The 72,089-nt window shown below is 39.9% G+C and overlaps 1 protein-coding gene across 4 annotated transcripts; it reads right to left on the reverse strand.

Moving 5' to 3' along the window:
* Positions 1 to 340: 340 nt before the first annotated feature.
* LOC118702792 (TIR domain-containing adapter molecule 2) lies at positions 341 to 40,151 on the reverse strand. 4 transcript variants are annotated; one of them, XM_036409165.2, is made up of 4 exons: positions 39,653 to 40,151; positions 34,978 to 35,223; positions 29,362 to 29,489; positions 373 to 1,420 (listed from the first exon to the last, which is right to left on the reverse strand). In XM_036409165.2, the coding sequence occupies exons 1-4, from the start codon at positions 39,851 to 39,853 to the stop codon at positions 775 to 777; spliced, it is 1,221 nt and encodes a 406-aa protein (XP_036265058.1). In that variant the 5' UTR covers positions 39,854 to 40,151; the 3' UTR covers positions 373 to 774. The 4 variants fall into 4 exon arrangements, with proteins under 4 accessions (XP_036265056.1, XP_045427809.1, XP_036265055.1 ...); XM_036409163.2 differs by lacking the exons at positions 29,362 to 29,489; positions 34,978 to 35,223; positions 39,653 to 40,151 and adding exons at positions 3,802 to 3,856; positions 7,697 to 7,806 and having other exon boundaries at positions 341 to 1,534; XM_045571853.1 differs by lacking the exons at positions 29,362 to 29,489; positions 34,978 to 35,223; positions 39,653 to 40,151 and adding an exon at positions 8,965 to 9,079 and having other exon boundaries at positions 341 to 1,534.
* Between the last annotated feature and the right edge of the window lie 31,938 nt (positions 40,152 to 72,089).

Genomic DNA, 72,089 nt, shown 5'->3' on the forward strand with positions numbered 1-72,089 from the left:
TGATTTCATGTTCATCAGCACTCAACATTCCATATGTTATATTCTGGCTAACCAGATTTCTGGGCGACAATAGGGGGGATGCTTTATCACAATATTCATGAGAGGTGTCTCAAGAGGGAGGGTCGTCAGATCTCTTGGAGCCATTCTTATGTGTTTCCTTTGAGGAGAAAATTAAGTGATATATATTTACTGTTATTTTTAAATCCTCACCAGAGGATATATGGTCTTACTGATTTCACAGAGAAAGGATGGGAGAGAGGGAGGAAGGGAGGAACAAACATTGATGTGAGAGAAAAACATCAATCAGTTGCCTCCCATTGCACCCCAATTGGGAATCAAACATGCAACCTGGGTATGTGCCCTGACCAGAAATAAAAACTCCAGCCTTACAGTGTATTGGATGACAGTCCCACCAACTGAGCCACATAGGCCAGAACGAAAGTGTTATATATATTTTTAAATGTCTATCATGCATGTTTTTGTTCAAGGTTTAACACAAGAACTATGAATTGTGAACATCCTTTGTCATACTCATGAATTAGGAAAACTGTGACAGCAAAGATTTTTAAACTGACTTTCTCGAGTTTATTGAAAATTCAAGAAGTACCACAATTCTTTGATTGTCTGGCAGAAATTTATCTCCCTTGTGCTCTCTAGGTTTCTGTAAGAATAGGATCTCTTTTATTTAAACCTGTCCTGGAAGTTACTTTCTCAAGGGAAGACAAGTCATTTGTTTTATAAGTTGAGAGCCAGCCACGTGTTCTGTGTTCCACCTCAGGCAGTGAATTCTCTTTGTGCCATTCTTCTTGTCTCTTTCCATATAGTTTGCTGGGTCTTATACACAGACTCCTGGAAAATTCTTTCCACTTGTGTAGGAAAACCACGACTTTCTTCCTCCAGGGCGTTGATGGTTCGCAGAGCAAAGGGAGTCCTTTCCCGGGTGAGGGGGTTGTTCAGGGGCCGCATGGGTATGACAGAGTTGTATTTGTGCTGCCTGTTGACGGAGTTCATGAGGGACGTGTAGAACTGGAACCTACACCAGGTATCTCTTAAAAAGTTCTCGGTCAACAACAAGATGGTCCATGCAGACCCATTTACAGCATCGTCTAAATTCTGTAAATGCTGTCTGCCACACGGCATCTCAGCAAAGATGATGCCAGGTTTGATGCCAAAGTCATTCTGGAGTAGATCCTGGACTCTGAGAGCTTCGTCTGTGTCATCCGCTGCGTGCAATATCACAAATTTGAAGAACACCTCTTCTTCTGTCTCCTCTTCAGACATCCCATCCACGCCTGCAGCTCCCGCCAGCTCTCCTGCTGGCGTCTCTGTTGTGCAGCTGTGCTCAGCAACCTCACGCAGGGAGATGTCAGATTTCTTGGAATCCGACTCATGACATCTCTGACTTGTATCCATACTGTGGCTTTTACTCAAAGGGAGAGAAAGAGGGCAGGGATCTCTTTTAGACTTCCCAACACCCATGATAAATATCCAAGTTAGTAGAGAAAAGTTTTATTTCTCAGCATTTCTTTTCATTCTAAAAGAAAAAATAAAGAACATTGTAAATTTAATCAAAACATTAAAAACAGAAATGTGCATTCAACATTAAAACTCAAAAAGATGACAATATATAGGTCCTAAAGAAGAAGTGCCACACAGATTATTGGGAAACAAAATCAACTGTCTTTTGTGAGCTTCACAAGGACTACTACAGGTGGTCAAAGGTAAGTTAAACCAAGTGTTCAGGCAAATATAATAGGAGATATTTGGAAGTTTTCATTTTTTTAAATATATATTTTATTGATTTTACACAGAGAGGAATTGAGAGGGATAGAGAGTTAGAAACGTCAACGAGAGAGAAACATCGACCAGCTGTCTCTTGCACACCTCCTACTGGGGATGTGCCCGCAACCAAGGTACATGCCCTTGACCGGAATCGAACCCGGGACCTTTCAGTCTGCAGGCTGACGCCATATCCACTGAGCCAAACCGGTCTCAGCAATATTTGGAAGTTTTAAATGGTATTCTATTGCTGTGCACGCCACCATCTTTGAGGGTGTGGCAGTCAATTAGCATATTTCCTCCTTATTGGTTGTGAGTGCCATTGGCTTTTGTGAGGGTGTGACTGTCAATTAGCATATTCCCTCTTTATTAGATAGGATACTAGAGGCCCAATGCATGGGATTTGTACATTAGTGGGGGGTGTGCCCTGCAGGGATTGGCCTGCTGTGGGAGTGCCGCACATCCCCGTCAGCCCGGTGGGGCTCCCACTGCATTGAATGTCTGCCCCCTGGTGGTCAGTGCACATCATAGCTACTGGCCGACGGATCATTCTGCCGTTTGGTTGCTGGGCTTTATTATATAGGAGTCTAATTTCAGAGTGCAAGAATTAAATCAGACATTAAAGAAAAGTATTCCATGTGAATCTAATTTAAATAAATGTTCAGATAATGTTGGTAACATTGTTAATGTAACTCCAAGATAGGCAGTGACAAGGGGGATTGTTTTATCAAAAAACAGAAAGTTCAGAACACATAACTTTAGAATCCATATTTTCAAATATGGGCCCATCCTGCTTATTTTCCAGAGCATTTTTATTTATTGTTTGTGGGCAAAGACCAGAGTTCAGGAAGAAATCAGATTACATTGATAATGACATGATTACATTGATAATAACAGAGCTTCATATACCAAAGTAATTAAGGTTTAGAAGAAACCATTCAGCAAAAATGGTGAAAAACTGTTATGGGAAGGAAGAAAAATAGAGAAAAAAACACCTAGAACTTCTTTCTCATTTTTATAAAGTGTGAAAGGGTTTGCTGCTTCCTCTGAATAGTGAAGGCTTTGCCAGCTCCTGTCTGTCATTTATTATATCTGTACTTCAGGATCCCACTCCATTATACATTATGCCAACTACAAAGAGGTATTCTAGGCATAATAATTCTAAACTGCTACATACGTACATATATACATTCCAAGTAATTAAAAACAAACCAATTTGCCATGACCGGTTTGGCTCAGTGGATACAGCATCAGTCTGCAGACTGGGGAGTCCCAGGTTCGATTCCAGCCAAGGACACCTGCCCAGATTGCAGGCTTGATTCCAGTGGGAGGCATGCAGAGGCAGCTGATTCTCTTTCATCATTGATGATTCTATCTTTCCTTCTCCCTTCCTCTCTGCAATTAATAAAAAATATATTTTTAAAAAATGTTTAAAAACAAATGAATTTGAACTCTCTTCACTGGTTAGGATTAACTGCCGATTTTGTTACTGCACTGTGAAAACAGGTTGTACTATGCAAAGGTGCAGAAAGAAGCTTCGCCTGCATAATAAAATAACTATTAAACCATTCAGAGACATTGGTTTACTGTGCCAATTAGAACGATCTTCGCTTCTTCATTGAGTGGTTTGTTAAAGCAGCTTACTATCATTGTCTTGATCATTAGCTGCTGCAGGTAAGTGCACTTAAGTAATAAAGATATTCATAAAAATGTCAAAATTTTCTAAGGTAAAATTCTGTGACAAGCCAGATCACAAAGTCTTTTGAACTAAAAATTTATAAAAGAATTACAACGTAATGCCTTCGTTTTCTTAAATATCAGTCAGCAAAAAGAGCAAAACCACCCAGAAACCTCTGTTTGCTATTCAACTTCCAAACATACCCACCAGCCCCTAAGCAGAAAAACGTGAATGACTTTGTCTGAAAAGCTGCACTATGACCTTCTACTTTGGAGGGAGAGAGGAAGGAGAGGGCCCAGGGGAAATGATGTGGAAAGCTGTGTGCTGAAACCTGCCTTTCCTACCATCAATGATGCACAGCCGGGGAGATGGTCCGATTCACCGCTGGGGTTCGCAAGACTGGGAGAAAGGAGAGAACCTGCGCTTACTCTGAGCCATTAACTTCACTGATAAAGGGTTTTACTAGATCAGAAGGAAGGCTTGGAATGCTGAAGGAAAAGGAGGGAGACAGAGGCTCACAAAAAGAATCCCGGGAAGCTCACTTTACAGTTCTCCTCACCCATCAGGAATGGTCAGCACCAGGGCTATAACACATTTAGGTTTCAATTCCTTTTCCTCGGCTAAATGGAAGGAGAGTGAAGGCAGCGGCTGGGGAGAGGCACATGAGATGGCTGTTCACAGGAATAAAATCCTGTGTGCATTCACTTTTTAGGAAAGGTAGTGGTTGAAACACCTAATGACTTTGAAAACATTTATATTGAAAAGTCTCACTCCTATCCTTATCCATCCTATTACCCTCAAAGTCTCCAACTGTGATCAATTTTACAAGTTTCCCCTATATCCTTCTACTGTTTCTTTATGAATATATATATTTTCTTTTCTTTCCTTTTTATAAAAGATGTATTATATATACCTATATATGTGAATGTTCATTTACACACACACACACACACAAACACATACACACACACACACACACACCCTGCCAAACACCAGTATGTAGCAGACTGCTTTTCCCATTAACGCTATGACATCAGAGCTTTCCATATCAGCACATAGAACACTTCCTCACTCTTCCTTACAATGACACAGCCTTCCAGCATGTGGATGTACTATAACTGTCCCCTGTTCCTGCATTATTATGAACAATGCTTCAATGAATAACTTTGGGCAAAAGTCATTTCACATGCGTGCAAGTTCATCGTAGAATAATTCTACCAAATGGGATTTATATATCAAATAACAAATGCACTTGTGATAATGATAGATTTGGCCAAATTGTCTCTATGAGATTGAATCTTTTTTGTTTGTTTGTTTTTAACTTGATACAATGACACCCCCGCCTCCCCTCCCTTGCTCCAGCAAAGACCTAAGGCCAGGGAAGCCACGAATTACTACAGATCACAGCCCAACAGAGCTAATCACATCCCGTTAAGCAAGCGAAATGTGGAAAAGTATAATCCATCCGAATGAGGCCTGACACTCAGGTTCTAAAGGAAAGATCAGCACAGGTCTGAGATGAGAGAGAATGAAGGTCCACAATGTACCCACTTTATGTCCAGGCTAAAGAGGTTCCAATAGAACCCCTATATTAAACAGGAGTAAGATGGAAAGAACATCTTGCCAAATATGCAAAAATATTACAGGTAATAAAAAATATATATAAAGAAGAATCACAGCATGCAAAAGACAAATAAAAAATTCCATTTTCCTTAAGGTTCTGGAATCAGACTGTCTGAATGTAAATCCCAGATCTGCTATTAAAAAAACTAGGAAACTGTCGAAACCGGTTTGGCTCAGTGTATAGAGCATCAGCCTGTGGACTGAAAGGTCCCGGGTTCAATTCCGGTCAAGGGCATGTACCTTGGTTTCGAGCACATCCCCAGTAGGGAGTGTGCAAGAGGCAGCTGATGGATGATTCTCTCTCATCGATGTTTGTAACTCTCTATCCCTCTTTCTTTCTCTCTGAAAAATCAATAAAATATATTAAACACACACACACACACACACAAAAAAAAAACAACACAAAAAAACCACAACAAACACACACACAAAAAACTGGAAAACTTTGTACAAGTTACCAAATATCTTTGTGCTTTGGTTTCACCGTGTGTAAAATGGTAATAATTATAGTACTATATGTAGGGTTTTTAGTATATAATTATAGTACATATAAAGATCAAAATGGCTTAGAACAATGCCCCCCAAATTTTAGCAGCTGTTACTGTTATTACATATGTAATGAAAGCTAAAGAAACTTTTACACAACAAACGCTTATGCTCTGGGACAATGCAACTCCAAGTGTAGTGCATGGACAAGTTGCTAGTCTCTGAACTTTTTGGTGACAGCCTATGTCAAGATAAGGAGATTGTGCCAGAGTGTCCATCAACCACATCAGTTAAATATGCTGTTTAATTCTGCTGACTTTTTTCATAGTAAGACATTATCAATGAAGGAAGCAGCATGGTTTCCATTGGATCCATGCTTCTTACATTACAGGTAAGCACTTGGAGTAATACTTACTCTAGGAGACACAAAAGACAATATTTAGGGCAGGACTCTGCTTTCTCCCCTAGGTTATTATTGCACCAGCCTCCCAACTGGTTGTTCTGCCTGTCCACGGCCTTACAGGCTTCTAGCCTCATCTCCTTACTGCAACTCTTTTAACCTGTCTGAAACACTCCAACTGAACACCTACCAGGGCTCTCTTTCTGCCAGCATGATCAGACTCAAAGTCCTGAACAGGGTATCAGTGGCCTCTTATGCTCTGCAATCCTACTTATCTCTCCATTCTAATTTCTCATCACTGCCTTCTTCTCACCCTCATATTCATGGACTGAAGCCATGTAAACACCTAGTGCAAAATGATCCTAACAAAATTTGCCCTAGATAGTCTATAACCCTAGGGCAATCCATAAAACAAAAATATGAAAAATAAGATTAACAGAATTAGATGGAAAGGGAAGCTATAGACAAATAGAGGATCTAACACTATTAGGAAAAAATAGAAACAGCAAAGAGTGAAGTAAATATGAAGTCAAAACCACATCAGTTAAACATGGTGGAAAGTCTTGAAAAAAAAAATCACAGAATGTGGAAAAGAAAAAAAATACACCCTCCACCCCAATAAAGCAATTTGAGGAAAAGACATAGCTATGGAGATTTCTTTTAAAAGATAACCAATAAAACGAAAACCAATGCATCTGAAACAGAAAACCCAATGATCATAACAAAAACATTCAAAGATATAACAGATTCATCCCCCTTAATCCAAGTGATCAATCTTACTGATGGCAACTACACATTACATTCCTCCTGGTATAATTCAATATGATTTGCACAGTGTGATGTATGGCAAGATTCGCTAATGATGGCGAGTAAGCACAGCATATAGTCTGGGTTTAGGGGAGAGGTCCAGCCAGGAGGTGGTTATTTGGCATTTAAAATCTAAAGATTATATGAAATTATTAAGGGAGTGAGAAAAAGGAAGTGGATTTTGCCAGTACTCACAATCATGTGAGCCAATTCCTAAAATAAACCTCCCTTCCTCCCTCCATCTCTCCCCTCTTTCCCTCCTCTAACCTATTAGTCATGTCTCTTTGGAGAATCCTAATACTACCTTCTTTAAAAGTTTGTTTCCCTAAAATTAAGAGTTAATGTTTGCATTTAAAAAAAATATATTTTATTGATTTTTTACAGAGAGGAAGAGAGAGGGATAGAGAGTTAGAAACATCGATGAGAGAGAATCATCGATCAGCTGCCTCTTGCATACCCCCTACTGAGGATGTGCCCGCAACCAAGGTACATGCCCTTGACTAGAATCGAACCCGGGACCTTTCAGTCCGCAGGCCAATGCTCTATCCACTGAGCCAAACCGGTTTTGGCTAATGTTTGCATTTTTAAGACATTATGACTACTTGGGAGGAGAGGCTCCCAAACAATAAATAAAATAATAATCATTAATAATTTGATAATAAAATACACGCACGTATACCATTTTTAAATCTGTCCATGTATTGACCACAGAAAAAGTTTTTGTGTTCAAATCACAGCCTCTGAAATGTAACACATTTAAAATTAATGTACTAGGACTAGACTTGAAGCCATCAGCCTCTACATTTTCTGTCCGATCTAAAGAGCTCCATCTTGTGGCAAATACATGCAAAATCAATGGGTTCTTTACTAGTCCATTGATACATTTTGACGTTATGAATAAATAAGTGTTGTTGAAAACTTACTCTGTACCAACACCTGCCAGGCTTTGGGGCTGTGAAGCCAGGATACGTAGACGAGTAGGACCCGCGGCTTCACTCAGGAGAGCGGGTGCCAAGCAGGTCCTCAGGAAGGACACCTGCAGCAGGGAACACGGGTGTTAGCACGGCCGAGAGAGAGGGGGACAGGAGTAAGATGGAAAGAACATCTTGCCAAATATGCAAAAATATTACAGGTAATATAAAAAATATATAAAGAAAAATCACAGTATGCAAAAGACAAATAAAAAATGCGGTGGGACCAGCATTTGCAAAAACACAGGCACCAGAGGGCAACTTTTGTTAGGCTCTTATTGCACTAGGTATTTGTATGGCTCGAGCCCACGTATATGAGGGTGGGAAGAAGGCAGTGATGAGAGGTTAGAATGGAGAGATAAGTAGGATTACAGAGCATAAGGGGCCTCTGATACTCTGTTCAGGACTTTGAATCTGATCATGCTGGCAGAAAGAGAGTCCCTGGTAGGTGTTCAGTTGGAGTGTTTCAGACAGGTTAAAATAGTTGCAGTGAGAAGATGAGGCTAGAAGCCTGTATAGCCTTAGACCACATGTGTCAAACACAAGGCCCGCGGGCCAAATCTGTCCCGCCAGGCCTTGCAATGTGGCCTGCACCGCGCTGTCATCACTGCACTCCGCTGCGTTTCCATCACAATGACAGTTTATGACTGTTCAGTAAACCATTTGGCCCGCGATTTAGGCTGGATTTTAGATTTTGGCCCCTTCTCTGATTGAGTTCGACACCCCTACCTTAGACAGTCAGAACCATCAGTTGGGAGGCTGGTGCAATAATAACGTAGAACAGTAGTTGGCAAACTCTTTAGTCAACAGAGCCAAATATCAATAGTACAACGATTGAAATTTATTTTGAGAGCCAAATTTTTAAAACTTAAACTTCTAATGCCAACTTCTTCAAACTAGACTTGCCCAGGCCATGGTATTTTGTGGAAGAGCCATACTCAAGGGGCCAAAGAGCCACATGTGGCTTGCAAACTGCAGTTTGCTGACCATGGACCTAGGTGAGAAAGCAGAGTCCTGACCTAAAGAAGTGATTGTGGAAACAAAGACCTATAGTAAGTAACAAAAGCGGGTGAGTGGCAGAAAGAAGAATCAGGTATGCCTCCCAAACCTGTGCCTGCTGCAACTTGGTGGTATTGTCATTCGCTTAGATAAATGGAGGTGGAGGCGGGTGTGAACAATTAATCCAGCTTGGAATCTAGGGAGCTTGAGTACCCCATAACCTAGAAGGTGAGCTGTCCAGTAGGCACATACACAGATAGGTCCATTGCACAAATAGGAGAACATCTTCATGGGGGATAAAAGTTTGGCACTACTTCAGTTCTGTGAGGAACTGAGACGAGGCAGAAAGTAAGGTGAGAGAAAGAGACAGAACCAATGCAGAGGAGCATCCAGAGGAGGAGGGGCCCGCAGAGGAAAGGGGGGAATGGCCCTGGAGCAGCACGAAGATCAGACACAGATGGGTATCTGGAACTGAGGGAGGAGAGTGCTCTGAGCAGTGGTTGGTTTCCACTGCTTTTAGCACCTGGAGGTTATGGGGAGCAATGATGGAATAATGGGAGCCACCACACCAGACTGCAGTGTGCTTCCGAGTCCAGGAAGTGAGGGCTCGAGGAGGGGAAGCTGGAGGAAAGACTTTCACAAGAAAGAAAGGAGAGACCAGTAGTTACAAATGAAGGTAGGGTTCAGGGAAGATTTCATTAAGAAAAGTGATTCTTGGAATGCCTAAGAATTGAAGAAATTTGCTAGAAGAGAGAAAGAGGATGAAAAATATGAGGGAGCTTCTTAGAGCTGAGCTGTCGTCTTCTTGGTCATTAGGCAGTTCTGCCTCTCCAGCTTCCCCCTTCCTGAGGAGAGCAGAGCGAAGCCTTAGCTCCTCAGTGTGCTAGGTCGTGGGATCATGCTCCCGAGGAACACTGCACACAGCGTGGTGGCCTTGCGGCTTTCGGGAGGAGGTGAGTGCACTTCTGTTTGTGTAAGGGACAGTTGCATTACAGTAGGTCCTCGGGTTACGGGTTACGTTAGAGATCCATTCCCACGTCACTCACACAGAGCACATACACAGCAGTAATGAAGTGAAACAGTAAAAAAAAACAAAAAAAAAAACTTAAGCCGAAACTGGTTTGGCTCAGTGGACAGAGCAATGGCCTGTGGACTGAAAGGTCCCGGGTTCGATTCCGGTCAAGGGCATGTACCCTGGTTGTGGGCACATCCCCAGTAAAGGGTGTGCAAGAGGCAGCTGATCAATGTTTCTAACTCTCTATCCCTCTCTTCCTCTCTGTAAAAAATCAATAAAAATATATTTAATAAATAAAAAAAAACTTAAAAGAAAGATAACAATTCCTGACCTTTACTTGTGGTAAATAAATAATAAAAAACATAAAGCACATATGTGCATACGTCGAAATGTTTTTTTATAAATAAATGGGAGATGGTGACATAACCACAAAACACCGTATGTCAAGTCCAATGTAACCCGAGGACTGCCTGTATCTTGAGAGAGATACTGTTGTCTGGAGGTGTCCCCAGAAACTCAACCTAGAGCCTAGCTCTTCAACTTTCCTGATGAGACTACAAATCCTGCCATATCCTCGTATGCATACCTCTCTGCTTCAACGAGCTAGAGGAGATTCTGTTCCCTGCAACTAGCCTGTGATTGGTACAACATCCAATCTCAGGGCAAAACAGTCTGCCACCTGTTCCGTAAATACAGTTGTATTGGAAGACAGCCATGTCCACTTACTTAGGTACTGTCTGTGACTCATTTCATGCTACAGAGGGAGATATGAGTAGTTACAGGAGAAACCAGGTGGCCCATAAAGCTGATGATATTTACTACCTGACCTTTTTCAGGAAAATTTTGCCAATCCCAGGACAACAGCACAGGAATGCCAGGACACAAGAGAACAGACCTATAGCCAGACAAGGACTTGTCTTCACACTGAAAGTGTTTTTAAAATACCAACTATGGTAACCAATATGAGCATAAAAAGGTAGAATTTTTAAAATGTTTTCTTTTATTGCCCAAACCAGTTTGGCTCAGTGGATAAAGCATCGGCCTGCAGACTGAAGGGTCCTAGGTTCAATTCCGGTCAGGGGCATGCACCTTGGTTGCAGGCACATCCCCGGTGGGGAGTGTGCAGGAGGCAGCTGATCGGTGTTTTTCTCTCATCGATGTTTCTGGTTCTCTATCCCTCTTCCTTCCTCTCTATATTTAAAAAAAAAAATCAATAAAATATATTTAATTTTTTTCTTTTATTGATTTCAGAGAGGAAGGAAGAGGAAGAGATAGAGACAGAAAATCAAGGATGAGAGAGAATCATTGATCGGCTGCCTCCTGCACACCTCCTACTCGGGATCGAGCCTGGAACCCAGGCACTCTATCCACTGAACCAAACCAGCTAGGGTAATAGATAGAATTTTAATCCATCCTGATCTTATACTGAAATAATATTTTTAAGAATCAGCTGGCATTTATTTATTTTCTTCTTTTGGAGATTGTGCAGAATTCATAAGGATGGCAGAGGCCCAGTATAAAAAAAAAATTAATTAATTAATTAATTAATTAAATAAATAAATAATACCTATTACGGTAATACTTATTTATAGCCCAACTAATTAGTGCCTGTATTTTTCATAAGGAATACCAGCGCTTGCATGAGAAAAGTTAGGGTTATTGGCTATCTAGGTGTATAGCACCCTGCATCTTCCCTTCATGGCACTAATCACGTACACTTTATTAATGATCTATATAATTTGCTGCTTAGTTTCTCATTTTTCCCTCTGGCAGGCTGTAAACTAGTAGATTATAAAGTCTACCAGAACAATGACCAAATCTGCCTTGTTCGCCATTATACCCCAAAGTCTCACTTACAATCACCACTCAAGAAAACCCTTCTGAATGAATGAATGAGACAATTCCAAATATGACTAACAGTTTTTTTTGTTTTGTTTTGTTTTGGTTTGGTTTAGAGAGATAGCCAAACAGATAGCTTTTAATAATTTGTATTAGAAAAATTACTGACTCAATCAGAATAGGACTAGCCAATCCAAATATATCTTGGATTTTAAAATGAGCAATTATGTTGTGTTTTTTAAAATTATGTGGTATATTCATTTAAGGACACAGCTCACGGATCATATTTGGCAGAAGGCATTTTCTGTTATCTCTAGGTTAAGTATTCCTCTCGTGGACACCCATAATATCCTGTTCACAGCATTCATAACCATGTGTATAAAACAATCCTAACCTGTCTTCCTTGGTAGCCTGGGAGGTAGCTTCCACTCTTTTCCCCATACTTCGTCAAGGCAAATGGCATCATCACTTCCCAGTTATAAGTGCCAGAATCCTGAGGCATCACTGACACCTTCCCTTCCTCTCTACACTTTCACTTTAAAGCTGTCAAAAATCCTGACTATTCATTCAATCTCCAAAATACATCTCTAATTGTTCCATTTTTCCCTCTGCACCACATTTATCAACATCTCTCCCCTAGTCCACTGCGCTGCTTCCTAATTGGACTCTGTAGGTACTCTGGTCAGTCCAATCCTTTCTCCCCTCAACAGCAATGATCTTTTAAAACACATACTTCAGATCAAGTTACTTCCACTTACAACCCAGCAATGGCTTTCTACTGCTCTTAGAATAAACATTTCTTAATATGGTCAGTGCTGCCCTGTATCCGACTTCTTCAGCTCCAACCCCGTCTCCTGCCTCGCTCCCCACTGTTCCTCCAGGTCCCTGCACACAGGTCCTCCCCCCCCCCCCCCCCCCCCCCCCGCCAATTTGCTCAGCTTTTCTCCTGCCACAGGATCTATGGAGACATTTTACTGCAATTTGAAGAATGAGTTATATGACTATATTTTCCTTTTATTAGATACTTGAACATAGTATAATGAACTAACCAAAATTCTATTGAAGGTAACAGTCAAAATGTCCAAAAGCTGGGGAATGACAATAACTTAAACTATATCATATTATTTATAATATTGAATCCTATTAAATCATTTAAAAATGTTTATGAATGTTATGGATAATTTTAATAACAGAGAAAATGCTTCCATAATATTAAGAGGAAAAAAGTAGAGTATAAAATAGCATATACAGTGTGATCTCAGCTTTGTAAAACTAACTGGAGAAAACAGATTGGAAAGAAGTACACCTAAAAGGCAATATTATCTGTGTTTTGTAGGTGTGTGAATGTATGTATATCTATATCTCTATATCTCTATATCTCTATATCTTTTTCTACAATGATAATGCAATCTGAAAAAAAACTTATTTTAATAAATAAAAAATTGTTTTCTAGGTTTTATACTTTTAAAATTTAAAAGGAGATTTTGCTATAAAATCTTGATAGTCTGATGTCTGCTTAGTCACTTAAAAATGTACATAATAGCCAAGACCGGTCTGGCTCAGTGGGTAGAGCGTCGGCCTGCGGACTCAGGGGTCCCAGGTTCGATGCCAGTTAAGGGCATGTGCCTTGGTTGCAGGCACATCCCCGGTGGGGGGCGGGGGGGGGGGGGCAGGAGGCAGCTGACTGATGTTTTTCTCTCTCTCATCGATGTTTCTGGCTCTCTCTCCCTCTCCCTTCCTCTCTGTAAAAAATCAATAAAATATATTTTTTTAAATGTACATAATATTTTTTGAACAAGTTACTTCATTTTTCTTCTATTTAAAATACCTGTTAGAAAGTCTTTAAATTAGAGACCACAGCTTCCTACTGAAGCAAAGGAATTAACAAAAATAATGATTACATAATCCTTTTAGTAAACTGGAGGATATTTTTCTTTCATTTTCTGTATTTAAAATTGAGAGCTGGCACTAAAGGGCAAATCTTCTCCTAAACAGGAAGAACATTTTAAGGGTAAATTGTAAATCTTATCAAAATGAGGCTCAAAAGAAAGATGGTTGTGTATTTTAATAATAGAATCCAGCCTGGCTGGCATGGCTCAAAGGTTGAGCATCAACCTATGAACCAGGATGTCATAGTTCGATTCCCAGCCAGAGCACATACCCAGGTTGCAGGCTGGATCCCCAAGGGGGGGCATGCAGGAGGCAGCTGATCAGTGATGTTTCTGTCTCATCATTGATGCTCCTCTCTCTCTCTCCCTCGCCCTTCCTCTCTGAAATCAATTAAAAATATATAAATATATATATTAAAGAGTCCTAGTAACCTCTAATGTTCTAAAGGTGCCACTGCTTCATGGAATACCAGTATCTAACAGCAACTCACCTGAGGGTGAGTAGCAAAGAGAAAATGGTACAACAGGACACTGGCAGTACTGAGACAGAGCACTTGAACAGGAAAGTGAAGGTGCAAAGCCTGTGATGGTCTACTAGAGGCCATGGCAGGCAAAGGGAACAGGCTCAAGATCAGTGTCCCTACAGTGGGGTAAGCAAGGGAGAAGTTAGGGGATGAGATCAGAGAAGCAGCCAGGCGTTAGATCACCCAAGGCTTTGAAGCCATATTAAGAGTTTGTTTTTTATGACTGATAAGTAGCCATCAAAAGATTTTTAAGGGAAGTGAAAATTCTGGTTATACTTGAAAAAAAGTTTCTGCTATTTGTAGAAAGACTGAGGAGGAATAAGGACAGAAGCAAGAAGAGTAAATTTGAGACTTCAGTCAGCTAGGTAAGAGAGATGGTGTTCTGCATAAGGGAGGCAGCGAAATGTGGTCAGATTTGCAGTATCTTTCCAAGGTAGAGTCAACAGAATTTGCTAGATGCTTGGATGTAGAGTCTGAGCTAAAAAGAAACATCAAGGACGATTCCTCGAGGTTCAGCCTGGTTGAATGGCATTAGCAGTTACTGAGACAAGGAAGGTAACTGAGGGGAACTTGGAAGGGAGGACTGGGTTCTGTTTGGATGAACTCCATTTACATGCCTTTTAGACTTCCAAGTGGAGATGGATATATTGCATCTGGTGCTCAGGCGAAGGAAAGCTAGAGATAAAAGTTTGGAAGTTTTTCAGCCTATAGATGTTATTCACAACCGTGGGATATGGCTTGGGATAGAAAATGCCTTCGGATGACGTATGGCTAAAAGAGAATGTGGCCAAGAACTGAGCGCTGTGGTCCTCTTAACATTTAGTGGTTGGGAGAGGAGAAGCCTGCAGACACAGGAGTACCAGTGAGGTGGAAGGAAAAGCACAACTGGTGACCTGGAAGCCAAATGAAGAGAGAATACCAAGGAGAAGGAGTAGCCAAACATCATAAGAAATGAAAACTACGCAGAGATACTGGATTTCGCCAATGGCAAGGGGGTGATGGAGGAGGACACTGGAGGAGTGGAAACAGAGACCTGGCCGCAAGTCATTGAAAGAAGTGTTGTTATTTTTTAAATTCTTATTGTTGAAAGATGTCCTCTTGTGTTGTTGCTTAAATAAAAGGGGGCAAAGAAATGGGTGGGAACTAGAAAGGATGTTTGGCCTGGGGGTGGGGAGAATTATTTAAAGAAAAAACTTAGCAGCAGTTCAGAATTTGTTAAATGAATAATAATAATAATAATAATAATAATAAAACACCACGAGAAGCAAATGATTCAACAGTGTAAATGTGGTTTATACTTCAAGTACCATATGGCTGGGCATGCGTAAATTTACTTTGCTTCAAAAGGAAGTAAGGCAGTATTCCACTATAGCTCATCTACTTTCAGATTTAAATGAAATATAAACTGGAGCTGCTTAACTCCACTTATAACCAACACACTTATTTAAAGTGTCCAACTATCTCATATTTTAAAGACACCCCTCTCCCTTCTTTTTTTAAAGTTTATTGCCAGAAAGAAAAGAAAAAATAATGGAGAAGCCTTAACTAATATAATCCCTAAACGCAGCTCACAGTTATCAGCCCCAATTATTTTTATCCAAATTAACTTTTGGACAAGAAGCCAAGTAAGCCCATGGAAACCCTCAGCATTTTGTGCCTGGCTGAGGCTCACGCAGAACCTTTAAACCATTTAAGACGCTGGGCTATTTGCATGGGGCTCGAAGGTTTCTTTTAAAGAAATGGGTTTTCTAGTCAACGTGAAACTTACCAGAAGGCCCATGGATATTCCCTCCGGAGTCAGGCACTGCCTGCCTGAAAGGAGGGCCGAGGGCCACCCACCCCGGGGACCCCAGGAGCGGCCGCGCCCCGTTGGCCGGGGCAGCTGCTCGTGGCCGCCGGCCCCCCCCAGCGTCCCAGAGCCCGGCGGCGCCTCCCGCGACGTCCTACTTGCCTGGAAGGAGTGCGGGCCGCTCGGGCCCAGCCTCGTGGCTCTTTGGTCTCCGTCTCCTGCGGAGGGACCCACTCAGTGTGTGTCCTCCCCGGGCGTCCGGAGGCGAGGCGTCCAGCCCCCGCCCGGCGGCAGGTCCCGCGCCCCCGCCCACTGCCCTGCGCGCCCGGCCCTGCGCGCGGAAGTGAAGGCGCCCGAGTCCCCACCCCCGAGCCGCTGACACTTAACCCTTGGAGGGGGCGGTGCGGGCGCCGCAGCTCCGCAGGGCGAGTATGTGTGCGTGTGTGCACGTGTGTGTGCGGTGTGTGTCCCCTGACTTTGAGGCTGGGGAGTGCAGGAGACTGCGCTGTATCTCCTCCTAACAGACCTGGGTGCACTGCTTCCGCCTTCCCTGCTCGCCCAACACTGAACCCGCCAGTAAAGCCAAGTACCTGATCCTACCATATCCATCGTAGCTTCCCAGAGGGGAGCCCCTAAACTCCAAAAGAAAGGAATGGCCTGTTTTAGCCAAACCGACCCTAGACCTTTCCCGAGGTACAGCGACTCTCCTGGTCCTCCAAGCCGGCCCCTTGGCGTTTCCTTCCCATGGGGCTCCGTCACTGATGTTGCTGCAATTAACCACATCCCTGGCCAGGTATGCATAGTGCATCGCCCAGTCCCCTGCAACATCACAACCGAAACAAACCGAGACTTTGCTGAATTAAAAGAGAAAGAAAAAAGAAAAAGAAAAAGAAAGAAAAAAGGAAAGGAAAGAAAAAGGAAAAGAAAGAAAATCATAAAAAGCCTTATGTAAGAAACACTTGTAAGAACTGTTTTGCCTTTATTTGAGCTAAACAGACAATTGCCAGGAAGCAAAATCTCAATGAATTGAGAAAAATTCTCCAGATAGAGTTTTACTTATTTTATACATTACAATAGAAAGAATAAGCATAAGGGGGGTTACATGAAATTTATTGGTGATAGACTAGGGAAAGTGGGATAAGGCAAATCGGGGAAATCTCTGGGACAGAATTAAAAAGAGGAATAGATACATCTTTTTAATAGGTGGGTATAGGATCATTAACAATTAACATTATAGCAATAACAATGAGGGGTTCTGTGGTCTCCTGCTCTGGTGGGAGATTATGCCCTGAGGGGGGTCTGAAAAAAGGAAATTACCCTGACATTCCAAACATACTTTATCCTAAATGCAAAAAGATAATAAGACAGACTCAGTTGAGGTAAAGATTGACCTTTGTCGAGAAAGATCCTGACCCAGGACATGAATACTTGCCAGGACCTGTTTTTTGTTAAAAAGTTTCAATTTCAGACTATTTTATGTGGGTACTAAAAGGTTAAAATGGGTGGTGCACACAGGCAGGCTAAATAGCCATCTCAGATGGTGAATAAAGAAAAATTGAGAGGGTACGGGATGGAATACCCAAAGGGAAGGGCTGCATAGCACCGAGCCAAGGGGACATTGGATCAGTGATGGCAGCACTCAGGAGCTGGGGTTTCATCCTTAAGCTGGAGGTTCCTTGCACAAAGATTCATGCAATAGGCCTTCCTTCCCCTGGTTGCTGGCACCGGTTTTCCTCCAGCACCCAGAACCCAGGCCTTCGCTCTGGCTGCAGCAGAGAAGCCAAGCCTTTTCAGAATTCAGTCATCTTTAGTTTTCAGTCTGGCAGGAGCCTTCAGTCTTTGCTTAGCACCTGTGTATGCAAATTAACCCACCAGCTTTGTTGGGTTAATTTGCATCCTCACCCTGATTGGCTGGTGGATATCATGGAGGTATGGTCAATTTGCGTATTTCTTTTTTATTAGTGTAGACGTAGTCACTGGAGGGAAGCTTTTGTCATCAGTGGCTTTGAGGGCTGAGGTGGTGGGCTTGCAATATGATGGAATGCAGGTGTGCAATTAGATGCCTTCAGCTCAGGCGTCCTCAAACTTTTTAAAGTGGGGGCCAGATCACGGTCCCTCAGAGAGCTGGAGGGCCGGACTATATGAACTACTAATTCCTACTGTAACACCTCGGCTGCGCTCACTGCCCAAAAAACCTGGCGGGCCGGATCAGACTCCTCTGCGGGCCGCATGTGGCCCGCGGGCCGTAGTTTGAAGACGCCTGCTAGCTGGTCCAACTCCTAGTGTCTAGGAAGTTTTTCCTGGTCTTTTGATCTCCATCACCAGGAAGCTTACAAATGGCCATTAATGATCAGATTGTCCCCTCTCATAGCCCAGGAACCCTCAGGGGTGGGAGGCGACATGGTGATCAGAGGAAAGCAACCCCCCATCATACCTCTGCTATTGCCACTGCTGGCAGTGCAAGCTTTGGCCAGCTCTGCTTACCTGCTTGGGCAGTCCTAAGCAGCTGGGCAGCCACCATCCAAGGCTTGCCTGCGCCTCAGGCAGGCCCTGGGTGGCTGGGGTGCTGAGGGAACTGGGGGACTCCAGAGGCAGGCATGAGGAACGGCTGGCCCACCTTGTCATGCACCTGATGCCCCTGTGGGGCTGAGACTGGGCACTGCCATCTTGTGGCTATGGGTGCTGCCATCCTTGAGGGTGGGGGAGTCAATTAGCATATTCCCTCCTTGTTGGCTGTGGGTGCCGACATCTTTGTGACAGCATGAGAGTCAATTAGCATATCCCCTCTTTATTAGATAGGATTATTACTTTCAGAGAGGAAGAAAGATGGAGATATAGAAACATCAATGACAAAAGAGAATCACTGATCAGCTGCTTCCTGCACACCCCATACTGGAGATGGAGCCTCTAAAGAAAGCGTGCACTAATCACCAGGGACCAGTCAGTAGACCAGTAGCTATGGCATGCACTGACCACCAGGGGGCTGATGCGCCTCCTGGTAGGTGAGCTTGCTGCTGGTGTCCGGCCATTTGGGACTGAGCGAGATGGGCTGGACACTCCCTGCAGTCCCTCTCCAGCTGGCCAACCCCCTGCATCCTTCCCCAGCCCCGATCGTGCACCGATGGAGTCCCTCGGTCTAGCCTGCATTCTCTTGCAATCTGGGACCCCTTGAGGGGTGTCAGAGGGCCAGTTTTGGCCTGATCCCGCAAACCAGGCTGAGGGACCCCACTGGTGCACAAACTTGTGCACCAGGTCTCTAGTTTATATATATAAAACCCTAATATGCAAATAGACCAAATAACAGAACTGAACAACTGATCTCTATGACATACACTGACCACGGAACATGGTGGCTGTCAGCAGCAGGCAGCAGAGCACAGAAGATGGTGGGCATCAGCAGTGGCCACAGCGGGACGGTGAAACAGGTGAGTGGGGGTGGCAGATCAAGGCAGGGCGCCGGTGGCTGTCATTGGGGCGAGCCTCTCGAGGTTACGGAAAATTCTTTGCTCCCACCCGCGGCAGTCCTGCCAGGCACTCACACCTGCTCCCAGCGCTGGCCCTGCTTGCAACCGCTGCTGGTGCCGGCCCCAACCGTTCTGTGCCATCAGTGGGTACAAGTGGGGCCAGTGCTGTCAACACATGGGAGAGGTGACAGGAGTGGAGCTGCTGGTAGACAGGGGACTGGGGGCTGAGGTGGGAGGGGCAGGGCGGGCATGGAGGATGGGCAAAGATACTCGCCCCTGTGCCCACGGAAGCCTAAGGGTTTACACAGTTCCTTTCAAGGTGCACTTCTATATGCAGCACAAATGGGGTGGGGGGAGATGAAGGCCAAGTAAAGACATTTATTAAAAAAAGAATGAAATGAACTTGCCACCAGCTGACCTGCACTAAAGGAAATTGTAATGTATTCTTCAAGCAGAAGAAAAATTATTCCAGATGAAAGCTCAAAGAGCATCAAGGAACAGAGAACAAAGATGGTAAATATATAGGTAAATTAAATTAATATTCACTTCATAAAACAGTAATAACATATTTAAAGGTATACGAAATATGACATTTAAATTGAGAAGGTAAATGGAGTCACAAAGCAATTGTCCATAAATTTCAAATAATTTAAATAACAGAGAATATGGTCTCTGATCACAATGCTGCAAGTACATTAGAAATCAATAATAAAAAGAAACTTAAATACTTATGTTCGGAAATTAAGAATTGTAACTCCAAATAATATCTATGGGTCAGATTAGAATAATAAAATTAGAAAATCCTTTGAAATTAATAAGTAGATATCAAGATTTGTAGAATGGGGCTCGTAGTAGGCAGTCTGCTAAGATGGCTTCGGAAGTCCCTTCCCTCCCTTTATCTATCTATACCTTTGTGTGGCAGAACTTGTAAGTTGCTTTTCTTCAACAGAATATGGCAAAGGTGGAAAACTGTTGAAGATGCAATTGACTCTGAAGGGAGAATATTCCAGGTGGCTCTGACCTAGACAGAAAATCCTATCAGTCCTTTCTTGAAAAAAGAGACTCAAAGCAGCAGATTCTCTCTCCTGCTGGCCTGGAAGAGGCAGTCACGATGGGAACTGCTTATGTGGAGGGGAAGCCTCCCAGGCGGAGAGCTGAGGGCTGAGGGCCTCAGTTCTCCAGCCGCAAGGAACTGAATTTCCTCAATAACTTGAAGAGTTAAGAAGAGGACATCAAATTCCACAGGAGAGCACAGTTCACCTGACAACTTCATTGTAGCCTCTGAAAAAAGGACCCACCTAAGGTTTGCCCAGACTCTTGACCCATAGGTATTGTATAAAGTATGTGTTTGACACTGATACATTTGTGGTAATTGTTACACAGCATAGAAAACTAACATAGCCTTGGCCAGTATGGCTTAGTGGTAGAGCGTTGTGCTAATTCTAAATTTTGCACAAAATGCAAAAGACAGCCAAAATCTTGATGAACAAGATATAAATACCTATTTTACCACTTATCAAGAATTTAAAAAGCTTAGGTAATTAATACAATGTTACTGGTGTTAAGGACAAATAGATCAATGGAATAAAGCAGAAAGCACAGAAACAGACTTATGTAAATATAGGCACTTAATAAATGACCAAATTGGCATTATAAATCAATAGAGAAATATGAGTTTTCAAGAAATTGAAAAGAAACCTGATTACTTACCTTATCTCATACAAAACTCAAATCAAGTAAAATATAAAATTATACACATTTTAGAACATAGTATAGGAGGTGTTCATGAATTCAGGATAGAGAAATATTACTTAAACAAGACATAAAAACATCAATACAGGAAAAATTGATACACTAAAAACAGAAAAATAAAACAAACAATGAGAAGATATTTGAAATAGTTATAAACAAAGGATTGAGTATCCTAAATACATAAAGGAATCCTGTTAATAAAAAAAGTGTCAAACTAATGCATTTTTTTTAAATGGGCAAATGATTTGAACATGTATTTCACAAGAGAAGAAATCAAAATGGTAAATAACCCATGAGAAAAAAAGATTTACCTCATGAAATACAAATTAAGCAATGATGAAGTTTAATACCAGTTTAACAATATGCACATTTATGTATAAAAATAACTGAAATACTCAGATTTTCAAAAGTTTTAAAATCTGACAATATCAAATGTGGAACCTTCCAATTTTGCTGGTGAAAGCACTAATTGATACAACTGCTTTAGAAAAGTTAGCTATTACCTAGTAAAGATGAAGATACACACACACACACTAAGTGAAAATAATTCCACTCCTAGATGTATTCTCAAGAGATCAGACACATGTACAACAGGACACATACTAGTATACAGGAGTGTACATAGTGGATTTGTTGATAATAATAAACAATACCAAAACTATTACAGTGGAAGAGACATATACCTGTGGTATACTCATATGATGGACTACTATATACAGTAACAAAATCAAACTACAACCATATGTATCAACATGGATGATTCAGCAAAACAAAGTCACACAAGAATACATGTAATGTTCAATTTATTAAGTAGAACTTAATACTCCATTAAATTTTACTTATTCAAGTTAAATTTTACCTGATTAAAGAAGAAATATTTTTCAGTAACACAGACATCAGTACTATTCAAAGTATGGTCTGTAGACCGTATCAAACTGTTATAGGCTGATGCTGAAATAAGCAAATCAAGTGAGTTTGACATTGATAAAACCTTCAAGTATTTGATTTTGTATCTATAAAAATATGTGTCATATGTAAATTATTTTAAAAAGTAGTTTGAGAACTATTATACATAACTGGTGAAAATAAAATAAAATAAAACAATTTTCGTTACAAGCAGAACATTGGTTATCTCTAGTGGAGAAAGTCAGTGATGTAGTCAGGCAAAGATACATAGGAACCTTCTAAGGTGCTGACAATGTATTTCTTTTTTTAAAAAATTTTATTTTTATTATTTTTATTTTTAGGAAGGGAGAGAGTAACATTGATGTGAGAGCGATACATTGATCTCCATCAATTGGCTGCCTCCTGTATGCCCCCTATTGGGGACCACGCCTGCAACCCAGGTATGTACCCTGACCTGGAATCAAACCATGACCTCCTGGTTCACAGATCAATGTTCAATCACTGAGCTAGACTGGTAGGGCTGAAACATTATTTCTTAAGTTCTTGTGCTGCATTTTCTTTTTAAGGTAATAGTAATCACTAGCAAATAACAGCACTAAAAACAGATTATGCTAGACCAGTGTTACTTCTGGTATAATCTCGATTTCAGCAAGGAATGGGATAATTTCTAATGATGACATCTTGTACAATAGATAAAAATCAAAACACGCAGACTGAAAAATTGCACATTTGATAGTTTAGGGGTAACATGCTCCAGAATTTGGAAACAACTGAGGTGGAGAAGTTCAGAGATCATCACTTTATTGTTAACGAAGTTAAAGAACATGTTTGTCCCACCTGTAGCAATGGGGACAGGCTAATAGTCCCTATCCCTGAATTAGCATTTACTCTACTCAATTGCTGACCTAGCTAGCCAACCACAGCCCCCCCCCCCCCCCTGTGGGTAGACAAAGTTAAACTTTTTGGGATGTAAGTCTTTCGACCTATATATTTTCTTCCTCCTGTAGCACCCTGTAAAAGCCTTAGCCCCTTCCAAGGCCATTCTGCTTCATTCCTTATAAAGCATTCGTTGCTCATATAGATGTCCTGCCTGCCTCCCCCAATTAAGTTATATTCCTGGAGGTCAGACTATCTTACTCATTTTTAAAACTTTTAACAGACTATTATATACATGATATATGTTCAAACATTTTCATATTGTGTTATATACTACTTAAGAACCATATGAGTAGCCAAAACCTGTTTGGCTCAGTGGATAGAGCGTTGGCTGTGGACTGAAGGGTCCTCGGTTCGATTCCGGTCAAGGGCATGTACCTTGGTTGTGGGCACATCCCCAGTAGGGGGTGTGCAAGAGGCAGTTGATCGATAATTCTCTCTCATAGATGTTTCTGGCTCTCTAACCCTCTCTCTTCCTCACTATTAAAAAAATCAATAAAATATATATATATATTTTTTTTTAAAAAAAGAGAGAACCATATAAGTAGAGGCCAAAGTAAGAACTTCAGAAACAAAAGAACAAGAAACCAGAATTGGACCAATGATAAAAATATAACTACTGTTAAATGCTTGTATATGATAGGCACTGATCCTATTTTATAAACAACTTGCTATTTTATCATTATAGTAGATATCACCTTAATAGATGAAAAAACATACTGTTAAAAAATCATTTGTGTGAAGTCATGCAACCATGATTTGAACTTGACGTTAAAGCACTAAACAGATATTGAGCTACCCTGAAATTAAGATAGGTAAGCCTTCATAAATCTATCCTTTAATTAGTGCTTGTAAGGCAATACTGCATAGTGGGTAAAAAAAAGAGAGCTCTGGAGCCAGACTGCAATGTTTGTATTCAGATACTACTAATTACTGTTATATGGGGCAGGTTTCCTAACCTCTCTGTGCCTCTGTTTTCTCAGCTGTAAAATGGGAATTTGTTGATTCATAGGACTATCGCAAAGATGAAATGTATCAATACAAGTAAAGTATTTAGCACACCTGGCACAGAGTAAGCATTCAATAAATGTTAATCTCTATTTACTGTTTTTATTTTTATTGTTGAGAGTATTACAGATGTCCTCCATTTTTTTCCCTTGACCACCAACAGCTGGTTTCTCCTCCACCCCAGGACTTCATCATCCTATTTTCTGTGCCCATGGGCAATGCATATAAGTTTTTTTTTTTTTTGTTTTTTTTTGCATTGTTTTTCCCCCCCTTTATTAATTAAGGCATTATGTGCTTATCCCCCCTAATCCTGTCCTCACCCTCACTATTTACTTTTATTTTTTTATATCATAGGATTGTGCCCAGAAACCAGAAAGTCTCCTATGACTACTTATAAAGGTAAAGAAAAAACTTGAGGCAACTTGGCATTATACAGTCTAGGTTAATTTGCTTGACAACTAAGAGCTTTTTAAGAAACTGTAGGCTAAACTGCCTTTCACCCAAACTTTCAGAAGAAATGCAAAGAGCCGTAACCAGTTTGGCTCAGTGGCTAGTGTCAGCCCACGGGCTGAAAGGTTCTGGTCAAGGACACAGGCATATACCTCAGTTGCAAGCTTGACCCCCAGCTGCAGGTCGGGGCATGGGAGGCAACCAGTCAATGTGTCTCTCTCACATAGATGTCTCTCTCTCTCTCTGTCTCTCCCCTTTCCTTCCACTCTATCTAAAAATCAATGGAAAAAATATTCTTGGGTGAGAATTAAAAGAAAGAAATTTAAAAAGGTTAAAAATGAGGCAGTTTAGCCCTAGCTGGTTTGGCTTGGTGGATAGAGCATCGGCCTGCAGACTGAAGGGTCCCAGGTTCGATTTCAGTCAGGGGAATGTACCTTGGTTGCGGGAACATCCCTAGGAGGGGGCGTGCAGGAGGCAGCTGACCGATGTTTCTAACTCTATCCCTCTCCCTTCCTCTCTGTAAAATTCAATAAAATATATTTTAAAAAATAAGGCAGTTTAGCGGTGGTACAGGTTTCCTGTTCTATGTGAAAGCTGAGTGTTCCTATGAAACCTTTCCTAAGTATAAATGGGGTAAAGAAAAGAAGCAATTACCATTAATTTACCTGGGAAAAATTTTAAGCATTCCCAGATCCCCAAAAATAATGTACTAAACACATAAAACCAAAAATAACATGAACATATAACGAAAGTAGTGCCACGCATGCTGCTCAGGGTGCATGCTGCCTCTATAATGGCTCCCTGCAAAACTGCTGCTGAATGCTATTTTCACCATCCTATATAATAAAAGGCTAATAAGCAAATCAACAGAACGGTGGAACAACTGGTCGTTATAATGTACACTGACCACCAGGGGGGCAGATGCTTAATGTATGAGCTGCCCCCTGGTGATCAGTGCACTCCCACAGGAGGAGCCCCTCTCAGTCAGAAGCCGGGCTCACTGCTGGGGAGTGCAGTGGCGGTGGCAGGAGACTCTCCTGCATCCATGGCAGTGCTAAGGATGTCTGACAGCTTAGGCCCACTCCCCACAGAGCCGTCAGTTAGACATCCCCCTAGGGCTCCCAGATTGCAAGAGGGCACAGGCCAAAGTTCGTGTACCAGGCCTCTAGTTTCTCATAAAAAGACAATCCTTTTTGGATTTCTTCATTAGTGAAAATAAGAACACATAATGTAGATCTTTTTGTAAAAGGGAAGTAGTATATTACGAACTTTCTCTTCATTTATTTTTTCTTGGTCGGTCCAAGATGTTTTGATGAAATACCAAATAAATAATCACTCTGTGGAATACATTTTTGTAGCCACAGAGTGATTATATATATATATATATACACACACACACACACACACACACACACATATATAAAAGCCAAAGCAACTGGCTGAACAGCCAGTAGCTATGATGCGAACTGACCACCAGGGGGCAGATGCCAAACACAGGAGCTGCCGAGCTGCGGTCTCTTGGCAGCGGCAGTTCTCGGGTGACACACCCAGAACCAGAGAGGAGGGAGCCCGATTCCAGGGTACATCACCTGAGAACTGCCCTCTCACAATCCGGGATGTCTTGGGGGATGTCAGAGAGCTGGTTTCAGCCTGATCCCAGCAGGCCAGATTGAGGGACCCCACAGGTGCACGAATTTATGCACCAGGCCTCTAAAAAGTTCATAAGGAGCTTAAATCCTGACAGAAACAAGTCAATTTTTTTTTTTTTTTTTTTAATTCTACAAGAACTGATTGGTGCAACCCTACAGAACCAATATCTATTTAGAGAAATTTGTTTTTCTTTTCAAAAGTAACTAAAAAGCCTCTCTGATTTATTTATATATTAATTTGTTTAATTTTTGAAATCAATAGCCATAGGGTTAGCTTTGTCCTATTTAACTATCAATGTTACACATTTATAAACTAAGCAAACATGGACAGGACAGAGATTTAAGTGAAATCTAAAAGAATAGAATTGCTTTTAGTTCATTGTATTTTCAAAGTTGATGAGCATCAAGCCAGAAGTAAAGTAATTACCACACACCATTTATTTCTTTTAATAGTAAAAAGAATATTTAGATTAGCAAAGTAATCTTATAATGTATCTTCACAGTTGAAATTTAAGTATTCATTTGATACACTTGTATATCAAAGTCCTTTTCCATTATTTAGTCTACTTTAAAAATATATACAGCTAATAATGTTTAAATATTCTGAACCATATGTTCTAATATAAATATTTGAGAAATTCAAACTGTTGCATCAATTTATGAAAGAATTAAAGGAAAAAAATGAGCTACAAATTATATAGGAGGAATAAAAAAGTTTACTTAACACATGTCTGGCTAAATCTGTACTTTCTCATTTATATATACATACCCAGTTGAGTATAGGCAGCCATCAAACATTAACCAGCTACATACAGATTAGACTACTAAGCCTGTACTATTTTCTACGGCAGGTAACAGTGGTGATTTCAAACATATTAATATATCTCAATAGTTTCATCAAAAATTATTTGTAGCAATAGTCTAATATTATGAAATTCTGATAGGCACAGATGAAATCACTGCATTATTTATGCCAAACTTAGCACACTAATGGTACCTGACTCTGCTTACTTATGGTCTAAGTATCTGAACAAAACAGAGCAGACAGATAACCAGAAAGGACATTTAAGACACACCCATGCTTATGAATCACATTAACATTAGTATTAAAAATTTCCAAATCTAAATATAGAGGGACACTTATAAAGCTGTGAGACAACTCTCACATAAGAATACAAATGATAAAACTGCAAAATCTTCAGTTTTTAATCTGATATTAAGGGTTAGTTATTTGGTCTTAACATTTTTTAGAATTAAAGGGTTAAAGTTGAAAACATGTTTATCCCTTACTACATTGCAGCATTTGAAATTAACCAGCTTGACAACTTTAATTCCTTTTGCTTTTACATGCAGTAATATACGTATATATGCATTTAAAGACAGTTGAAAATTGAGTTATCTTTTAGTCTGTAGTGGTGATTAGAATTGCTATCCAATCAGTATTCCATGGCACCACATATCAAAATCTATACAATAATTCCATCATGTCAGCAGAGCTGAATCATCTGGAATGGCTGAGGGCGTTTCCCCAAACCTGAAAAGGATGCATAAATGATTGCTTGCTGTCAGACAGCTGAGGGCATTTCAATCTCTATGTTATAGCCTCCTTCTGGCCAAACATCTGAACAGCCAAGGCAGTTCCTCCAATCCAACAAAACCTAGGTATACTAAACCTTGGCTTTTGATATGTATATCTACCTTGCTTTAGGACAATTTGTGTTAATAAAAAGCAAGGGACCCAGAGAGACAGAAGAACTTGATTCCTTGAGCCTAGTCTTCTCTGGCTCTCCAAAATACCTTCCAAAATTATGTTTCGTCTCTGGACTCTTTATTAATTTACATACAGTGCCTTCTCCAGATTCTTGAACCCCTTCAAGATGCTAGATCAAGACTTCTGGCTTTAAATATGAGTCTTTTTCAGCACTTACCACTGAAAGGAGGCATGGCAAAAAGTAGTTGCATTATTTTTCTTTATAGCAAAAAAGCTTTAAACATCTATACAATTTTACAGTATCTTGTACTCTATCTTAGAACAAAACCTTATTCCAGTCAGCTCAATCTATATAAGTTATAAAATACAAACACATTCTAAACCATATAGTGTACAGAATATGCACTATTTAATATTCATTAAATGCAGTACAATCAAATAAAAAACACACAGCATTCTAAATTTTTAAATCTTTGGGATGCTAACCAGAAATTATACAAATTACATATACAAGACAAAAAAAGAATAAAAAAGGGAAAGAGAAAGAAAAAAAAATCCAAGAAAACTAACTTCTCAGTGCATCACACCTACTGAGATTAAATGTATGGCACTTTTACAATACTAATATTACTACTATCAATTTAAGCTGGAAATGACTCAAAAACATTAAAGCCACATAATGGCAAGAACGAGCCACTTAAATGTTTAAATGAAACAGATCACCTTTTTTCTTTGTAAAAGCAACGAAAATGTAATGGGTGCAGATAACTCAATAAAATTCTTATTTCATTTGTCCCTACCCTATAAGACAATGTAGTACCTTAAATTATTCTGTATTTATTCTAACTGGTATGACAATCTGATTTTTAAGGCTTGAAAACTCTATTACGCTACTGAAACATACTATTTTCTATGTGCTAAGAATATCTTTATGAAAAAAATAACATATCTGGTTATAAATCATAGAATAAACCCCAAAACCAAAAATCTGACCTTTTCCAAGCTAGTGAAAAATAAGTTATACCATGATATATCAATTTAAAATTATACCAATATTAACAAACATTTCTATGGTACATTTTCCCCCCATGAAGATTAAACAGTGCAGAATAGGGCTTGGGCTATAATGAGTCACATTTGGTTTTCTGAAAAACAAAATCTAATTTACTATAAACAATTAAAAGGCAATTTTCTTCCTCCATAACACATGTAGATATTAAATCGAAGGTTTTAAAAATATTCGCTACCTATAAGAAAAGTAATTTTAAATGGCAAAAAGGAATCAAAATACCAAAGTTTAGTGTGCGAAGAATGGATATAAACAAGCAAGAAAAGAGATCACTGGTGCTGAATATTTAACACGGGTAGCCCAAAAGTAAGTCCCAAGGTTTTTATACCTTTACAAATAAAAAAAGGTGTCCTTTCCACAGTTTGGGATATGCATTGTGTATTCCCCCAAACAAGTATATGAGTAAGGTTTTTAAAATGTTGCCAATATTCAGTTCTTCAGTTACCTAAAATTAATTAGAGGACAGCAATATTACAGTGGCAATGGTGCATCAATTCCCAAAACGTAGTTATGATCCAACACGAGTTGTGGTGGTTCTTTTATCTGAGAAAAAGCTTTTCAGAAGAAATACCTGCCCTATGCTAACCACCAGAAGAATTAGGGCTTCTCCTACTGACCAATAGGCCACTCTTGTATTTAAATCCTCTGCTCGGCTTCGGCCTTGAGCTTCTCTCAAGCGGAAATGGGTCTGATAGTCAATGACAGACTTCAGAGCTTCATGAATTGAAACACAGGCAGATTCCATCTAAAGAAAAATATTTCCAGTTAGTATGTTTAATATTTTCTGTACACTCCATCTTTCGTTTTTAATTTCTCATTTCATTAACATTCACAGTTATGTCAGAGGTCCTGGCAATGCAACTCTTTACTCGTTCCCACTAGTACAACTGGTAAAGTTAGAGATTCCATAAAGCAGCTGCTTGCCCCAAACTAAAATGTTACAGCTGTGGCATCTGTAGGGACGGAACACTAAGCTAACAGCAGCAGAAATACTTATCAGTTAAGGTTTGTGGCTATAAAATTTCAAACCCAGATTCCTTAAAAAGGAAAGATTAGGAAGAAGAAATTGAGTGTATCAGTAAATATGACCAATCCTATATAATAAAAGGTTAATGTGCAAATTGACCAAACGGCAGAACGACCGGTCACTATGATCCACACTGACCATCAGGGGGCAGACACTCAACGCAAGAGCTGCCCACAGCCTGCAGGCCCCAATCGCCTGCGGGCCAACCTCTCAGTCCCTTCCCCTAAAAGGCAGGTTCTGATAGCCCATGGGGAACGGGGAGCAGGGGGTGGGTGGTAACAGATGTGGGTGGGACCAGGCCAAGGCCTCCACTCTGCTGGTTGCCCCACACAGAGGGCAACCGGTGTTGGGGGACAGGGATGGCGATCGGGCAGGAACAGCCAACCTCTCAGTTCTTCCCCACGGCCAGCAGACTCCGATCGCCTGATGGCGAATGGGAAACTGGGGGGTGGGTGGCAGCAGGGGGCAGGGCCGGCTGCTGGCAGCCAGGGAAGATGGCCTGATAACAGGCCGGGCCTAGGGACAGTACCCATGCACGAATTCCATGCACCCGGCCTCTAGGAAGAATATACACAAATATAAACCAAGTATGGCATAAAGATAGATTGTTAATCAAAAGTTATTTATCTATTTTAAAAATAGGTGAATCTGAAAATAGGCCAGAATACTTAAAAAAAAAAAAGTTACCAATTTGTTAAATAAGTTTTTCCCTCATACTAATCAACCAAACTAATATAAATGCTCTCAATGGGATACAAGTTTCAGTTTCACCATGTAATCAGTTTGTAAGCCTTCATCTTACTTTTTTTTTTTTTTTTTTTTTTTTTAAAGAACAGTTTGCCCTAGCTGGTTTGGTTCAGTGGATAGAACACCAGCCTGCAGACTGAAGGGTCCCAGGCTTGATTCCAGTCAAGGCCACGTGCCCCCTGCACAATCCCCATTAGGAGTTATGCAGGGGGCAGCTGATCAACGATTCTCTCTTATCACTGGTGTTTCTCTCTTCCCCTCTCCCTTCCTCTCTGAAAACAATAGAAAATATATATATATACTGAAAGTAAATAAATAAAAAAGAAAAAGAACAGTTTATTGACTTTTAGAGAAAGAAGAGCGCAACATCAATGAGAGATCTTAACAATGTTTGGCTGCCTCGTGTTTGTACCCCATCAGGGATCAAGCCCACAATCCAGGCATGTGCCCTGACTGGGAATCGAACCAGAAACCTCTCCATACACTGGATGATGTCCAACCAACTGAGTTGCTCAGTAAATATGACCAATCCTATATAATAAAAGGATAATATGAAAATTGACCAAACAGCAGAATGAACCACCAGGGGGCAGACACTTAATGCAAGAGCTGACCCCAACCCGCAAGCCCCAATAGCCTGCGGGCCAACCCTCAGTCCTTTCCCGGAGAGGGCAGGCTCTGAAAGCCCATGAGGAATGGGAAACCGGGTGACACCTTACCTTTTAAGGGTTAAATGTCTAATTTTTTTTTGTATAACAGAGCTTAATATTTTTTACTCTAAAAGTTAATCCTGGTCATGAAATACATGCTTTATTATACTATACTTATTTTACATCACAAAACAGATATTAAGAATTTTAAAAATCAGAGTTGGTCTTAATTGTAAAAAAGGAATGTAGACATTAGAAAATAAAATATTTTAAAAAGTTCTACCAAAGTATGTATAAAAGGAATAATCATAAAAATATTCCATTAAATATACTTTTAAAAAGTAGAAAATTATATTTGATGAATAAGAATAGATCTAGAGACAAATGGTGGGAGGGGGTGGTTAGAGAGCAACCTAAGGACTTGTAAGAATGCATATTAGCATAACCAATGGACACAGACACTTAGGGTGGTGGGGGCTTGTCCAGGGTGAGAATGGCTGGGGGGTGGGAGTGGGAAGTCAACTGGGAAAAAAGGAGACATACATGAAACTTTAGACAATAAAAATAAAAAAAACACAAAAAAAGTAGAAAATTATGAGATCTACAGATTGAATTTACCTATTAGATATTCAAATATTTTTGCTGTTCTTGTTTTAGTTTGGCCCCTAGGAATGAAAGATTTAGCAAACTGGTGCTAAAATGATTTCTAATTTGTGATAAGAGGCTAGAGAAGTGCTTTAGCATTTATTTGCTTTCTATGTATCCTCAAAATACATGGTCTAATGATTCTTCCCCTGGAAAATATGCATAAAAGCAAAGACTTAACACAAATTCAGAAAGTTTAAAGATTCCTTGAAGCCTGACCATGGGTATGGATTAAGAACACAGCTGTATTAGAGAAAATAGATTAAGTATAATTTTTCAGAAAGTGTTGTTTCCTTTCTTTTCCTTACACTTTTAAAGTGAAAATGTTCATACATATTCAAAAATATAGAGAATAGAACAATGAACCTCTATGTCAATAATTATTAACACATGGCAAATTTTATTCCATCTATATTCCACACCAATTTTCCTCCTTACTCCAATTATTTTAAAACAAACCCAAGGTATTTTATTATTTTAGCTATACTTCATACTTTATATTTATTTCTGAAAAGTAACACTTTAAAAAATATAACCTCAGTAGCATTACCAGTATAATACAAAGTAATTAAAAATAGTTTTTTTATATCAAATTAGATGGCTAGTGCAAGAAATCTGTGCACTGGTGGGGGTCCCTCAGCCTGGCCCCTTGGGAGATATCCGATGAGGGGTCCTTAGTGCTGCTGAGGAGGTGGGAGAGGCTCCTGCCACTGCCTCTGTGCTCACCAGCCATGAGCCTAGTTTCTGGCTGAGCAGTGCTCCCCCTGTGGGAGCGCACTGACCACCAGGGGGCAGCTCCTGCAATGAACGTCTACCCCCTGGTGGTCAATGCGCATCGTTGTGACCAGTCGTTCTGCCAGTCGGTTTATTTGCATATTAGGATTTTATTATAAAGGACATAAAATTAGCATTCAAATTTCCCCAAACACCTCAAAAGTTGTTTACAAGTCAGAGTCCAAACAATGTCAACACAATAATTTGGTACAATAGATAGGTCTGTTAGGTCATCTTTAATCTTTTGGTTCTCTCCCTTTTTTCCTTTCTCATCCATTTATTGAAGAAATTAAGGCCTCAATTCCTGTAGCATTTCCCACTTTCTAAATTTTGGTAATTGTATTTCCATGGTGTTCTTACAGTCTTTGTATTTCTTATAAACTAGTAGTTGGTACTAGAGACTTGATGGGATTCAGGTGTACTGTTCTTAGTGGGAACATAGCATAGGCAATGTTGTGTATTCTGCTACTGTCTATTATCAGAGACACTGTCTAGTTACCTCTCTATTTGTGAAATATCATTAGATTTAGTGATAACAGTCCTATCTACCCATTATAAGGTATCTCATCTGCCTTCCACTTGAGGGTTTTAGCAGTGGTTTTACTGCCTACTCTAGATCCAGCATTTTATTACTGGTTAAAAAATGGTAATTTAGTAAAACTATCTTTTTTTACTTTATTTTATTAATTTGTTATTGTTGTTAATCCTCACCCAAGGATATTTTCCCACTGATTTTCAGAGAGAGCAGGAGAGGGAGAGATAGAAACATCAATGTGAGAGACACATCTACTGGTTGCCTCCCACATGCACCCCGACCAGGACCGGGGATTGAGCTTGCAACCACGGTATGTGCCTTTGACCAGAACTGAACCCAGATCTTACAGTCTGAGTGCCAATGCTCTATCCACTGAGCCAGACCGACTAGGGCTTCTTACACATTCTTAAAAACTGCCTCTATTATCATATAATTTTGCCAAGAAATGTGGGAACAATGAAATACTAGTTTAAGGTTTTAACAAGGAGGTGTTAAATAATTCCTTTGAATACCTAATTAAGTATCTGAGCTCATACTGTATTTGAACTAGAACTAAATTAGCCCTTTCAGCAGCTGAACAGTACCTGTTCACTGACTTTAAATTTATTTTGCTATCTTTTTCTCATTAAGCTATTCTTCAAAATAAAACCCAATTTAGCTTCCTTAACTATTTTTGTTAGATGACTTATTAATCTTTTAATATTTTTCCTTAAGTTACAGCAAAAATTATTGTATCAGTAGCTTGAAGAACATAAATATTGGTAAAAACAAACAAACAAACAAAAAAAAAACCCACCTGTGGTATCTTTATATCAGCGTTTTTCAACCGCTGTTCCGCGGCACACTAGTGTGCCGCGAGATGTTGCCTGGTGTGCCGTAGGTGCAGACAAGACAAGAATTTTATAATTTTTCACTATTTTGTTTACTTAATATTTCATAATAAATTATAAAGTACTTTCTTTGTGTTTATTTGATTCCTATTCAAGAGAATTACTTTATATATAGTCAATATAGGCACAGAGTTAAATTTTTTAACATTTTCTAATGGTGGTGTGCCTCGTGATTTTTTTCATGAAACAAGTGTGCCTTTGCCCAAAAAAGGTTGAAAAACACTGCTTTATATATTAATTAAGGCATCATTTTGCATCTAGTTATATTAATAACTACCGTATTTTTCGGACCATAAGATGCACTTTTTTCCCTCCAGAAGTGGGAGGAAAAAGTCCCTGCGTCTTATGGTCCAAATATAGCCTACACATATACTTTAAAAAAAAAGTTTTTTTACTTGCCCGGCTCTGTGTGGTCTCTGTGTGCTTGCCCGGCTCTAAAATGGTTCTAAATGCTACTGTTTACTTTACAGGGTTGATTACATGTGTTTATGACTGTGATGTTGGGTTTTAATGCACATAAAATATTTTAGGACACTATTTGTTTCAGAATCTTTTTTTCTTCATTTCCCTTCTCTAAAAACTGGTGTGTCTTATGGTCCGGAGCATCTTATGGTCCGAAAAATACGGTACTTAGCAAAGCTATGGTAGCAACATTCCTCCATGAAAATGCTTCAGAATGCTGAAACGCTGTTTAGACTTCCTAAATTTCCTTTGCCACTGATGTTTCTACTTAAATAATCCTCCTATTTTAATACTTATTTTCTTTCCACTGAAAAGTTCATAAAATCCTTTAACACTGGTCTTCACTGAAAATCTGAGGTTCTCTGTGAAATGCCTAATCTACTACAAGAGTTAAGATACGTCTTAATGACTGTGTTAAAAATCAAAATTCTGTGTTTATAGAGTTAATGCACATAAATTGTGTGTTTCACACACCAACACTGTATCATTGGCTTTTCATTTACCTGGGTAAGAGCACTGACTCGGTTCTCACTGGGAAACAAAGGGGGGTCTTCTCCAACTTGAAAATCAAAATATACGGTTTTGTGTGTGAAAGTAGAAAATTCATTGCTGAAGCAAAATTTGTATGTCCCATTCTTGGAGGCTGTGAAAGTAAAACTGTCATATTGCTTCTTCATCTCCTTATATAACACATTTCCATCAGGATCTTCTAATCGACAATCTACATCATAGTGACCACCAGTAATCACCTATAGAGAGAGAAAAAAAATTAGAGATTACTGCAATTAGCAAGTTTTAGAAATAACCAGACTTCTCATTAAAATGGCAATAAAGTTATAGGCTTTTACTATCACAGACAATTTTACATTTTTTTTTATTTCTACCAGTGGATGGAACTGGGGAAGGCAGATTTCAGTTCAACTAAAGGTTTATAAAAACTGAAAAAATTTCCTCATGATTGGAGAGAAGGAACTAGCTAATTAGCCAGACAACTATTCTAGTTAATGTAGATCTCTTATATCATTTAATTCGCTCAAACAAACCTACCAGAGGTTTTTTCACCTTTCCATCTAACAAACTGAGATGAGTTAAGATGAAACTTGAGCTCCAAAGTCATACTCTTTACCCTTAAGCTTAGTGTCATGTAATATTTTTCTTCTGCAAATTTTCTTATGTAGTCTCCTATTGGTATCATCCAAGCACACCCATGGATAGAGGAGTGAAATAGTAACGTAGGTCAGTCCTTAGCATAACACCCCATCATAGAACTCAAACAAATTTTATTGCCAAATTACAAATAGGTTGTGTTAAATTATTTTACAAGTCAGTTACATAGAATTTTGATACATATTTTGTTTTAAACTAAAATGCAAATTGAATAGACTTACCGGCTGTTCTAAGAGTATTATCATCATTTATAAACTTGTTTCCAAGAGAAAAAGAAATGATTAATGATTAAAGCAAAAACAAAACAGAACAACATAAAAACAAAAAGTCCTTTTATCTGGAAAGTTTGTATTTAAGGGCAAGTACATTGAAAGGAAAGCTGGGAATAGATAACATGTTTCTGAAGAGGATTTTGGAGCTATTTTCAAATGCTTATGCTTAATCAGTCACAATTTGGGCAACTTCATTTTCCAAGTGAAGAGAAGAGGGGGAGATTTTTCCTGAAGTAACTGGACAATCACCAGAGAAGAGGGGGAAAGGATTAAAGAGAAGACAGACCTCCTTATATGAGAAAGAACAGAGTGGGAAGAGGGAGGAGACAGGAGAAGAAAATAGGGTGCACGTATACACTTGCGTAGGAATTCATGAGGAAGAGACAATGGGTTTGAGGTTTCCCAAACAACACAAGACTGAGTGACCCAGCCTGTATTTTCCAGCTTGAACACTTTGGTTAGCATATTATTAACATTCTAGATCGGCAGAACAGAGATCAAACTTTGAACTTCAAAGAAGAATGGGTTACTTATATGACCTCTTGTAACTATACTATGTTACAAGATCATTTTGATAATTAAATGAAACTATGCACTTAGGAAACTGTAAAGATATGTAAGACTAATATTAGAGACATAATGTTTTGACATAAAAACAGTATGTTATCATTTTATCCATCTCCTCAAAAGTCAACAACTTTTCTTCTGGATAAGGAGGAGGGGAAGAAATATGATATAATTTTATACCCTAATTCATATTGACTGTTGCACTTTAAATAAACAAATAAGTACATACATAACAAACTGAATAGGACCAGAATTTATAATAACGCCATTTTTCTTCCAACAAATTTTCGAACAAGTATTCTCATTTCAGATAATAGTAACCCTTTAACTTGTCTAGTCATATAAGATAGAAACTGGAAATCATCTCATATTAAGTGGCCCTACCAGTCCAGTTAAATCAAAGGAATCTCTTGATGTTTTTGCCTTTCTCAAATTCATCCCATTTTTTCCATTCCTAATCCACAATCCAGACAGGACTACTGCCACAATTTACTGAAAGTTCTTCCCACAGCCCAATCTCTCATCCCTCTAAGCAAGTGTTTCTCAGCTTTGTGGCAAGGTAATTCTTTGTTGGGGGGACTGTGCTGCCTTGTGCAGATGCCAATAGCCTCCCCTTCCCCAATGTCTCCTGGAGGTGGGGCAACCTCCCGATCTTCTCCATTCCCCATTTGCTTAAAACCTTTTGATAATTACATTTCCTTTCAGAAATCCCCTTTTGATTTCCTCTCAGAAAAATCCAAACCTGTTAACAGGACCCAAAATGACAATACTTACAAATCTGGTTTTTTATAGGAAAAGAAAACATCACAGAAACAGATCAAGGAGAAGTTAGGTTTTGGATTCTTTGTCTTCCTTGTGAGGGGTGTGGCTACACATATACTAATACTCTCTCCCCCAGATCAGGTACCACCAAGTGTGCAAGGAACACCTTGGAACTAGCCCAAAAGAGTGTTGGCTACGTATTTTATTCCTTGCTGGTCACATAAGGTAAGCCTCTGGGTAGTCTCAAAGAGACCAGGTGCAAATCATCAATCTCACTATTATCAATTTAAAAAATGCCAACAAACTAGTACAAATTATCCCCAAAGCCGTTGGGTCCACAGTTACAAATCAACACTATCACTTGGTGTATTTCAGGCCTGCTGGAATTTAGTCTTACAAACGTAACACATCTACCTAGGGTGTCACTTTTCGTCCTGCGGACTTGTAACTCCTATTTATCCTCCTAGACTCAGACCAAACATCAGCCCCTCAGCTAAATTTCCAAGGATCCTTCCTCCTTCAGTCAGCACCAAAGTTATGCCACCCCGAATGTGTCTTCTGGAACATTAATTTTTAAGCTGATTAAGAAACAAAAGACTCAAAAAGACTGTTACCTCCCCTTTTCCTACGCAGGGTTTGGCCCCTGCTGACCCCCATCCCCACCCCTTTTCTAAAGAGATTCACTTAAAAAACCTGCTTCAGAAGGGGAACCTCATATTCACTTTATCACGTAAGGCAGGAAAAAATTTAGCAAAGCCTGTTTGTTCCCTAACCCTCTCCCCATTGTTCCTGGTTTGCCCAGCAGGAATTTGTCTGCCACATCTTCTGCTCTTTCTGGGTTACCTGTGAATTGTCTATTTCCCCTCTGAAATCCCAGGCCCTGCCCACACCTTCTGCTTTGTCCAACATGACAGATAAGCCTCAACTGCCCACTGGGTTTCGAGTCTCATATGTGGTACCCCTGCATATACATCCGTAATAAACTTTGTACATTTTCTCCTGTTAATTTGTTTCTATTAATTTGATTATAAGTCCAGCTAAAACTTTGAAGGCGGGAGAAAAGTTATTTTTTTAAGGCCCCATGATAGCTACAGTGTACTTTCACTGTTGCATTTAACATTAAATGACTGTACATGTCTATATAAGCTCCTAGGTCAAAGTAAGTCTTGAGTTTAACCTGGAACTGCATACTGATTCTGCTACTTGCTACGTTTATGTCCTTGTGTTTTAACCTATGGAAGCATCAGTTTCTTCATCAAAAAAGGAATACAAAATATTCCTATTTCATATCGAGCTGCCTGAGAGTTAATATACCTAAAATGCTTGGCATATTGTCTGCCACGTAACAGGTGCTGTTTGTAGTACTCTGTGGTTTGGCCCCTGCTGACCCCCCTCCTCTCTGCCCCCCATTTCTGGCTTCTGATTCCCAAATATATAGGACTTCTCCAAGGTTTTCAAATTATCGGTTACACAGGGTCCTTGCAAAACCTATTTCCTCTTCCCCCTTATTTAAGTATGTACAACTCATTCTTTACAACTCAGCTTAAAATTACTTCCTAAAGGAGGCCTTCATTGATCCCAAAGACCAGAGTGTATCCCGCAATTTCTGCTCTTAAAGCAGTTTTGATGAATGAGCAGGTACTAAGTAAGAAAAGAAGGGTAGGATAAGCGGGGAATCAGGAACGAAGAAACACCCTTCGGTGTTCTGATCACAGCACCTAGCACCGAACAGCTGCTCAAAGACGTGAAATAAGTCTACCAAAAGGAATAGAAACAAGAGTAAGGATTGTCCTAACCAACTTAAACTACATTCTACCAAATAAAGCTGCTGCTGCTGCTGCTGCTTTTTTTTTTTTTTTAACTATACTTCCACAGACAGAAGGGGCCTCTCATTTATTGCAGCAATTCTTTTTACACCACCTTGATGGTCATCTGGCCTAGAACGATGCTCTTCCAAAGAGAGAGATGCGTTAATCAACAGTTCCACTAACAATGAAAATAACTTAAAAGCAATGGGGCTAGGTACTGGCAGCATCTCACATCTGATTAAAGCAGAGATGGGATTAGAGAGTGGGGAGTGATGATCACAGGAATGAATTTTTTTTTTTTTTTAAGTACAGTCTTTAAAAAAAGAAAGCCCAATGGCCTTCAAATAAAGAACATTAGAGAAGGGGGGAGGAATCACAGCTACGGAAAGCATTTCTGAAACTCATATATCTTAATATCTACCTAGTCTTAAATGTCTGTCGTCCACGTTTAGAAGAGGGAAACCAAAAGCCCAGCCTATCAGCTACCTAGAGCGGATTCCTGACTCAGCCCCGGAGTGAAGAAACGAGGTCAGGAGGGGAGCACCCGCAGATCGCTCCCGCTCCCGGCGCCGAGGGCGGGGGCCCCGGCCGAGCCCCAGTACCTGGAACTCCAGGGTGCACTTGGTGCCTTGCGTGATGTCCTCGTAGAAACACTGCTTGGCGTTGTCGGGCAGCTCGAAGGTGATCTCGGAGGCGCCGCCGGGTCCCGGAACGAGCAGCAGCAGCAGCAGCAGCACGAGCAGCCGGCAGCCCCAACGGCCCGCGGCGGCCGCCCAGCGGGGCGCAGAACCCGGCCGCGGCATCCCGAGGCGGTGGCGGCGGCCTGAACACAGCGGCGGAGGCGCGGAGACGAGTCTGCGCGGACTCACCGCGCCGCAGGCCTGAGCCCGAGTCGCTCCGAGCCTCGGTGAGATGGGGGATGAGGAGCCAGCCGCGATGGAGCAAGCGGGGGTGCGGCGCCAAAAGCCACCTGGGAAGCAGATAGTAAAAGCCGCAGGAAGCCGGCGGAGAGGCCTGAGGTGGCCGGAAGTGGGGAGCCAGCGCTGGGGAAGGGGCGGGGCCTGAGGCACCTGCCCCAGCGACCCGGATGTACTTTCCTCGGACTGAGGGGAGAGACGTGGAAATGTATACGTGGAAGCTCGCGAGGCCTCCACCGCAGATTGGGACGAGGGGCGGGGCCAGCGTGGCGAGCGGGCGGGCGGGCGGGGCCCGCGTAGGGAGCGGGTGGGCGGGGTTAGAAGAAGGGGTGTGGCCGGCGGCCTGTGGTCGGGCGTTCTGCCTACGGAGCGAGCTCCCGCCGGGAGAGGAAGCTGCATGGACTGGTGATGTGAGAGCTGAGAGCTCCCAGGGAGTGATCATGAGCTTATGTTTACCCTAGGCCCACCTGGTAAAGCGCTTAGCTATTTGCAGAGATCTTTCTCTTAAATAATGACAAATATGGGGGAAAGCAGTTTGCGAGGAGCGTGAATTCCGGGACCGCCTATTGAGTATTATTCATTATCATCAGGCACTGTCCTCAGCACGTCACATTCACTGCCTGTTTTACTGAGGAGGAAGTTTGTCTTGGAGTACTTAAAAAACAATAGAGGGTGATATTAATAGTAGCCAACAGGTGTTGATTTCACAAATTATACATGTTCTCGTGTTTATAAACACGAATTAGGTATTATGCCTTTTAAAAAAATAAATGATCGTGGGGAGGCTCATGCGCTGTAAGATGATCTCAGCAGAGAAGTAAAAAGAGGCAAGTGGGTAGGAGCCAGGCACGGAAGTGAGGGGGGCAGTGAGGAGGTGGGGTACAGAGGTGGGGAAGAAGGGGTGTTCCTGGGCAGCGAGAGGTACAACTTCTATGGCAAGATGGAGGAGCTCCAAGGAGGTGAAATTTGCAGGAGATCGCATCTTCCTGAAAACTGGGCTGAAAAGAAGCATTATTTCTTCTGGGAATGGGAAGAAGACAATTTCAAAGTCGAAATTGTGGGCTCTACTTTCCAACTCTTGACTTCGGGCAAGTAACATTGTTCTTCTAAACCTCAATTTCTTTATACATAAAATGGCACTATAAACAAAGATTAAAAGTGAATTAGATTAAAATCACAATGCAATACATTACATACCACCAGATAGGCAAAAATTTCAAAGTGTGACACTACCACATATTGGCGAGCATGTAAAGCAACAAGACCCCTCATACACTGCTTGTGGAAGTGAAAACTGGTACAACTGCATTGGAATACAATGTGGCATTGTCTAATGAAATATAATTTTAAAATTTGAAATTAAATAAAATTTGATTTTAAAAATTCTGGGATCAAAAATTTGAGAACAGCTACCTCAAAGAAACTTATGTACAGGTACACTACAATACATATACAGAAATATTTAAAGCTTAATAAGAGTCCCAATCTGGAAATACCTTAAATATCCATTAATTTGAGTATATTGTGTTTTATGTTTTTTTCTGTATGTTAGTTATATTTCACAATAAGAGAAAAGAAAAAATAGGATGGAGGGAAAAGGAGTCCTAATATATGGTGACAGGAGAAGATCTGACTTTGGATGGTGGGCACATGGTGCAATATTCAGATGTTGTAACATAGAAACCCACACCTGAAAGCTGTATGATCATGTTGACCAATGTCGCCCTAATAAACTTTAAAAAATAAAATGGCAATTAAAAAGGTAATACGTAGATGTTAAGTTTGAAGAACCGCATATTAAAAGCTAAAAATAACCCAACTCTTATGTATTTTATGATTAAGTATATAAGTGAATTTTTTTCACTTATACTGTCCTGAAAAAAAAAAAAGAGGAAAAATTACTATGTTGGATGCATCAGTTAGCTATTATTTTTTGGGGGGGTGGGGGGGAAACACTTCAAAACTTGTGGCTTGCACAATATATATTCCTGTCTGGAAGACTGTAGGTCAGCTGGTGCATGTGCTTTCAGATGGGCTCACTCATCATCTGTGGTCGGGTGGAGGTTGGGTGGACAGCTTTGCTGATCTTGGCTGGGCATACCCATATTTTGGTGGAATAGCTGCTTATAGGCTGGTCTAGAATGGCCTTGGCTAGGACAACTGGACTCTCCTCCATGTAGTCCATGTTGTAGCCTTTCATCCTCCAATAGACTAGCCCAGGATTGTGCACTCGATAGTTATAGGATTCCACAAGAAGGTGCAAGGCTTCTTGAGACCTAGGCTCAGAACTGGGCCCTGTCACTTCTGCCTCATTCTGTAACCCAAAACAAATTACAAGGCCAACCCATTTTCAAGGGACAAGGAAGAGCCACAAAGTCAGGGCTCCATTAGGAAAGCAGAGAATGAAATATATATATATATATCCCTAATATGCAAATAGATTGAAAGGTGGAACAACTGAACAACCAAACAACCAATTGCCATATTATTCGCTGATCATCAGGGGGAGCATGTAGAGCATGGCGGGTGTTGACAGAAGGCGAGGCACCAGTTGCTATCATCAGAGCGAGTCTCTGGTGGTTACTGAAAATTCTTTGCTCCTGTGCTCCATAGTCCTGCCCAGGACTTGCACCTGCTGCCAGTGCCCAGTGCTGGTCCCAATCACTCCTGAGGGCTTCTTCACTTCCTCCTACCCCTGAGGGGCAATCAGGGCAGCAGTTGCAGCTCACACCTGCTGCTGGCACTGGCCTCAATGGCTCCGTGACATCAGTGGGTGTGAGGGAGGCCAGTGATGTCAGAGTGTGGGTGGCAGCAGGAGTGGGGCTGTATGTCGGCAGACAGGGGACCAGGGGCCACAGAGGGAGGGGCCAGGTGGGGGCACGGAGGATGGGCCAAGACTTGTCCCAGAGCCCACTGCAGCCTCTCGCCCCACAGTTCCTTTCAAGATGCACAAATTTGTGCTCTGGGCCCCAATATATCCTATATAATAAAGAGATAGTATGCAAATTGTCCATCATTCCAAAACACAAAGATGGCCGCCTCCATGTGGTCAAAGATGGCTGCCCCTATGTGGACACAATATTGCCTCTACAAGATGGCCAGCAGGGGAGGTCAATTATGGGCAATCAGGCCAGCAGGGGAGGGCAGTTAGGGGTGACCAGGTTGGCAAGGAAGGGCAGTTGGGGGTGACCGGTCTGGCAGGGGAGGATAGTTAGGGGCGACCAGGCAAGCAGGGGAGCAATTAGGTGTCAACCAGGCTGGCAGGGGAATGATTAGGGGATGATCAGGCTGGCAGGCAGAAGCTGTTAGGGGCAATCATGCAGGCAGGCAGGTGAGCAGTTAGGAGCTAGCATTCCTGGATTATGAGAGGGATGTCCCAGATTAGCGAGGATGCAGACTGGGCTGAAGGAAAACTGTCCGTCACCCCCCCCCCCCGTCACCCCCCCCCCATGCACGAATTTCATGCAATGGGCCTCTAGTGTATGTGTATACATACACACACACACACACACACACACACACACACACATATATATACATATATACATACATACATACATACATACATATATATATATATATATATATATATAGCAAGGAGTCGACTATGGAATTTGACATTTCTAACTGGGGTAATTGGTTAAATAGTGTACGGGAGGCTGTTACTTCTTCATCTGGTGCCAGAGCCGGAAGTCTGCACGTAAAGCAGTCAGAAAGGGAAGATGGATGTGAAGTGGAAGAGAAACTGGACCTTCAAGGATCCGCCATAACCCACATCATTTTTTAAAAATATATATATTTTATTGATTTTTTTACAGAGAGGAAGAGAGAGGGATAGAGAGAAACATTGATGAGAGAGAAGCATAGATCAGCTGCCTCTTGTACACCCCCTGCTGCGGATGTGCCCACAACCAAGGTACATGCCCTTGACCGGAATCGAACTTTCAGTCCACAGGCCGACGCTCTACCCACTGAGCCAAACCGGTTTTGGCCACACATCACTTTTTTACCACCTCCAATTCTCCCACTTCCATGATGGTTGTGGGAGAATTGGAGGTGCTCTTCATCGAGTTAACATGCACCTGGCCCAGAGCCATTCCTTTCTTAGAATACAGAAAGGAATATTGCAGCTGCTTCATCACTTCTGTCTTTCAAAATGTCTCCTGTGGACCACTAACCCCCAACTATGCAGGGAATGGAATTCAAGGGAAGAATAGTTCCAGCTGAGCTAAGTTAATATAGTACAAATGCACCACAGACACTTTGAAGAAGCAAGAGATGAGGGGGAAGGGAAGAATTTTGTTCATTTTTGCAATCAATCTAGCCCACTGAATAAAAACAGAAAATGAATAAAATTAGATTCTTGCCCTTGGACAGTTCATAGTCTAGAAAATAGAAATTTAACTTTGTTCCAAATTTTTAGTTTATCTTTTTCTCATTTCCCAGGATTATTATAAGAACCAGAAAGTATATAATATGAAAAAGCTTCATAAAATACACAAGATGATATGATCTTTATCTCAGATACACATTCTTGTAGGGACTACAAAATGGTACAAGAAAACACACACACACACACACACACACACACACACACACACCATGATTTGTTCAGCTTACAGTGAAAACACAGCAATGGAAATTTTGATCTAAATATAGGCTTTGTGCCTTGGTCATCTCATACCCTTTCCTAATGTAGGTAGTGTCATATAGGCTTGGGAAAAGTGCCTAACTTTCTGGTACCAAGTTTCTTCACCCATAAAAAAGAGGTAATAATGCTATTTTGTAGGTGGCTGAGAGAACTGAATGAGGTGAGAGAATATCCATACAGCACACAGCATATAGCACACATCATAGTGCATTAAATGAAGTAGAGGCTCTATATATAATTCTCCTTTGAAAAGCTACAATGAAAAAACTTTCTTATAACCCATACTTTCTGGAGTATAAGACGACTTTTGAAATGAAAAAAAGTCAACCGAAAATCGGGGGCAAAAGACCAAAATTGCACAAAAATTACCTGCAGATCTTGACGGCAAAGTCAGTCTTTTCTTTGAAGTGGGGGGTAGTCTTATACAGCGAATATAGGCCTAAACCTATGTTTTAACTGTAAAATTAAGGGGTCGTCTTATATGCTAGAAAATATGGTACTCCTATACCAGTACTGTATATGGGTCTATGCTTATATCTGTATGTTAGACTATTAAATCAGGTTAAGTGATCAGGTGGGAAGGTAAATATAGGGAATCCTCCCCAATGTAAACACACACTTTGAATAATTATAAATACATTTATAATATAACAATAAATGTATTTATTAAAATATATTTCATTTTCAAAATTGAGCTATCAGCTGTTACAGTGTGTATATATATTTTGAGACAGCTGTATAAAATAAAGAGAGGTTTCAAATGACAATGCTTGGGATTGGGACAGAGACACTTCCATGACCTGCTTGGTGTCAGCATCAGATACAGATCAGAGAAGCTGTAGGATGAAGCATTTGGCCATACAGAGATGAATATGACCATTTAGACAGCACCTGCCACAAAGGGGAATTGGGGGAAGGGGCAGAAAAGTCAACATCTTCACTGTTTTGCCTATAGCCTGTATTCCTCATTATCAATCTGAGATATTGAGTAGCAATTTAAACACTAGAATCTACTTCTATTTCTAGCATTTTTAGAAGTGGCCTAATATTCTAGTATTTTAAATGGGAAAAATAATCATATCCAAACAAAAAAATCCAACCAATTTTCCTAAATATCATTAACAACAATCTTCAATTCTATAACATGTATCAGCATGATATAAGTATTTAAAATATTAATCATCCAATTATTTAACATTTAATGAGCTCATCAATTGTATGTTTGTATACAGCTCTCAAGGATACTATACAGTATCAGATATGAATTCTGTTTTTCTTCTACACTATGCTGAACATGTACTGTAATGTAAATAAACAAGGACATACCATAACACTTAAGAAACTAAAATTTTATAAAACGAGACAATTAAAAACTAATTACTTTGCAATTGCCCAAATAAGGTGGGAAGAAATGGGCACTTTGGTCTTGGTAGAGGTTTGGTGATGGGTAAAATTTGAGAGAGTGTGAGCTAGTGAAGGAGTAAAGTGACTCAGTACATGTCAGCGTCATGTCCAGGTCTAAATTAAACTTGGCAATTAAGACTCTGTCAATGACTGAGAAGCCTCACCTGAAACAATAGGACAAAAACCAAAGCAGCCAATAAAACAACCTCTCAAAATGGATAGCATTCCCTTATCATGCAGTTATATGGCTCCTGAGTATAAGGTTGTCCATGGAAATGCACTTCTGAATGTGATTCTTCTGCTCATGTCATAATCAAAGTCATTTACAATTCCAATAATTTCCTATGAATGATAGTAGATATATTTTAAACATTTGGCACTGAATATTCAGAACTGTTCTTTTTTCTCTTTTTATGACTCAATGAACATTAAGTTGAACAAGTTTCTCTTTAAGTTTTTCAACATTTTCCCTGTGTAACCCTAGCAACATCTGTAATTTTTTGCTTTGAGATGATCACTTCCCCAAACATTGGTAGTCAAAGCTAATTGGCAGGATAAGTCTGTAGAAGATATTTTTATTTAATGGCCTAGTCCATTTGAGCTGCTATAATAAAATACACCAACTGGGTAGCTTTTAAACAACATAAATTTATTTCTCACTGTTTTCAGGACTGGGAAGTCCAAGATCAAGGCGCCAGCCTAGTTGCCTTCTGGTGAAGGCCCTTTATCTGCGTCACAGTCAGTACCTTCTTGCTGGGTCTTCACATGGTGGAAAGGGTTTGAGAGCTCTGTGTGGTCTCTCTTATAAGGGCATTAATCCCACTCATGAGGGCTCTACCTTCATGACCTAATCACTTCCCAAAGGTCCAACCTTCTATTGTAATATAATCACTTTTAGAGGTTAGAATTTCAACATATGAATTTGGAGGGAAAGAATGACAAACATTCATATCATAGCACTTAATAATGTGAAGATGATGTCTATAATGTACAACCCATGTACACAAGGACAGCAAAGACCCATCCTACCTATAGTCTGTAATGCATTCTGCATCCTCTCCTCCAGATATGTAATCTAATCTACATATTTTAGCTAGCATATATGCAAAGATTCTTTATAGTGGGTTTTGATTTAGAGTAAATTTGGAATAAAATTGTTTGGATCTTCAGACAGTGAGAAATCAGAAAATGAGGGAAGGGTTCCTGTATTTTTACCCACCTCCCACAATTGCTCCCTAGTAAAAACTTGTCTGATATCCACAGTATTTAAGAGAAAGTCATATAGGAACATTAATCATTCTCTTCAGTTGCTTAATCTATCTAAAGACACACATATATGAACAAAGGATACATATTCAGAATCTTGTGAATCTGTGAGTAATTTTACAGCATATGATATTTCCACTGTAGGAAATCAATTTGAAATCTAAAAATTCAAATTCAGAAGTCTATTGAGAGCTTGCCTACTTGACAGTGAGTAAAAAACAAAACCACAAGGAAAACCTGATGTTGTCCAATTGCACAAACCACATTTGTGTCTCAGGGAAAGGAATAGGTTGTCAGAAGCCATTGGTCTTCAGAAATCTCTCATTGATGGCTGAAATGGAAAACACAAAATCTCTGAAAGCCAGGAATCCACTCCACTGTACCGTCAGCTCACCAGAAAGCTCTGTGGTCAGACCATGTTGTTCTCCTTGCCAAAGAAAAATCTCAACATTCTACAGTTGTCAGGTTATGAACATAACATTATGGGGCAATATTTTAAAATCTCATTTGAAAAATGTTTTTGTGTTTTACAAAAATGAAGTTGAACACAGTAATTTAGGCTCTGGAGTTACAGGAAACACTACCTTCCTTCAGAACATCAGTTAGCATTCTCCTAAGTGCAGGAAGCAATGGATGAAGAAGTTTTACCTGTAAATGGGCTGTGGTCCCGCAGACATTGTAGGCTTCAGATGGCTTCTCTCCCTTCAAGTCTCTCTTCACATCATACCGGCCGCTAGGGGACGCTGCTCCCTTTCTAATACTTCTGCCCAGGCAGAAACAATTGGTTCTTTTTCACCTGGGATTTGCAGTAGCATAGCTGATGATATATTTAAGCAAAATTTTGCTAAAGGCACCAGGATAACAAAAGGGAGATAATATTTAAAAGTGGTTAGTGAATGGATCACAAAGCTTCTGGAAAGTCATGTTAATAGATTTGGACTTCTTCCCAGGGCAGTGCAGGACCATTAAAAAAGTGTAAAGCATGAGAGAACCTAATTAGAGTGCTGTTGTAAAAGAGCATTCTAGTGACCATATCAAGGCTGCATTAGAGAGGTGAAAATATTTAAACAAGGACACCAATTAAAGACTGTTTACAGTAACCTGATAAAAGCTGGTAGTAACCAGAACTAAACTGGTGTGTCTGTTGATGTCTGACTAGCACCTGTTGTGATGGCTGTAGGATGGAAGAGGATATGAGTAGGAGGTGAAAATATTGGTCTATAGCAGTGGTTCTCAACCTTTCTAATGCTGTGACCCTTTAATAAAGTTCCTCATGTTGTGGTGACCCCCAACCATAAAATTATTTTCGTTGCAACTTGATGACTGTAATTTTTTGCTACTGTTATGAATTGTAATGTAAATATTTGTCATCAGAAAACACAGATAATAGGCACATCCCTGGTAGGGGGTGTGCAAGAGGCAGCTGGTCAATGTTTCTCTCCCATTGATGTTTCTAGCTCTCTATCTCTCTCCCTTCCTCTCTGTAAAAAAATCAATAAAATATATTAAAAAAGAAAATAAAACACAGATCTTTACATCATAATTCATAACAGTAGCAAAATTACAGTCATAAAGTTGCAACAAAAATAATTTTATGGTTGGGGGTCTCCACAACATGAGGAACTGATTTAAAGGGTCTCGGCATTACAAAGGTTGAGAACCACTGGTCTAGAGTAAAGAACTAGATGTGTGTGAGGGGAGGTAGAGGGGAAGAAAGAGAGATTAGATTGATTTTTCCTGAGGTTGAGAAAAAGGTTTACCTAACAGAACCAAGTTACTCGGCTATTCAGAGACACCTTGGTGATGCCAAAGAAACTGAAGCAGCCTAGCAGTTCAGAGCAGAGAGCAATCATTACTTGGATAAGGTGGCATTCTATAAACAAGCACCTCTGTTTTCTAGGCACTGTGCTAGGTGTTTCAAGTATCAAGAAGTCAAGCATCCTTGTTTTTATTATAATTTCTTCCTTAAAAAAAATCACATTATTTGCTCCATTATTTTGCACATAAGAGGTGGTAAATAAATATTGGATAAAGGGATGTTGTTATATATAGCAATCTTTTGTGTTGTTATATATAGCAATTGTATTTTTAACCCTTTGAAAATATTAGGGTTATATAGCATGCCACTTTCAAACAACTATATTTACTAGATTACCTTAATCACATATGATTTTCTTTTTCATTTATAGTAATATTATCTTTAGTTGAAAACCAAGTTACAATGAACAGTTCCAGATGGGTGATCTGGGCAGGAAGCAATTAGAAATCATATTAGTTCATTTGCATTGATCTTATCTGGCAAGGCTTACAACACACAATGGTAGTGAGAACTGATAACAAAATGTCTTCTAGCTTAACATTGGCACTTGGAAAACAGCATCAGCTGCAGTCTTGCTGCATGTCTCTAAGCAGTCGTCTCATTTTATTGTTGTCATATCTATTTCTTAAAATGTAGGAATCATCCTTGATGCCCCTGTATTCCTCAGTATTACTTTGATTTAGTAATTAGTTAGTGAGAAGGAACTCTGATAACTTCTCTCTGGTACTTCTTGCCATAATTTTCCTTACTCCAGAGGTTAGGAGTCAACCAGGAAATGTTATCGATTGTTGTTGCTGTATTAGTCCTATAGTGAGAAGGTGAGGAGATCACTACAGAATGTATCTTGGGCCTAACTGGGCTTTGGGTGATGCAGACTTGGATTAAAATCCCATTTACTACTTGGTCCTTGTCTGATTGGTGAAACATTTTCATGTATGGAGTCCCCAAGAATTAATGTTAATTAATTAGTATAGAATAATCCTCAAAATCAGAATTATTTCTGCATGATTTTCAAGGTAAATGGCCAAGATCCTTAGGAGCAAAGGCTAGCAGGATGATCATGGGAAAGACCTTTCTCAAAGACACTCAACATCTTGCCCAGCAGGTGTGGCTCAGTGGTTGAGCCTTGACCCATAAAACAGGTCATGGTTCAATTCCCAGTCAGGGCGCATGCCCTGTAGCATGCAGGTGATCAATGATTCTCATTATTGATGTTTCTATATCTCTCTCCCTCTCCCTTCCTCTTTCTGAAATCAATAAAAACATTTTTTAAAAATACCCAACATCTTATTCAAGACATTCTGGGGCAGGGAACTGACTCAGGATGAAGACCCTGGCTCTCTAGAGTGGACATTCAGGTCAGGTTTCTCCTAGCCTTTGCTTCCTAGGAGTCTGTGACTATAATGAATTAAGTAGGACTTCACTACATTGCTTATCAATTTTATTCCAGCAGACTCCATGAATTAACTACAACTAGAAATTTCTGCATATTATAACCTACCCTAAGTCTGATTAGCAAAACAACTCTGCTTATTAAAATGGGCAGAACCATATTTTTTAGGGCACTGTCTTTAAGGACCCTCCCGACATCACTGAGCTCAGGGAGCTAATTTTTATTCAGCTTTTCCTAGCCAGCCTTCTCAGCTTACAAAGGACAGCTGGTAAAGCATGTTTTAGTGGTGGCAGTACTCTTCTGATCAATCTCATTATCCCGGAAAGAGTGACAGTCTTCAGGGCTGCAATGATGGAGGGAAGGTGTGTATATGTGTGAGTGAGGGGACATGAATGCTTACAATATTGAATCCAACATGAATATCTTCTGAAGTCTTTGAATTCATTCCCCCAAATCATGCAAAAGAATTGTTGCATTTTGATAGCATTTAACACTGTCATCCATTGCAGGCTTGTATTTGCTAGTCCAGGCAACACACTTTTAGGATCAAGGTTGATTTCCTGAGCCAGGCCAAAGAATGACAGCACCTGCATCAAAATATAAACTATTTTAAAATAGCTACTCACTATCAAAATCCATTAATATTTTTCAAATTTTGTATACCATGAATCAGTGAAGTCCTTATAATGTAACTACTCTGTAGTGTTCTCTGCTCTGGTTTTGTACCCACTCTGAGTTTGAATTCTGGTCACCAGTCAAGCCAAAGTGAGACACAGGCATGATTTGGTAGTTCTCTTTTCCAATGCAAGCAGTGGCCAAGTGTTTCAGAAAATTTGGAGGGTTCTGGATTTCCCAAGTTTTAAATATGTTCTGATAGTTGCTCCTCTAATTGCCAGGATACAACTTTTTTTTGATGTTCTAATTTACATAAAAGACATAGTGAGGTTGTGAATTCAACTAATTTATAATAATAGAAGTGTAATATGCTAATTAGACCAGACTTCCTTCCTGATGTCCTTCTAGATGACCTCTGGACAAAGCCAGGGCTGTAAGGGAAACCCACATCCTGGTGCCCGCCAGTGGCTGGGAGGAAGCCCGGGTCCTGGGTGCCAGAGGGAAGCCAGTGCCAGCAGCCGGGGGAAGGAAGGCCTACTTTTGCACAAATTTTGTGCATCAGGCCTCTAGTAGTATACATGATAAGGGAGCCTAAGAATTAAACTCTAGGTTTGGTTGTCAGTGACTTCAGGCTCCATTTATCATTGGAAAAGTTTTGAGTTTTGTGCTGTGCTTTGAGGAAAAAATTTTAAGATTTGAATGTGTCTTTCTTTCACTTAATTATCTGATGTCTACAAGAACAACTCTCTTGCCCAGCCGATGCGGCTTATTGTTTGAGCATTGACCCATGGACCAAGAAGTCCCTGGTTTGATTCCTGCTCAGGGCCCATGCCTTATTGCAGGCTCAATTCCCAGGAGGGGGTGTGCAGGAGGCAGCTGATGGATATCTCATTGATGTTCCTATCTCTCTATCCTCTCCCTTCCTTTCTCTCTAAAATCATTAAACACACACACACACACACACACACACACACACACACACACTTAAAATAACAAATCTGCCTAGTTTCCCAGAGATTTGTCTCCATGAACACAGACGAAAATTAGCCAAGACCTGTTGCCTGCACAACCTGGAATCTGAACTTTTATCACTGCCTGATTTTTTTTAGGGAGTATGTATGGGATACACTATAATAATCATTTGCATTGGCAGGGGGCTTATGATTAAAAACAGATGAATAAAATGCTATGTTATATTTATGTTGATGTTTATGCTGATTACATGTGAGCTTTGGACTTGTCAACAAAGGTCCTGACAAAATGATGACAGGCCATTTGTTCTGAGAATATAGATATTCAGATATTGTGATAGCATATGCTCAGACATTCATCTGAAAATTGCTCTTCTTCAATTCATTTTGGCATATGACACACATAAGTTTTAAAAAAATTCTGATAACTAATGACTCATACTTTACACTGATGATAGCTTATTAAATTTCTATGACTTACATGGTATAAAATCTGATCCCCATCAAGAAAAAGCACAGATAATCACTTCAGAATATAAATATGATTAGACAACTGCACACTATCTTTCCTGAATAGATAGAAGAAAATTCTGTTTGTTGGTCATGCCCAGATGGCTCATTAGCTGTTAGGACAATATATAAACTTGTCACCATGGTGCTGACTAAACAAAAAGAAAAATATCCACCAGTAATTAGACAAATGCTATATACAATATTGAGTGTTCATATTTCATATCTTATGTATTTACTTAATTCAGATGGAGAATAGGGTAAACTTTTATTTTGAGGTTATGTTATTTGTAATGAAAATAACCCATTCCTGAAGGTTATATGGGATGAAGTAGTTAATCTTAAGAGTGGGTGAATTTACAGAGGTTTCCTAATGCTAAACCAAAATAAGTTTTTAAGTTGTTTTTAAAACAGGGTGGGGGATACAGATTCTGAACTAGGTTCTACCATACATATGTTATGTCTGATTTGAAAATTCACCTCAGAAATAGGGAAGGGAAAAACAAGAAGAAGGACAAGACAGTGTGCCAAAGGTGAAGATGATAATGAAAAGGTGAGGGTCCAGATAGTAATCTTATATAACATACAGTAATTTTTTAAAATATATTTTATTGATTTTTACAGAGAGAAAGGAAGAGGGATAGAGAGCTAGAAACGTCGATGAGAGAGAAACATCGACCAGCTGCCTCTTGCAGCTGGGGATGTGCCCGCAGCCAAGGTACATGCCCTTGACCAGAATCGAACCCGGAACCTTTCAGTCCGCAGGCTGATGCTCTATCCACTGAGCCAAACCGGTTTCGGCCATGCAGTAATCTTATATGAGCTTTCTTACTACACAGGAATGAAAGGTAACATATCGTTTTTATGTAACTCTGGTCTCATTAATGGTAATGTTTATATATGGTGCTATATAATACTGTGTTTTCCCCAAGCCCACCCAAAATGATACTTTATACTTATAACAAAAAATAAACTGTGTACAGTACAGTGAACAGGGGACAGAAATCAAACCAGTAAGCTCTCTCTTTTTTTTTTTCTTTTAAAATTTTATTTATTGATTTTAGAGAGACAGAATGAAGGAAGGGAGGGAGAGAAAAAGAGAGAGAGATTTGCTGTTCTATTCATTTATGCACTTATTGGTTGATTCTTGTATGTGCCCTGACTGGGGAACACACCTGCAATCTTGACCTATCGGGGATGATGCTTTAATCAACTGAGCTACCTGGCCAAGACCAAGAAGCTTTCTGAGGAACTGTGGTCACAATGTGAGGTCCAACCACAAAACGGGACAAGAGCTACAAAGAACGGGGCGGATTGTAAATGTTTTGGAAAAGTGGCATGGAGAATTAAGTTGGATATGTATAAAGGGCAGCTATAAAGTGACCTGTACCGAATATGAACAACTGTGTTTCCCTCCACCCTCAAAGTTATATAGCCTAAGGAACTAATGATGCAGACTGCAAAAGATTCTTTTGGCTTCCTCCTTTGTTATTGCTGATATAATATTCTTCAGAACAAAGGGCTTGGAAATATTTTAGATTTAAAGAGGAAGATAATTTTAAGAAATAACCAAATATCTTTGGAATGTGAGTAAAATATTTTTAAAAAATATTTTTTTTAAATTAATTTCAGAGAGAGGGAGGGAGAGGGAGAAAGAGAAACATCAATGATGAGAGAGAATCATTGATTGGCTGCCTCCTGCCTGACCCCTACTGGGGATTGAGCCCCAACCCAGCCATGTGCCCTGACCAGGAATCAAACTGTAACCTCCTAGTACATGGATTGACACTCAACTACTGAGCAACAGCAGTTGGGTGGTATTGCTATTTTTTTTTTTTTTTTTGGAAGAAGACAAAAGAGAAAGGTGATTATAAAATAGTGAAACTTATTTTCTTACATATCTTTTTTTATTTTTTGTTAATCCTCATCCGATGATATTTTTTTCCATTGCTTTTCAGAGAGAGTAGAGTGAGAAAGGGAAGGGATAAGAGAGAGAAACATTGGTGTGAGATAGACATTGCTTGCTTGCCTCCTGCACATGCCCTAATCTGGGCCAGATATGTGTCCTTGACCGGAAATCAAACCTGAGACCCTTAGGTTTGCTCTAATCACTTAGAAACACTGGCCAGGGCATTATCTTACACACATTTATTTAAAAACTAGAAGCCTTGGCAGCGGCAGGGGTCGGGGAGGTGTCCCTCAGCCTGGCCAGTGCCCTCTCCCAGTCTAGAAGTCCTCGCCCCTTAGCACCTGCCTGCACTCACCAGCCCTGAGCCCAGCTTCTGGCTGAGCAGTGCTCCCCCTGTGAAAGCGCACTGGCCACCAGGGGGAAGCTCCTGTGTTAAGCGCCTGCCCCCTGGTGGTAAGTGCTCGTCATAGTGACCAGTCATTCTGCTGTTTGGTAGATTTGCATATTAGGGTTTTATTATATATTATAGAATACTTACATTTTATTGCCCATCTACTAGAAATTTACATTTTTATAACAAGTTGTTCTTAAAACAGGAAATGTAACTACTTTCAATTTGGACTATAGACTTTACATGATTGATTGATATGAAATATGTCCATGTCAACTCTGGGGATGGATAAAAATCATAGGGAAGTCTCACTGGTGTGGCTCACTGGTTGAGCATTGGCCTATAAACCAGGAGGTCATGATTCAATTTCTGGGTAAGGCACATGCCTAGATTGTGGGCTTGATCTCGTGTGGGGTGTGCAGGATGCAGCCAATCTATGATTCTCTGTCATCATCAAGTTTCTCTTTCTTCCCCCCCCCCCCCGCTCTCTTCTTCTCTGAAATCAATTAAAAAATATATATATTTTAAATCATAAGGAAACACAATATAGGAATAAAGCATAAATTCCTATGAACATCCATAACTAATGGTAGCTTTAATTGCATCAAACTAGTAAAAATGTAAAAAAAGAGCTGGCACAAATCAGCTCTTGGTGCAGGATACATGAACTCTATCAATAGATGGAGCTGCCACTTATAGCACTTACTGTGTACAAGACAATTGCGTTACACACATTATATTGCTTCTTTCGAGGACAGTCCTTTTACGTGCTAATTAGCATTGACACTGTTAATAAAGGGAGGTTTAGAGAGATTAAGTTAACTACGGTCACAGAGCTTATTAGCTGCAAAGCCAGTTTTTTAAACCCTGTTTGTCTAACACCAGGTTCTGCACTCTTAATTCTTTAAATATTTTTAAAATGATTTCTTAAAAAGTAAATGAGTTGCTCTGCTTACACTGAAATCATTACACTGAAAGTCTGTTCCTTGGCCAAAGGCTCAACCCTTTATGACTTATATACACGCCCGCCTCATGTGGCTGAAAGAATCCCTTCTCTCTTTCTCTCTTGCATTTTACTTAAAAAAAAAAAAAAATCATTTGTGCTCCTCTATTGCCCTTCCATCAGATTCTGCCTTAGCCCAGCTGTTCCTCCCCTTCCAACAGAACCTCACCCTTCCTTCACGCCCAGTGTCCTCTTCCTCCCCAGCCCCAGGCTACACATCCTTTTAGCTGGGTTGGAACCTTCTGGTTTCCCCAGCAGCCTTCTTGCCTCAGTCCCAAAGCCCTTCCCCAGCCCATGCTCAGAGATGCTCTTAGTCTAGTTTTCCTCTGAATCGCAGCTTACCCTCTTCCTTTGCATCCTGAGGCATACTTTCCCCATCTGTTTCCTTTTCTTAACAAGGTTAAAAGGAGAAAACACAAAGACAGGGGTGCAGGAGGAAACCTTTGCTACCTTTAAGTGGTTTCTACATTATTCCCAGGTCTAAATAAGCCTTGTCAAAAGGGTATTCTGTAAGTGGGACAGCTCATCTGATACTGGCCCCTCTGATCCTGCCCACATTCCCAGTGTTCTGGGGAGAGGGGTGGAGGTGGGGTTCTTCAACTCCAGATTTCATCAAAATATCAACAGGGCTTGTGAGAAACAACTGGATCCAGAGTATGGCATAAGAACTAATTTAATCATAATTATACCATAATTATCCTAATATATAAAAGCCCAAGCGACCATTACAACTGAACGACCGCAACGACCAGCGAAAAGGTCCCTATGACACGCACTGACCACCAGGGCTCAGACACTCAACCCTGGTGGTCAGTGTGCTCCCACAGCGGGAGCGTTGCTCAGCCACAAGACGGACTCAAGGCTGGCGAGTACAGCTGCAGTGGTGGGAGCCTCTCCCGCTTCCGCAAGTCGTTGTGGGACTGCCGAGTTTTGGCTTGGCCTGCAGGGGATCACTGAAACCCTGCAGTCTGATTACCCCCCCCCCCCACCTCCCTCCCCCCCCCACCTCCCTCTCCCCCCCCACCTCCCTCTCCCCCCCCACCTCCCTCCCCCCCCTTCCCTCCCCCCTACCTTCCTCTCCCCTCTCCCCCCCCCCATGTGCCCTAGGGGTCCTGGATTGCGAGAGGGCGTGGGCCAGGCTGAAGGATTCCACCCACCAGGCACAAAACTGTGCACCGAGCCTCTAGTATATAATAAGCAAATGCTATACCATGTTCCTAACATTAATTCCCAATTTCTTTATCAATAAAATCTGTTTTAAGTATGCCCTTGGCTAAGAATGGTTAAGAAGCTCTGCTTTGCTCTAATCTAAATGTCTCTTCTCTAATGTTTTTCCTAATTCTGCTTATATTTGCTTTCTTTCATATATATATATATATATATATATATATATATATATATATATATATATTTTTTTTTTTTTTTTTTTTTTTTTAATGATACTGGGTTGTTTTTGTTTCGTGTTGGGATGTCATGCCTCTCTAGGCCAGAAACCGTGTCACTAATCAGTAAATTATCTTTATCTGCAATTGCTTATCATTCAGATTTTAAACCACATAGTCATTATACAGAGTTGCCAATGTTTATTTTCAATATGCTCATGAAGATGCCTGGCACTAGGTACTTTTACTCCAGAAACAATGTCAGGAGCCTATTGAAATCAACTGGTGGTGTGGGGGTGGGGAAAGACAACTTAATAGAAGGATACAGGGGCAGTTTATGGTCCCTGAGGGCAGGAAACACAGCCAGACTTCTCCTGCAGGGACTAGAACTAGAACTGGAAAGTTAGGAACTAAACGTGTTCTGCCCACCTGCACGCAATCTCTTGTTTCTGTTTCTCTCTGGGCAAATGTTCCTTTTTTCCTCTTCCAGGCTGGCTTTTTCCCAGTACATGGGAGACTATGGCCACCTCACCAGCTCCCAAGTTGTAGGGCCCTTCCAATTCATGTTTTCACTAAAGAGCTGGAGTCTTTCTATCCCAGATTCATATTTATAGGAAAGTGAACAGATGGATCGGTGGGAATCAGGTTTGCACTCTGGGTCCAGTGAACTCAGGGTGTAGACCAACATAAGAGTCAGATTTCTGAGGAAGAGGTGAAGGAGGGTTCTTTAGGGAGGGGCCTTGGGGCTGGGGAGCCATGGCTTCTCTGTAGGACACAGGGCTTCTTTCTGATGGTGTGGTGGTGATGCAGTTCCTGCTGCCACTTCTTTTTGACTCCTCTGTCTTTGGTGCTTCCATATCCTTTGTTAGGACAAAGAATTTTCTGACCAAGCTGCAAACGGATCAGCCATTGAGCTTCACAATGGACCCCAGGATCTGTCCCTGGTGTTACCATTAAGTCTCAGCATTGTAGCTGTTTAACCATGATTTCCTCTTGCTTCAGAGAAAGAAGAGTAGAAGCAAAGAGGGAATACCCAAACCTCTTTCTTCTGGAGTCAAGATGGAAACAGCCTAGGTGCCCATCAGCAGATGATTGGATCAAAAAACTGTGGTACGTCTACACAATGGAATACGATACTGCCATAAAAAGAAGGGATTCTTATCATTTGCAGCAACCTGGATGGAATTGGAGAACATTATGCTGAGTGAAATAAGCCAGTCAATGAAAGAAAAACACCACATGATCTCACTCATTTATGGATAATAAAGAACATTATATACCGATAAACAAAAAGATAGATACAGAGTCAGTAAAGCAACAGACTGTCAAATTACAACAGGGAGGGGAGGGAGATATGAGGGAGATAAGAGATCAACCAAAGGACTTGTATGCATGCATATAAACATAACCAATGGACGCAAAACTCTGAGGAGGGAGGGCATGTATGGGAGTGTGGGGGGGCAATGGTAAGATATATACACATATAATACCTTAATTAAAAAAATGAAAAAAAAAGATGGAAGGAAACAACAGTTAGAAGCAGATAGTTGTGTCTCATCCCTTATTCTAGATTGTAATCTCCTATTAGGATTTAAATCATATCTCAGGGGAGCTCTCTCCCCCATGCATGCAGTTGAACTTAGAAATCGGTTAATTAATAAAGAAAAAAGGGAAATTATAAAAAAAATACACACATACCTTAAACATTTTCTTTTAATTTAAAACATGATTAATCATTTGCAAATCTTTTCATGTAGGTTCACAGCCTTTTTAAAAATTTTAATATAGAATCATTGCTTGGTATTCTGATTCATATTTCTTGCCTAAACCACATTCATTTTCTATGGTCTTTGAATTTGATTCAGAGTGGAATGAATATTTATAGACTCCTATGAAGCAGAGTTAGTGCAAAACACTAGATCTTTATTACTTTTCTCCTTCTTAGTGAGTTGACTTCACTGAGTCTTTTTAAAGGATTCAATGTAGTTTCCATAAAAATAACATTTCTTTTTCATTTTGCCCTTGCAATTCATTGGTAAATATAATAACTAATTAAAATATGTAAACAGAATGACAAGTACCACTGGAACAAACCCAGCAGTCTCCTGGGAAGGCTACACCTCAGCTGGTGAGGGTGGAGTAGCACTGTGCTTGGCAGCGTGGCTTTGCAAACCCGAGTGTGCTGCCGGGTCTCCTGGACAGCTGTTAAAACACAGATTGCAGAATTTTAGCCTGCCTGGTCTTGCATTTCTTACAAGTTACCAGAAGACACTGATATTTCTCAGTTGGGGCAGGGTAGGGTGAGGGGGTGGGGTTATAGAGCATGACCTGGTAGTCAGCATAAGTAATAGTTTGGAATTTTTCAGAGTGATGGGAGAATGCCAGATAATCCAGTAGGGGGACTAAATGAAGTCTGACTATAAGAGCTGTCCAGGTATTCTGTGCATAGCTGTAGAGGTGAAGTTGCCAGGTGTTTCTCCAGGCACTGGAGATAGAAGGCTCAGACATAGCCACCACCGTCTAGTGGAAAACAGGCAGGTAGAAAAGTATGAGGAGAGCTATGATAATAAAGATGTACATAGGGTGCTGTGACAGCAAATCAGGAGATAACTTTTATCTTTTATAATAGAAGATAGCTTTTATCTTTGGTGTGTAAAGGTAATATATAAGAAAGTACTATGTAAATGTACTACTCTAAATATATGCCTCATATATTTTTGCCCTATTAATTTTTGCTTATCCTTGGGTTTGGGTTTGAAGAATCCTGGTAGGAGGAGGTCAGAGGGAAGGAGAAGAGGAGACCTGAGATATTTATTTTTCTATCTCCCTTCAGGGATGCCATGGGCTGGGCAGCATCTCTTGGTCAAAGTTCTTTTATCTTATCAGCTGACTAACTATCGACTGCTCCCTTTCACTGCCTCTTCAAGTATATAACCCTATTGTTTGTAGTACCAGAGGATCGTACTAACTCTTTGTGGTTTGCCTTAGTCTTCATGCACTCTTGTAAATAGTCCTTGTGTAAAACTCTCTTCAAATCACCCCATGTGAGTACGCCATCGTTTTCCTGCTGGGACTCTGATGGGCACAGTAATGGCTACCGTAAGTGGCCTTAGGAAATGAACCAGAATCTTTAAAATGGAATCAGATCTAAATTGGGGTGAACAGCATTTAAAGAGTATAGAGAAAATGGGGCTATAGGTTGTCCTTGCTATACAGTAGTATCACATGGTGATGACATAGAAGAGTAAGATACTAGTAAAATGAATGTCAGAATTCAAAAGAATTTTAAATATCATTTAAATAGCCAAACCAATCAAATATCTAGAAATAAACTCGGGGGGGGGGGGGGGAATCAACAGGAAGTTTAAAGCAGACTTAAAGAAATGGAGAGAGATAGCATTTTTATAATTGTGAGTCAATATTGATTAAATGTCAATTCTATTAAATTTATCTATAGGCTCTATGTAATCCCAATCAAAATCCCAGCAGGTTTTTTCACTGTGGAAACTGACAAACTGATTTAAAAATGCATCTGGTGCCCAGCCAGTGTGGCTCCGTGGTTGAGCATCAACCTATGAGCCAGGAGTTCACAGTTTGATTCCTAGTCAGGGCACATGCCTGGATTGCAGGCTTGATCCCTAGTGTGGGGCATGCAGGAGGCAGCCGATCAATGATTCTCTCTTATTGTTGATGTTTCTGCCTCTCTCTCTCCCTCTTCCTTCCCCTCTGAAATCAATTTAAAAAATATATTAAAAAAAGAAAAAGAAAAAGAATAGCAGAAATGAATTAGGAGCTACGGAAGAAAAAACAGAACGTCAAAAGGACCAGTCTTACAAAATGGACCAGGAAGCATCCATCATCATGTGGCAATCTCTGGAGTGGCTGTTTAGTTCCAGCGTTGCAGTTAGACCACTGGCGCTACAGCTTTATCAAGAGTTGTCCTTCATTTCTCCATGAAGACTGTTGGTTAAGACTGTTCCATGCCTACCTTTATTTTCATGTGAATTCTTGTAATAAAATCTTATCATGAGGGGAAATTTAAACCTCTCTCCTAATTCTTTCAACCTATTGTGTTTACTGGGCCAATATTGCTTTCCTCTTCTTTTGCTAACAGCATACCACTTAGGATCCTGGAAACCATTTCTCATAGTCTAATTATATACGGTTTTGTTGCCTGAGATGCTGATGCAATCCTAGCAGTTCTACATTTGGCTCATGATCCAGGCATGGTTAAGTATAGCACACTTTTTCCATATGCTTGCTGGCTACTTGCATATCTTCTTTTACGAACTGTTTGGTATAGGGACAGGCACCTGCCCAGCCAGGCCCGGCAATGTGATTTCCAAGACTTGCTCTGAAATCATTGGGAAGAAGGTAATTTGTTTCCTTGAGGCCACCAACTGGTTGAATTAAGCCTGGAGTTGCTGATGACCATCTTTCCGAACTCAGTGGGAAGAATGACTGAGAAAAGCAGAGCAGAGGAGGAGAATGAGAGAAGGTGTAAGAGAGATGCTAACAGTTTTTTGGAGGTCTTGAATCCAGTATTGGCTGAGCTCATAATCAAGTGCCTTCCACGCTTCTAACCCAAATTATCCTAATAGCAACAGTTGATCAAAATAAAAACCTATCTCAAATATTTTAAAAAATGTATATATCATGGCCTTCAGTATCCAACAGGATCTCTACATAGGTTTTCCCTGAATTTAATATTACACTTATGGTTTTCTTTCAAATTAGCGCTTAAAATAGGTTTCTATTTTATATGCATCAAAATGTACAATTTTTTTATTATTGTATGAGTTTTTATTGGAAATTTTAGAAGATTCAGACAAAGATTTAAGTTTAAATTTGGAGATGAGTAAAATAATTTGGCAGAATCTATGTGCATTCAGTAGTTGTAATACAAAAAGATAGCACCCCTGAAAAATTGTTCTCTCTTCCTCAGCTCCTAGGCATAGGCTGCTAAAAGATTTACACTTTCTAGCACAATCAAAATGCTCAGAAAGATCAGGGCTTTTAGAAACTGTTCTGAGCTCTCTCAACTTTTCAAATACTTGGAATTCTACCCTTTTGAGTGTTGTCCTCAATTTCCACACAGAATCCACAAGTAAAAGAAATAAAAACTAAGCAACACCAACAGCCAGCAAAATAAGTGCTGAGCTAATCTCCATTTCACCCTGTGATCTGCTCCCAGGCCCAGTCTTTGCCCAACACGCTCCCTGGGTGCCCTCTCTCATGAATGTGCTCTCATCCAGAGAAAAGCCAGCATTCCTACCGCAAAAATGCAGAAAGGATTCTCTGGTGCTTTCAAAGGACATAATGTGGTACTAATAAGAAAGTTTGCAGGTTTTACTGGCATGGTTTTCAGTTCCTGCTTTAATAGAATGAATTCTGACAGCAGATACTTCTTAGTGAATGCTAATCTAGTTAATCGGTTTAATTTTGGAAGCTGGAGATGGCTGGATTAGTCTTCCTTCTAAATTAGAGTCTTAACTAATGAAATGTACAGCTCCTGAAGGAGGCTATTCAAACAGCAATCCTGCAGTCCCCACACACTTCTCTCACCATGGCTTTGATGGGCCTTGTGTATGGATTTTGCCTTTCTGACTGGACTACGCAAGATACGATCCCCTTTTAAGAGATGCTGAAAACACACCACTTTTCAGCAAACAAGCAATAGGAGTATTTCTTTTAGCTTGCTGCCTTCTTTGTTTCTTTCTAAACACTGATAATATGACATCAAAGTAAAGCAATATGCCCAATCAGGTTTACAAATATTAAAGTACTGGAATAAAATTCAGATAAGACCACATCTAAAGTTCTCTAAAGAACTGAAAAACAAGAAATCTATCTATCTCCCACCAGGAGTATCTAGAATTTAATACTTGCAAGTAACTTTTGCTAAAAACACTTATTTTTTCATTTTATTAATGCTCCTCATATCTCTGGTACCCTGCATAAATTTGTCTTGAATAAGTGAACAAATGAATAAATAATTTCTAGTTCATCATGAAAATTTTATTTATTTTTTAAATTATACTCTGGCATTAAAAAAAAACTTTTCATCATTCATACAATTTCAACAACTTTGGTGTCAAATACTTTGCAATTAAATCTTTGCTGCTTGAGGTCAAAAGTAGGAACATTTAGTTAATTAGTCACTTATTCAGATGTCTTCCTTTTAAGAAATTGCTCCTTTCTTAAATTTTATCTAAAAACATGGAGAATGGCAACTGAAAAGGAAAATACAATATTCATCTTCTTTCTTAGGATTGGCCAGTAATTGCATAGAATGAGAGAATTTCCCTGTTCACTAATTTGTGAAACTCATATGGATGGATGTAAGATGCTGATCTGCCAAATCAAATCAGACACAGAGTGTCAAATTAGAGCCAAAACTCCATTTCTCTGGAAGGACAATGTGTTCTGAAAAAAGAGAGCAAAGGTTTTCAGAGTTTTTAGGTGCTTTCTGCTATAATTTAATCTCATTTACTCCCCTGGGAATTTTTAATATAGAAGGAAACTTTTTTTCAAGCACTTCTAAGTTATTTGTTTAATCATCTGTCTCTTTTGCACAGCGATTGCCTTTCAGAGTGAGGATTATGCCTATGGGTGTGTGTGTGTTTCAATGGAGGCATGTTTGCTCAATTTTAGAGCAGCATTCCTGCCTTTAACTGTTTCAGTAACTTCAACATCTATCACTAAAAGATTTTTCAAGAGCTCAACTTTTGCTAGCAGGCACCTGACCCACTGTCTTTTTTGCCTTTATTAAAAAAAAAAAAAAAAAGCCCTGGCTGGTGTGCTCAGTGGTTAGAGCGATGGCCCACACCAAAGGGTCGTGGGTTTGAGTCCCTTTCACATGGATGTTTTTCTCTCTCTCTTTCCTCTCTCCCTCCCTCCTTTCCACTTTATGTAAAGACAATGGAAAAATATCTTCTGACAAAAACAACAACAAAATTAAAAAAAAAAAAGACTCCTGGGCACACCATCCTATCAGGATTTAGAGTTATGTTTTGATCTACGTGAGGTGTCAGCGTCAAACCCTGTGGTAGCATTCAACTTATCCCTTTGCTCTTATGCCACTAACTCAATGTTTTCTCTGATCCATCCTCTATAGAGGCCCTGATTCTTATGCAAAATGAGTGACTCATGGTTTTTATCTCATGTAAATTATGACTTCATTTAAAAAAATTAAAATGACTTTTATAAAATATTAAAGTGTTTTCTTCTCCAACACAGCTTTTTTTTTTTTTTTTTTTACTGTCATATTCCAGTCTCCTGGTCACTTTCCAATGAGATCCATGTACTTGACTCAGTCTTCTCCTTTATTGCTAGCTGGCCACATCCTGAAAATCTGCCTATCACCAATCAAATATCCTAAATTCTGAGTTCCTCGACCTTCGTCAATACCCAGTCCACAGTCCACAAAGACAATTCTCATGGGCAATACTCTGGACCATGTCATAATTTAAAACTCATCTGATATCCTAAACATTAATAGTTCACCCAGTCTCCTATTCTTCTAGCTCACTCTTTTGCTCCCAATATATCTAATCTTATTCATGTCCAGTTATTTGAGCTACATAATTTTCTTTCAATTTACCACCTCCCATTAGATGATATTTTTGGTCCATCACGGTATTTATTATTTAACTGGACTCATAAAATCACAGCCCAGGATCCATGCCATCATACTTTTCTTATCTGCTCCTACTCATAGGTGGGTGCATATGGTGGACAAGATCGTTCAACATTATAAATTAAAAACACTGGCACCTCATGACCTCCAATCACAATGCTAAGCCCTCTTCTACCTCTGGCCTCAATTAGCAGATGATTTTGTTCCTGACTTTATTGAGAAAATCCAAGTCATTGCACCTTCATGACCTCAACTGACTATCCTTGCCAACTGCAAATGCATTTAACATATTTCCCCTCTCCTTTCACGTTGTTTCAATAAAAGAGATGTCCTTCTTCCTGAAAAATGAGCTATCTCTCCACTTCAGTTTTTTATCTTGTCCCATCACTCATCTTTTTCTCTTTACTTGCCCACTCCTCTAGGTCATTCTTCATGAACCCATTCTTGCTTTGCACCATATTCCTATCCACTTCTTTCTTGAGAAATGCTTCTGTTCATCTCTTGCCCCTTTCTCATTAGGCAGCTCAACATCACTTGCCATGTTTACTACATACCAGTCTCAGCTTATTCTCAAGGAAACTTTCCTAGATCAGCATTGGAAATAAGGGGAAGATGAGACCCCAGGGAACTGTTCAGGCTCTTCTTTCTGAGACAACAGAATGAACGAGGTCATTGTTCAAAAACAATGGAGAGAAGAAAACCAAGAACGGAGAGGAGAATCAAGAGAAGTGCTGGTGAAAGTCTGAAATTGAGGGAGGGGTCAGGAAGAAGGAGAGAGAAGGGAGGGAGAGGAACGTGAAGAATATTTTAAGAATGGCAAATGTATTCCTTTATTTGACAGTGTTTGTTTTACTGTCATTTCACTCCTCCTCCATCTTTCCACACATCTTCACAAAACATCCTTCTGAGGTGATTTTGTTGTTGATGTTGGGCTTTAAAGAGGAGACTGAGTTACTGTGATGCAGTGCAAAGACCTCTTACTTGGAAGAGATAATAAAAAAAATCCTGAAATTTATTATGAATTAGATGAAGAACTTTGGAAACTTGCAGACATTATGAGAAGAGCTTTGGACTTCCATATGATTGGGCTTCAACTCAACTTTCCCATTTTTCTTCAGTAAGGATAGGAAGAAGGCCCTGCTGACACTGGGTTATATGTTATATGCCCAAGTAGATAAATGGCAATCCACGTGCAGTTGCAAAGCAGTGTTTCTCAAAAAAAGACTTGCCAAACACTGATGGACTTTGTGTAAGTCCTTTTTTATTATTTTGGGTGACTAATGCACTATTAAATAGACTTATTTCTCTCAGTGAATGCTAAAATTAGCCAGTTAGCAGAGCTGCCACTGAACGCAGCAAAATTCCAACTGTGCCTGATGCACGGAAAGAGAAAATTTCCATAATTCTCAGATTGAACTGTATTATCTGCATCATCAGTCCTGGCATGAGAGGGTCACCATTTCATTTGCTGCTGTTCCTGAAATAATGATATTTTACTTTGGTGGATCGTTTTATCTTTATGTAATTGTAATTTTTTGTGTAATTGCTGTAGTATTACCATTCTACTTTAATTTTTCATTATGAGAAGAGCTTTGGACTTCCTAAGCCTTTGTTATCACCACGCCCCTTTTTCCAGTGGGTGATGAGAAGAGCTTGGGTAGGCCATAGTGTCTTCTGACCTGACTATGTTGGCAGAGGTCCAAGCAACTTAAAAACAATTAAGCTTAGGGGCTTTCACTAATGACTTTGTAAAAAGTTTTTCATTCTATTCTTCAAGGAGAATGGTGCTAAGAGACAGGAAGGCTGTGCTCACTTGCACTTTGGAAAGGTTGGCAGCCCCATGCTGATACATCCTTTAAAAAATATTTTTATTGATTTCAGAGAGGAAGAGAGAGATATATACATTAATAATAAGAGGATCATTGATTGGCTGCCTTCTGAATAACCCCCACTAGGGATTAAGCCCATGTGCCCTTAACAGGAATTGAACCCAGAACCATTCAGTCTGCAGGCTGATGTTCTATTCACTGAGCCAAACTGGCTAGGGTGGATACATCCTTTTATATTTCTCTAGAGTCAGTAATGATGTCTCCTCTTTTATTTCTATGGTACTTTTAGTAATTTTAGTCTTCTCTATGCTTTGCTTGACCAGTCTAGCTAAAGATTTTCCAATTTTTGTTAAACTTTTCAAAGAACCAACTTCTGCTTTTGTTAATAACTATTGTTTTTCTATTCTCTATTCCACTCATTTCTACTCTAATCTTTATTATTTCCTTCCTTCCACTGGCATATGATACTTTGCTCTTAAGTAAGTTACTGTGGAAAATTAGGCTATTGATGTGGAAGCTTTTTTTAATTTTCTTTTTCTTTTTTTTTTTTTTTTAATATAGGCCTTTATACCTTTAAATTCTACCTACTACTGCCTGGCTGGCATGGCTCAGCAGTTGAGCATCAACCTATGAACCAGTGGGTTGCAGTTCGATTCCCAATCAATAATTCTCTCTCTCATTGATGTTTCTATCTCTCCCTCCCTTCCTCTCTGAAATCAATAAAAATATTTTTAAAAAAGAAAATGTGGTATATATACACAACGGAGTATTACATGGCCACAAGAAAGAATGACATAGTGTCATTTACAACAACATGGATAGGCCTTGAGAATATTATGTGAAGTGAAATATGTCAGACAGAGAAAGCTAAGAACTATATGATTTTACTCATATGTGGGATATAAAACCGAAATTCATGAACACAAACAGCAGTGTGGTGGTTGCCAGAGGGAGGGAGGTGGGTGGAAGAAGAGGTCCTAATATGAGTGACAGGAGAAGATTGACTTTGGGTGGCGGGCACATGGTCCTATACACAGATTTTGTAAATTGGTAATCCACACATGAAACCTATATGTTCATGTTGACTAATGTCACCCCAATAAAAGGTAATTTTAAAAAATTCTAACTACTGCTTTAGCAGCATCCCCTACATTTTTTTTTAAATGTTGTGCTTTCATTTATGTTCATTTAAAATTTTTAAGTTTCCCTTGTGACTTCTTTGACCCCTTGGCTACTCAGGTCTATTCGTTTAACTTCCATGTATTTGTAAGTTTCCCCAATTATTTTTGCTATTGATTTCTAATTTAATTCAACTGTGATGAGAGGACACGTTCTGTATAATTTCAGTGCTTCAAAATTTACTGAAGCCTGTTTTATAGCCTAGCGTGATTTATACTAAAGAATGTTCCAGCCCTAGCTAGTTTGGCTCAGTGGATAGGGCATTGGCCTGCAGACTAAAGGGTCCCAGATTCTATTCCAGTCAAGGGCACATTCCTTGGATGCAGGCTTCTCCCCTGCCAGGGCCCTGGTTAGGGTGCATGCAGGAAGCAACCAATTGATGTCTTTCCTCTCTCTTCCACTCTCCCAAAAAATCATTAGAAAAATATGCTTGGGTGAGAATTAACAATAACAACAACAACAACAGCAAAAAAAACAAAGAATGTTCCATAGTCACTTGAGGAGAATATATATTCTACTGCTTTTGGGTCAAATATTCATTGGGTATTATTTTCTTACTCAAGTACAGCTTATTCTCACCTGTGTTCTTTGTGCTGTTATTATCAAATATATTGCATTTCTATAAGTTATATTTCCAATGAGACAATTATATACATACATATTATTTTATACAAGTGCTTTTTAAAAAGACTTCTTTTATAGTAGTTGTAAGTTCACAGCCAAATTAAGAAGAAGCTACAGAAATTTCCCACATATTACCATCCCATGCATGCCTTCTCATTATCAACTTTCCCTCATCACAGTGGTACATTTGTTACAACTGATGAACCTACAACTGATACATCATCATCAACCCAAAGTCCATAGTTTACTCTTGGAGTTGTACAATCTAAGGGTTTGGACAAATGTGTAATGACATGTATCCATCAGTATGGTATCATATTTTCACCGCCCTAAAATTTTTCTATGTCCCACTTATTCATCTTGTCCTGCTCCTCACAACCTTTAAGAAACAACTATCTTTTTACTGTCTCCATGGTTTTGCTTTCTCCAAATGTCATATAGTTGGAATCAGTGCATACCCTTTTTAGATTGGCTTCTTTCACTTAGTCATATGCAACTAAGGTTCTTTCATGTCTTTTCATGGAATGAGCTTTTCAAGTTAATTTCTTTTCAGTGATGAATAACATTCCATTTTATGGATGTACTAAAGTTTATCCACTTACCCACTGAAAGATATCTTGGTTGTTTCCAAGTTAGGGCAATTATTAATGAAGTTCCTACAAATATCCATATTCAGGCTTCTGCATGGACATATGTTTTCAGCTCCAAGGATCATGACTGCAAGATTGTGAGGTAAGAGTATATTTAGTTTTGTAAGAAACTGCCACACTGCTTTACAAGTGGCTTTGCCATTTATATTGGGAATGAATAAGAGTTCTTGTTGCTACACATCTTTGTCAGCATTTGGTGTTGTCAGTGTTCTGGATTTTGGCCATTCTTACAGGTATGTAGTGGTATCTCACTGTTGTTTTAATTTGAATTTCCTTGATGATACATTATGTGAAGAATTTTTATATGTTTCTTTGACATCTGTATATTTTCATTTGTGTGATGTCTGTTGAGGTCTTTGTTCTATTTTTAAAATTGAGTTGTTTCCTTATTGTTGAGTTTTTAAAATTCTTTAAAAAAATATATTTTGTTGATTTTTCACAGAGAGGAAGGGAGAGGGATAGATAGCTAGAAACATGGATGAGAGAGAATTTAACCAGCTGCCTCCTGCATACCCCTTACCGGGGATGTGCCTGCAACCAATGTACATGCCCTTGACCAGAATCGAACCTGGGACCTTTCAGTCTGCAGACCAACACTCTATCCATTGAGCCAAACTGGTTTTGGTGAGTTTTTAGAATTCTTGTATATTTTGGATAGCAGTCTTTTATAAAATGTATCTTTTGCAAACATTTTTTCCTATTCTGTGGCTTATCTTCTTGTCCCCTTAACATTGTTTTTTATGGAACATAAGTTTTTAATTTTAATACAATTCATCTTATTATGTCTTTCAAAGATAATGCTTTTGGTGCTGTATCTAAAAAGTCATTGCCATACCCAAGGTATTTTCTTCAAGGACTTTCATAGGTTTGTGTTTAAGCATTTAGTTCTATGACCCATCTAAGATAATTTTTGAAGGGTATAAGGCCTGTGTCTAGATGCATTTTTTGTATTAACATTTCTAGAGTAAGGTATAGAATATAAAGTTAAATAGTTATGACAATATACTCAGAAATCTCATGGTTCCTTTCTGTTTGCTTTTACAAATAAGTTAAGGGAAAGTTGTATCCAAATTAGTTACCTATGGAGAGAATATCTCTCCATAAATAGTTAAGAATGCATGCATTTAAGTCAAACTTGACTCTAACATTTTCCACTTGTATGGCCTTAGGTAAGTGATTAACATTTTAAAATCTCATTTTCCTCATTTTTAAATGTGGTCAATATTTTTCTTATAGGGTTGCTGTAAAGATTAAATAAGGTGCTTTTCATAAAGTGCTTTTCACACTAATAAATACTCAGTAAATGAGAGCTATTGCTATTATTTATACCAGGAGAATGATTCTTTAGCAAAGAAACATCACAAAGAATGTTTAACATTGTTTTTTTCCTCCTAGAAACTATAGTAATAAAAAAAAATTCCATGCCCTAGCCGGTTTGGGTCAGTGGATAGAACATTGGCCCATGGACTGAAGAGTCCCAGGTTTAATTCCGGTCAAGTGCACATTCCTTGGTTGCAGGCTCCTGGCCCTGGTAGGGGGCATGCGGGATGCAACCAATTGATATGTCTCTCTCAGATCAGTGTTCCTCTCTGTCTCTCCCTCTCCCTTCCACTCTCTCTAAAGATCAATGGAAAAAATATCCTTGGGTGAGAATTAAAAAAAAACCAAACATTCCAGGTAATCTAACATGGGATTTGAGCCTTAATCCATGGAAACCACAAATGTTCCAAAGACCTCTGGCTGGGGAATAAAATCCTTTTGGAAAACATGAGATATTGTGTGGAAATTAAGAGTGGTGTATGTACACAACATATTTTGGTGACACTGTGCAAAATAAGAGATGATTTCAGAGAGGAGGGAGAGGGAAAGAGAGATAGAAATATCAGTGATGATGAAAGAGAATCATTGATCAGCTGCCTCCTGCATGCCTCCTACTAGGGATCAAGCCTGCAATCCAGGCATGTACTCTTGACCAGAATGGAACTTGGGCCCTTCAGTCCACAGGCTGATGCTCTATCCACTAAGCCAGGGTCAGCAAACTATGGCTTGCGAGCCACATGCAGCTCTTTGGCCCCTTGAGTAATTTTTATTTTAAGATCTGGGCTCAAAAGGGAGGGGGGAATCAGGAATCTGCTATAGCCTCAACTAATTTTGATATAGATTTGGAGCTGATTGCAATTGCAAATACAAACATAATTTATTTCCTTCCCTTCTTCATATAAGGCACAGAAGTTAAATTCATGAGAGGACAAAATAAAACAATCTCAGCATGTACATGAACAGGATGTGTTTTAATAATTGCACTTGGGATTATGTCAACACGATGAATACAGGGTCAAGGAGCATGCTACTTTTGGAAACTGTTTAATGGATCCTGATTATCAGCAACCTAGGAATAGAACCTGAATGGCGATAACTGTGGATAATAGGACACAGTTGGCTTTTGGGAGAAATAACTTTGCTAATCTCTAGAAGAACAATCAAGAAAATGCCTGGAATTCATAAATAACAGTGGAGGGAAAGCTATTATTCATCTGCTTGGCTTTTAACAGAGTCTGGGGAATTTGCTTGGGCTATTTGAGACTCTTGTGGTAATTATGATATAATCCGACAGTTTTTCATAGCTCCGTTTGCCTTCCAAATACTAATGATTAGTGGATGCAAGTTGTGCAGAGGAGCTGTTAAATATGTTTTCCTTCACATCATCTGTTTGGAAGTATGAGTACCCGATAAAGAATATGCTGTAGGGGACACCCAATCCCCAACCTTTTTTCTGCCCTGAAGATGTTGAGATTAATCACCAGGCCCCAACACCTCCCTGACTTCTCTCAGAACCTTCGAGAGGTTCTAGAGTCTTTGGTGGCATGACCAAGGGCTCTTAGTTGGA

This window comes from Pipistrellus kuhlii, unplaced genomic scaffold, assembly GCF_014108245.1.
Source record: "Pipistrellus kuhlii isolate mPipKuh1 unplaced genomic scaffold, mPipKuh1.p scaffold_m20_p_4, whole genome shotgun sequence".
NCBI classification, from domain to species: Eukaryota; Metazoa; Chordata; class Mammalia; order Chiroptera; family Vespertilionidae; genus Pipistrellus; species Pipistrellus kuhlii.

Excerpts from the sequence above, each read along its gene's own strand:
- LOC118702792 (XM_036409165.2), bottom strand. The coding sequence starts at position 39,853 with ATGCCGCGGCCGGGTTCTGCGCCCCGCTGGGCGGCCGCCGCGGGCCGT. Across the intron at positions 35,224-39,652 it reads AGTGCACCCTGGAGTTCCAG|GTGATTACTGGTGGTCACTA; the intron begins GTACTGGGGCTC and ends CTCTCTCTATAG. Across the intron at positions 1,421-29,361 it reads AATACAAGAGTGGCCTATTG|CCACAGTATGGATACAAGTC; the intron begins GTCAGTAGGAGA and ends TTTGAGTAAAAG.